Source organism: Peromyscus californicus, unplaced genomic scaffold (genome assembly GCF_007827085.1).
Source record: "Peromyscus californicus insignis strain IS unplaced genomic scaffold, ASM782708v3 Scaffold_4__1_contigs__length_199733344, whole genome shotgun sequence".
In the NCBI taxonomy this organism is placed as follows: Eukaryota; Metazoa; Chordata; class Mammalia; order Rodentia; family Cricetidae; genus Peromyscus; species Peromyscus californicus.
In genome coordinates, this window is record NW_026294562.1 from 48,758,071 (window position 1) to 48,830,159 (window position 72,089).

The following is a 72,089-nucleotide window of genomic DNA, read 5'->3' on the forward strand; positions in this document are numbered from 1 at the left end:
GAAAATAACCATCTAAAAAAATAATCATCTTATTTTGTGTATAATAATCTATAAAAATAAATGACAATAAAGGGTGCTCTCAATATCAGCATGTTGTAGACAAACTTGGAATACCTTGCTGCAATAACATATCCTAATCAAAATATGCAGTGTCACTTAGTACCACCTACACAAAATATGCCTATGGGTCCTAGAGAGATGCATCAGTGTGGCCCTCTACTCTTTTCTTGCTCCCACAACATGCCTTCAGATGGAATGGAGGGTGATGGCCCTCCTGAATTACACATGCATTACCAGTTGCCTAGGCCTAAATATATGGTAATGCAGAGACCTAGACCCGATCAGTTCAACATAACAAACATTTCCATGAATGCCTTCAGTTATCCACGGCTCCACTGAAGGTTACAACAATTCTGTACCATTTTCTAGAGCATGCCTATGCAGAGCCAGATGATGATGAGTCAATGATAATCAATGAGAAAATATGATCCCAGTCCATACATGAATATGCAAGCAAATTATGGCCTTACTATACACCAGCTGCCTTCTCAGTCATAAAATATGCTACATGGAAATGGGTAGTGTTATCAAGGACAGCAGAACCCCATGAAGATAATGAGTCATGTTAACTCAATGGAGCAGAGATAGATACTTCCTTACTGACAGATTACCACGACAGGGCCCAGCACAACAGGGAGACTATTATGGGGATTAGTAAAAATCAAGGTAGGAAAGGACTTCTGAAGACATGAACCAGCAAAACCACCCTGATAGAAATTTACACGATGGCCAATAGCAAGATGCTTATCAAGGCACCACTTGTACAGTAAGGGTACTAGCTCCAGTAGCAACATTCTACTGCAGAGATACCCATGTAACCAGCATGACCACTGTCCTTCCACAGTTACCCTAATTTTCTCCAGGATCAAGGTCAGCAGTACAGGGGCTATAGACAAGTACAACAAGGACCATCACAGGCACCTCAGCAGACACCATATAAGTAGGAATAATATGGAAATTACCAGCAGTGAAAATGTCCTTATATCCAAGTAGGCAGTATCTGTTAGCAGCCATATTGTTATAACCTCTGAACTGTGGACCCCTCCCCATGAAGATATCATTCTATTCTGTCTGGTATTGGGGAAAATTTTTGGATGAATGGCTGCTTTATCAACAAGCAGCATTTGTTCTTTAGTTTGAAAAGGCATTAGTACCTACCAAACACACATAATTTCACATTTCTACTCTAGATGGCAACATTGGACAGAAAATGAATTGACATAAGTACTTTTCAGCAATTTCAAAACTGTATCCCAAATGGACTGTCACAGGCTGAAAGATTGGAACAGCTTTGAGTGTTCATGAAGTTTGAGGTGATTCCATAATTTTTTACAAATTATTTTGTAAGAGGAAAAGAGAAATGTACACTTTTTTCAGCAGCCATATTTTGTATATTATGTTTATTTCATGTGATGAATATGCAAGCCATACACTATACACTGGGCAGAATCAGAAATCCTGTTAATAAGAGGTGTGGCAGATGCATGGTTATTGTGGAGGTCATTGAAAGTACAGGTAAGGGAGAAGACAAAAGCACAATACAAATCCCCTGTTAGGTTCCTAGGAAATTCACATCCATTTCCTCTATGAGATTATCAAGGGCAATGTGACACAGTTTTTGAGTACAAAGTTCCATTTTTGTGTATTAAAACCTTTTAGTAAATATGATTCATGATACTGTTTTCAAATGCAAGGTAAAAATTTTGTTACATCCCTGAAGTTTGGTGACAGGTTCCTGTAATTGAAGTGGAAATTCTTTCTTAAGACAGCAATAAATAAAAAGGAAAAAAAAATGTTAAATTTTGCTTGTTTGAACTACCAGGGAACTTAGTACCATCAATACATTTTATAACCACATTAATGAAGAGTCGATATTGATGCAGTCAATTTGGTTTTTTTTGGTTTTTTTTTTCTTTTTTTTTGAATTTATTTTAATTTATTTTGCAATACAATTCAGTTCTACATATCAGCCACGGATTCCCTTGTTCTCCCCCCTCCCGTCCCCCTCACCTTCCCCCCAACACCCCCCCATTCCCATCTCCTCCAGGGCAAAGCCTTCCCCACAGACTGAGGTCAACCTGGTAGACTCAGTCCAGGTAGGTCTAGTCCCCTCCTCCCAGGCCGAGCCAAACAATCCTGCATAGGCCCCAGGTTTCAAACAGCCAACTCATGCAATGAGCACAAGATCTGGTCCCACTGCCTGGATGCCTCCCAAACAGATCAAGCCAATCAACTGTCTCACCCATTCGGAGGGCCTGATCCAGTGGGGACCCCTCAGCCATTGGTTCATAGTTCATGTGTTTCCATTCATTTGGCTATTTGTCCCTGTGCTTTATCCAACCTTGGTCTCAACAATTCTCGCTCAAATAAACCCTCCTCATTCTCGCTAATTGGACTCCCAGAGATCCACCCGGGGCCTAGTCATGGATCTCTGCATCCAGATCCCTCAGTAGTTGGATGAGGTTTCTAGCACAACAATTAGGGTGTTTGGCCATCCCATCACCAGAGTAGGTCAGTTCGGGCTGTCTCTGGACCATTGCCGGCAGTCTGTTGTGTGGGTATCTTTGTGGATTTCTGTGGGCCTCTCTAGCACTTTGCTTCTTCCTATTCTCATGTGGTCTTCATTTACCATGGTCTCCTATTCCTTGTTCTCCCTCTCTGTTGTTGATCCAGCTGGGATCTCCCGCTCCCCCAAGCTCTCTTTCCCTCGACCCTCGCCTTTCATTACCCCCACTCATGTCCAGGCTGTTCATGTAGATCTCATTCCATTTCTCTGTCATTGGGCGATCCCTGTGTCTTTCTTGGGGTCCTGTTTTCCAGGTAGCCTCCCTGGTGATGTGAGTAGCAGACAAGTCATCCTTGTTTCATGTCTAGTATCCTGCTATGAGTGAGTACATACCATTTTTGTCTTTCTGAGTCTGGGTTACCTCACTCAGGATGATTTTTTCTAGATCCATCCATTTGTCGATGCAGTCAATTTGTATTTTTGCACTAGTAGCACAACTAGATCATGGAATAACAGTTCAGGAAACTTAACACACTTCTGCTTTAACTTTCATAATTGAGTGTAAGTAAAGGACACCTTCATGTCCTCGATCTTCATCTTCATTAATATAACATGAATATACGTATTTAAGGGTACTTTTGATCTATATTGAAAGCCAAGAAGTTTTATTTTGTGGACTCTTGTTTTTAAGCAAGGGAAGAGGCTTCAGCTAAATTCCAGGTCAGCAGACTCTGGGTCTGTGTCTCAATTGCATGGTGTCTTTAGCAATAGGAGCTTACATTCCACCTCATGGGGGCAAACAAGGGCAATAGCAATAGGCTGTAAGTTTTGGGAGTCTCTTGGACAAACTTGGTCAAAAAATCAAAAGCGGGCTTTTCATGTCTGCTAATGGGGTTTCCTTTAGGAGACAGTTGTCTCCCAGATGGAGCACTATCAGCCCAGATGAGAAAAGTTCATTAAAACTATATATATATATATAGTTATAGTTATAGTTATATAGTTATAGTTATATATAAAATTATAAGCATTACATATTTTTCTTTAAATGAATAGTTAATAGTATGATTAATTATGACTCTGTCAGACTATCCTTATTATTTTACTTTCTTTCTTCCTTCTGTATTTACTTCTCTACAGACTCATGAAGTAGCCTCATTTTTCATGTCCCTTACTTATCAGATCACCTGTTCCTGCAGTTCTCTTGTACCCTATTTCCCCCTTCTTCTGCATTTACCTACCTTTCCTACTCTAACTAGCCCCTCATTCTCCATTTTTCTGATCATATCATTAACACCCCTTATTCCCCTCTCTATTGTACCCCAAACTTCCTATCCTGGCAATGGTCCCATTTTACTTTCCTGGTTTCTGTACTTACTACAGACTAAGTACTAACGTCTGAAGATTTGGAGGATGGAGTTATTAGTGAAAGAGAATATGAGATGTTTGTCTTTCTGGGTCTTTACTATTCAATATGATTTTTCTTAGTTCCACAGATTTACTCATTTTTATTGATTGCTGAATACTGTTCCATAGTTTACATGTACCACATTTCCTCTATCCATTCTCTATTGAAAGACATTTAGGTTGTTTCTATATCTGAGCTATTATGATTATAACAATAGGGAACATGGTTGAGCAAGTATTTTTGAAGTAGTATATGGAATCCTTTGAGAATATGCCAGGATGTGATATAGCTGGGTCATAGAGTAGATTTAATTTTGGCTTTTTGAGGATTCTCCACACTGATTTCCATAGTAGCTGCATGAGTCTGAAATCCCACCAACAATAAATACAGGCTCTTTCTCTTTCATCTCTTTCAGCATTCATTGTGAGTTGTGTTACTCATCTTTGACATTCTGATTGGAGTAAGATGATATCTCAAAGTTGTTTTGATGTGCATTTGTGTGATTTCTAGGAATGGTGAACAATTCATTGAAATAATTATTAGCCAAATTTTTAGCCAGTTTTCTTCTTTGAAAACTCTATTTGCATCTGTGATGATTTGATTAAGAATGGCCCCCCTAGACCCATATATTTGAATGCTTACGGAATGACATTAGGAGGTGTGGCCTTATTGGAGTAGGTATGGCTTTGTTGGAGGAAGTGGATCACTGGGTGTGGGCTTTGAGGTTTCAGATGCTCAGATCAGGCCCAGTATCTCTCTCTTCCTGCTACCTGAAAATCCTGATGTATAATTCTCAGCTACCTCTCCAACACCATGTCTGCCTGTGTGTTGCCATGCTTCTAGCCATGATGACAACAGACTAAACCACTAATTGAACACCAACCTTTTTTCCTTTAATTTTTTTTCCTTATAAGAGTAACCATGGGTGAGACAGTTGATTGGCTTGATCTGTTTGGGAGGCATCCAGGCAGTGGGACCAGATCTTGTGCTCATTGCATGAGTTGGCTGTTTGAAACCTGGGGCCTATGCAGGATTGTTTGGCTCGGCCTGGGAGGAGGGGACTAGACCTACCTGGACTGAGTCTACCAGGTTGACCTCAGTCTGTGGGGAAGGCTTTGCCCTGGAGGAGATGGGAATGGGGGGGGGCGTTGGGGGGAAGGTGAGGGGGACGGGAGGGGGGAGAACAAGGGAATCCGTGACCGATATGTAGAACTGAATTGTATTGCAAAATAAATTAAAATAAATTAAAAAAAAAAAAAAAAAAAAAAAAGAGTAACCATGCCGTGGTATCACTTCACAGCCATAGAAACCCTAAGACAATGTCTTAGGCCTATTTTTCAAATGGATTGATTTTTTTAAAAAACTCATTTGTTTGTGAGTTCTTTGTATACTCTTGATATTAATCCTTTGTCATGTGTATAGTTAGCAAAAATTTCCTCCCATTCTGGGCTTTTCCAAACTCCAGTTTCAGCAGGTCAGAGAAACTGGAGAGGAGATGTGGAGTCTACAGTACTAAACACACAAAAAGGAGACTTATCTGAGCAGGCAAAACATAATTCTCTTCTTAGTTATCTTTTTTCTTTCCTCTGTCTCTTTATTTTCTTTTATCCCTTTTATATCTCCTAAGAGAAAAATTTATATGCAAGAAGGAAATCATCTTACAACCACAAATTACATGTTTTTCAGAAACAAATTAAAATCTTTACACAGGAAGAAATCACATTATGATCACAAGTCATATGTTTTTCTTAGAAACCCACAAATAGTTAAACATTTTTCTTTGTATTAATTTTTCTACCATAACATTTTCACCCAAAGCAATTTGTTTTAATTGTTTAACCATTTTTTAAGCAAGCCAAGTACATTTCAGCCAGCTCCTTTGTACTGGCAGGCAGCAGTTTGTGGTTTTGGTGTAGCAGATTCCTATCCTATTTCTATTCTACAAATATTTCGCTTAAACAAGTGGTCTAGCTAACCATCTATTTTGTTTTCTTTACACATAATAGGTCATTTATTTTCCTTTCACAACTTTGTTGTTTCAAGGTGCACACCAAAACCTGTCAGTAATTCTGTAAGCTACATGACCAAGGAACTCAGCCCTAACCTTGGGTGTAGGGACATAATTGCTGCCTTTGATCATCATCCTGCTTTTCCACAGGTAGAATGCATGGGTCTATAAGGCATGTAACTACTTTTTTTTTCATTTTCCATCCTGGGCAAGTCTCAAATCTAGCAAAAGAGAAGGTGACTTCCAGCCTAATTTTTATCTTTCTTGTATCTCTTATTAGAGCTGTTGACAAAATAACCTAAAACATTTTCCTAATCATCTTTACTAACTGTCCTACCCATCCACATCTTTAAATCATTAGTCCAACTAAGTGTCATTGCTCTGTATAAATCATCTTCATTATGATCTGCAAGTAAATTACTTGCAATAAATAAGCAAGTAAAAGTTAAGAGTGGGATTTTACCATGTAACAATCACACTATACTATATATAGTGGGATTCTTTCACATAGTATTTACACCATGCCAAGTACAGTAATCACATGATAACAACAAGCAAGAGAAAGCACAGTAGAAGCAAGGGGCATTCTGGAGACAAACACCCTGAGTAGAGAATAAATGTCACTTTCACTTGAATAAGTTATTAGACAAAGGATTTAATATTTTTCTTAATGTTACAACCCACTAACAAACTAGTATGGAGTCATTAAGTAGTTTAAAAATTCCTATAGGTTTGTAAATCATGGGACATTGTAGGTTTTATGGTGGATTCTTTGAACTTAGTAGAATAGCAGAGAATATGCAAAGGGAATCTATTGTGTAGAGTGTAGGTAGGGAGAAGACAATGATCAAACAAGCTACAGGTAGACATACACAGAATCTTTAAATGGTAAGTGTACAGCAAATGAGTTCATATCAATTAGAAGACATAAGAATGAGCTAAACCAGGCTGACATCAATGGACATGCCAAAGTGGAAGGCCTCAACCTTGCCCAAAAGACTACAGGCAACTAAGGAATACTGAGAGTAGGAAAAATAGTCTTTTTCTCCTAGGAAAGAACACACTAATTGAGTTTCTGAAACCAAATAGTAAGTCCTGAAAACATACATACAAGTAAAATTATACAGACTGAATAGGTTATATTTAGAAATATATATAACAGATAACAATGAAAAAAGAGGTCAAGGATTGAAAGAGAGGAAGAAGGGCTATAGGGGATGATTTGGAGTTAGGAAAGGGAAGAGAGAAAATAACACAATATAATTATATTACAATCTCAAAAGATCACCCCAAATCAAAACAGAAAATACTATGTGTTCATCATGCACTAAATTGAAGTCAACCTTGTACTCTTACAGGACATTCTTCTTGAGCTGTCATCTCTTCTACAAAGTAGACATCGTTCTTGGAGATGTTGACTGGAGGTGGCACAATGGTGTGCCAGCAGAGTGATGGCTGTAATAAAATATAAACATTTCAACAAGGATCATGAAAAGAATCATTGGATTTTCAGGGAGATCAGACACTGCAGTTCCAGATGACAAGGCAGGCAAGAAGCAAACCAGTATAAACTAGTATTCCCAGAACTTACTGTTAACACCCATCACCATTATACAGAGAAAAGTCAGACATGAAACGAGCAGGGTGAGACTGTCTTACCAAACCAAAGACTGAGCCTGAAATAGGTGGCTAGCATTGAAACTTTTATCTTTTCTACAATAAATGCTCTCCACACCCATGTACATTTATAAATACATATTTTGTTTTCCAGTGTAAATAACTCTTGTTTCCCACATGTATTGGGATAATTTTCTTTATTTCCTTAATTAAATTTATTTTAGACAATTTTACACATGTATATGATACATACTGATTACTTTAAATCTCCACCTCCTTAACATCCCTGTCAATTCCCACCCTCCCCACAAATATCTTTCATGTTCACGATTATCCATTGTATTTAATCGGGACTATCTGTGTGACCATGAGTTTGGAGCTATTGGTTGGAACCTGGTTGGCTCAACAATAGGTGTTACAACTAAAGACAGAGTTTTCATCTCACCCAGAGTCTATAAATACTCAATAGTTCATAAGCAAATGGTAACCCCCCACCATGGACCTCTCCTCATTCCTTTTACTTAGAGTTGATTGGACTGTTACTGTGTAAGATAACTACAGTGGAGTTAACTACAGTTGTTGTTGAGGTAAATATTACAATAGATATATCAGTACTGGAGAATGATGGCTGAAAATTTAAAGCTTAAAGGAAAAGACAATAAATAAGCAATACCAGATGAACACCATGATCAGAGGGAAATGAAGAAATAAAACAACAACAATAACAAAAAGTTATATAGGAGCCTATTAATGTAAAAGCCCCAATATATGCTAATATATAAAATGTGTTGTGCTTATATTGATAGCCATTCTGAATTGGAAGATATTGAGTCCCAATGTAGTTTTGATTTGCATTTCCCAGATGGCTGAAAAGAGCATAAGTAACTAAAAAAAATGTACTCTTTTAATAGATTTTTAAGGAATCATATGCAGTATCTGAGCAACAAAGCACAATGTTAGATAATAGATATTTGGAAATTATTTATTCTTCATAACTGGAGTTCTACCGTAGATTAGCAACTTCACAATTTTCCTTCTCCATGGCTTCTGATAACTGACATTTTCTTCATCAATGAACTTGATCATTTTTTGGAAAGTTCAGATAAGACATCATACAGTATTTGTCTTTTTGAAAACAGCCAATTTAATTTAGCATATTGTTCTCAAAATTTACTCATGTGATTATATAAAAAGTAATTTCCTCATTTCTTATGGCTAAGTACTATTTCTAACACCTTTTATTAATCCATCCAAGTAGTAATGATTACTTAGGTTGAATCTACAGATGAGCCATGGTAAATATAGCAAAAATGTATCTGAGAATGTTTATATCTTTTGAGATCTTGATTTCAGTATTTTTAGATATCTAGAAGATTGGCCAATCAGGTGATAACTCTATTTCTAAATTTGAGGGACCTCAAAACTGCGCTCTGTCATGGTCAGTTTTTATTTTCCTTCGCACTGTATAAAGGCTTCATTTTGCTGCTTCTATCCTTTATAAAATGATTTGCAATAGTAATCCTTACAGTGTCAGGTAGCATATCACTATGGTTCTGATTTGCACTTTTCCAGTGAGTAGTAATGTTGAACTTGTTTCAATGCATCTGTTTGTTTTAATTTTTCTTTAGATAAATACCATTGAAATAATTAGTACAATTTATTTGAGTAGTAAATTTTTGCTATTGAATTATAAAAACGTCTCTTACATTTGGGAAATTGGCCTCCTAATGGAAAGATGGTTTGCAGATATTTAATCTCATTACATATGTTGACTCTTTAGTCTGTTATTTCCTGTGTTTTATAGAAAATTTCTAGTTTTGGACAGTTCTCTCTTTTTGCATCTTTTGCTTGTGTGTATTTTAGTGTCATATAAAAAAATCTTTGTCAAGACAAAGTCATAAACTTTTCCTTTATTCTTTCTTCTAGATTTTTACAATTTCAGATCTTACAAGCAATAGTTAATTTATTTGAACTGATTTTTATGCACTGTGTAAGATAAATGTTCTTTAATTTTGAATATAAGAGATTTCTGTGAACTTGCTGTTTCAAAAATAATATTTTTGTATAGTTGCAGTTGTCAGATAACAAAAATTATGGATGTAACAGAAATTATCTCAGCAGAATGCACATTTTTTATGAATTGTTGTTCAGAATCTATGTTATAGTCATTCTGGTTGTCTATACTGAAATGCTTTTTTTGTTTGTTAAAACTAATATATATCCAAATTTGTGTTCTATGTGTATTTTTTCAATAGACTTCCTGGGAAAAGATAGTAGAACTCAATTCTAAGTACACATTCATAGCAAATGTTACTGGTTAATTACATATCCAAGGTTTAACACAAGTATCCATAACATTCTATTCACAGTTGGCTGTGTATGTGTGTGTATAGGCTAGTGGACAGTTTCAGGAGAACTTCAATGTGTTGTTTACCTTTGTATTTTGTATATTTGTTTGTTCACTTTTCTAGGGATTAACTCAGGTCCTCCTGCATTCAGTATAAGCATTACCAATTAGTCTGTACTTCCAGAATACTTTAAATGCTTTTAATGCTTTAAAACTCATGCTAGCAAGGTTGTGGAGTGAGAGAAATACCCACTCATTGTTGGTGGGTGTGCAAACTTGTACAGCCACTTTGGAAATCTGTGTGGTAATTCCTCAGAAATTTGGGAGTAGATATACTTCAATATACAGATATTCCACTCAAGGATATATCCAAAGAATGCTTCATCCTAACCCAGAGACACTTGCTCTACCATGTTCATTGCTGCTATAATCATAATATCCAGAAAAAGGAACCAGCCTAGAGATTCATCAACAGAAATATGAATAAAGAAAATGTGGGAAATTTACACAATGGAATATTATTCAGCCATTAAAAACATTAATGAAATTTGAAAATAAATGGATGAAGCTAGGAAAAATTTATATTCTGTGAGGTAAGCCAGACCAACAAAAGACAAATATGATATGTATTTACTTATATGCCAATGTTATCTATTTAGTCTGCAATAAACAAGCTACAGTTCATAGAACTATAGGGGTTAAGTATAAAGTAAAGGCCCACAGGTAAGTGATGGATCTCCCTCAGAAGGGAAACCAGAACAGATGGACAAAGTGGAGAGACTGCAGTGGGACAATCAAATGGTGAGGGGGTAGAAAATGGAAGGGTAAGGGTGGAAATACAGGAAGAAACACTAAACTAAGGACCATTTGAGAAGTCATATGAAAACCTAATATGTAGAAGCTTCCTAAAATATGTACATGTTAAATCAATCTAAATGAAATCTCTAAATATCAGGGTAGATATAACCCCAAATAGATGTCTCTCCTCTTCAAATAAAGCCTCCCGAACCATGAATGGGTTACGTGTAACCAAGATGTTGGACAAAGAGGTTCCATAATGACCCCTAAACTGTGCAGGCTCTTGCCAAGACGCTTGATTGCTTACCACCAACTGATGGTACTGCTCCACTGCTGACAATGACATCTGTACAACTCATTGAACATGGGGAGTTGAGCTGGTGTCTAACTAGAGTCTTTACCCTTACCAAGTAGTGTTCATGAAACTATAAGGCTCTCTGCAAACTACCATAGGAGAAAGGTAAACAGTAATTCAGCTACAAACACTTAGGTATACAATGATGATCCACATGCTCAAAACTTGTGGGAGTAACCACCCAATATCTGATACGATTTAAGGCTCACTCCATGAGATGGAACCCATCTCCACCTGAGACTAGATAGGCCAGGTGCATAGGAGAAAATAAAATAGTATTGTTGTGCTAAAGGTGCTTAGCAATAAAATGACTCCCAAGGGCATTCTGCTATTCTTATAGGACAATGGCTTGCTCAGCTATCATCAGAGAAGGTTCCTCTGGCAGTAAATGGGGACAAAATAGAGAGAGAGCCAAAAAATGTGCAGAGTGAGAAGCCTTGGAAGGCTGTCCTAAATTGTATGTCTCCATCAAATCCTTCCCTGCAGTGCTCAGGGATCCCTGTGGAAAAGGAGGAAGAAAGGGTATAAAATCCAGAGTGTGTGGAGGACACCAAGGAAAAAATCCTTCACCCAGCAGAACCACCATCCATAAGAACATACAGAGACTAGGGCAACATAAATAGGGCTTGCTTGAGTCTGTGCCAGATAGGGGTCCCAATGCTAAAAGGAGAAATAGACACAAGCACTTACCTCTAACCCAGAGGTTATTCAATTGATAACCACTCACAAATGAAAAATTAGTTTTACCAATGTAGTTTAACTGGTAAGACAAACCATTCTTAAGGGCAGACCCCATGCCCAGTGGCAGATGGCCAATGGAAAAAAAAAAAACTCAATGGCATCTTTGGAGGTTCCTTGTCTGATAATGTTTACTAAGAGCATCATTATTTATTTTATTTCATTTGCTCATTTGTTTATTTGTTTGCTATTTTCCTTACAGGTCCTCTGTGAAGATATTATGGATTCTGATTTTGTGGTTTTACGATAATCCTGTCTGTGCATATTTGTGTATCTGTGTCTTTATAGATGGTTCTTGTACCTTTTTTTTTGGTTCTTTTTCTTCTTTCTTTTTTTTAAAAATTTTGTTGTTGTTGTTTTTTCTATTATTATTTGTTTCTTTTTTATTTTATCATTATTCTTTAGATGCATTTTTTTTAACAACGGAGACACAGAAAGGGGTGGATTCAGATGGGCAGGGAAATGGAGAGGATCTCAGATGAAGTAGGGAAGGAGAAACTGTAAACATATTGTATGAAAAATATAATCTATTTTCAATAAAAGAAAAATGACTCATTTTCTAGGAAGTAAAAGTTCATTTTTTTTATTTTGGTCTATTTGATTAGGCATTGATTAGGCAAGTTACATAGAGTTAATGAAATTTTTGATATGGGAACCTGGCAGAAATTATAATAAACAGGTTTTGCTATTTTTGAAATTAGAAGAGTGGAAGTATTTAGTTTCATACTTAGATTCAGAAGTGAAAAGCATTTGAAGGTTTTTACTTAGCCTTCTTATTCTATGCATATTTTCTCCCCAACTACAGTAACACAAACAAAACAGCAATTTAAAAATAACAATATATGTTTTCAACCAAATTGGCTGGTATATGCACTACCTAATACCTTAGAACGTAGTTGAGAACTCCAAGTTACTTCCTCATTCAGAATTTCACACCAGAAAGTTTTTGTTACCTTATTATTGTTGTTGCTATCAACATTATATTTTTATTTAAAACAATTTAAATTTAAATACATTTTATCATATTCTTCCCCTGTCGCAAATCCTTCTAGACACTCTCCTTTTCTTTAACTACCCAACTTTACATTCTTTCTCGTTTTTGTTTTTGTTTTGTTTTTCAAGATGGTTTATATGTGTAATAGCCATGGCTGTCCTGGAACTCACTTTGTAGACCAGGCTGGCCTAAACTCATAGAGTTCTGCCTGCCCTAATTCCCAAGTGCTGAAATTAAAGTCATGTGCCACCATGTAGGAATAGGAAGAGGCAGGGTGCTGGCTCTCAGGAATCCACAGGGTTGACCCCACCTTGGTCTGCTGGCAGTGGTCCGGAGGGTGCCTGAACCAGTCTACTCTGGTGACCAGCCTAGCAAATAACCTAGCTGTCATCATAGAGCCTTTGTTCAGTAACAGATGGAGGCAGATACAAAGATCCATGGCCAGGCACCAGGCTGAGTTCCAGGAATCCAACTGATGAGAGAGAGGAGAGATACTGCAGGCGAGGGACGTCAGGATCATGATGGGAGGATGTGCAGAGATGACTGGCCACACTAGTGGAAACCCATGAACTGTGGACTGGTGGCTGTGGAGCCCCCATGGGACTGGACTAGGCCCCCTGTACACAGAAGACGGTTGTTTGGCTCGAACTATTTGGGGAGCACCCATGCAGGGGGATCAGGATCTGTTCTGGGAATCCAGTGCCTGTGGTGTGACACCTTGCACAGCCTTGGTGCAGTGGGAAGGGGCTTGGATCTGCCTACGCTCAGTGTGCTAGGCTCTGTTGACTCCCCATGGGAGACCTTAATTTTGGGGATGTGGGGATGCAGGGTGGCTTTGGAAAGAGGGGTGGGGGATGGGGGAGGGAGGGGAGTCTGTGTATAGCATGAGGAGTGAGTAGAAAATTTCTTAATAAAGAAAAAATAAAAAAAGTCATGTACCACCATGACCAGCTAGAGTTCTTTCTCAAGAAACAAGTAAACACCCAACATAACAGCAAAATCCCAAAATCAAAAAATAAATAAATAAAATAAAATACAAAAAGAAAAATATATAAACAAACATAAAATGAACAAAAACCACACCCAAAAATTATGGAGTCCAGTTATATATTAGCCAACTACTACTGAACATGAGGCCTGTCCTGGAGTGGCTGAAAAACCCGTTTTCACTTTATTGGTTAAAAGTGATTTTCAGTCTCACAGCATGTATGAGTGACAGTTCAGTTGTTAACCTTTAACATAGTGGCTAAGTCTTTATTCACTCATTCATTCATTTTTTAAATATAACAAAATAAAATATAATAAGATAAAATAAAACTATCACATTGAAGTTGAATAAGACAAGTCAACAGAGAGAAAGCAGCATAGGAGAAAGCATAAGACCAACCGTCTTATTAAATAAGAAACACAGAGCCGATTCAGAGAAGAAAGCCAAGAGGTCAGAACTAAGAGCCTTACCCTTCCTGCTTCAGCCAAGAGAGCTCTCCGAAAAAGGGACCTACTTCCCGTGTGTATGTCTTTATATAGTCTAGCTGTTCTGCCTTCTCATTGGTTGTAAACCCAAACACGTAACTGCCTCATCACTGCCTGTACGTACAGCCCTCCAGGTCCTCTATGGTATTGAGATTAAAGGCATGCGGCACCGCCGCCATGTACTTGCTATGGCTCTAATAGCTCTGACCCCCAGGCAACTTTATGTATTAACATACAATTAAAATCACATTTCAGTACAAGTAAAATACCACCACACATAAGGATCAGGAACCCACTCTTTCTCACATGCAGGAGTCCTATAAAAACACTAATCTGGCCGGGCGGGTGTGGCGCACGCCTTTAATCCCAGCACTGGGGAAGCAGAGGCAAGCGGATATCTATGAGTTCTAGGCCAACCTGGGCTACAGAGTGAGTCCCAGGAAAGACACAAAGCTACACAGAGAAACTATATCTAAAAAAAAAACACAAACAAACAAACAAAAAAAACACTAATCTGGAAGCTATATATAAATACAGAGTACCTGGTGTAGACCCAGGAAGGCTTTCTGCTTGCTGTTCAGACTCTGTAAGTTCATATGACCCTTGCTAAGTGAATTTAGAGGATCTTGTTCTCCTGGTGTCCTTTTTCCCCTCTGTCTCCTAAACTATTACCACATAATCTTTTGGGGGTTCCTTGAGATCTGAAGGAAGAGATTTGATGAAGATATACCATTTACTGCTGAGAGTTCAAAAGCTCACACTCTGTGAATAATGTCTGGCTGTGGGTCTCTATATTTGTTCCCATCTGCTGCAGGAAGATGCTTCTCTGATGATAGCTGGGCAAGGCACTGAATTACGAGTTTAACAGAATATCTTTAGGCATCATTTTATTACTTAATTACTTTATTTTAGATTTGTATTACTTGATTTTATCCTAGGTCCCTGGACAATCTAGTCTCAGGTTCCTGGCCACCCAAGAAGTGTTGGGTATGCATTCCATTTCATGGAGTGGGTCTTAGGTTAAATCAGTTACTGGTGACTCTCATAAGTTTTTGCCATCATTGCCCTAGCATATCTTGGCAATACACCATTATAGACAAATGGTTTGTGGGTGGCTTGGAGTTTATGTTTTTCTTCTGAGCATGAGACTGTGTTCCTGTACTAAAGATGCTGAAACTTATGGGTGAAGGCTCTATGTAGGCACTGACTCAAAATCTCCATTTTTTTTTTTTTTTTTTGATTTTTCGAGACAGGGTTTCTCTGTGTAGCTTTGCGCCTTTTCCTGAAACTCACTTGGTAGCCCAGGCTGGCCTTGAACTCACAGAGATCCGCCTGGCTCTGCCTCCCGAGTGCTGGGATTAAAGGCGTGCGCCACCACTGCCCGGCTAAAATCTCCATTTTTAATGAACTGTGTATATGTTGTCTTCAGCAACACCTTGTTGTGGGTTTGTGGAGGGCAAACTATAGTCTAACAGTAGCCTGAGTTGTTTGTAGATTCCTGTTGGGCTCCCTTGGCCAACATCTCAATTGGATATAACTAAATCCCAGCACTAGAAGCTTTATTTGGTAACAAGAGACATCCAGCTCAGACTCAGTCTCTACCATGATTTGAGTATTTCATTTAGTTCACCTTCATAAATGTATATATTTAAGGAAGTTTATACTGTTCTAGGTTTCTGTACTATCCCTTAAGTGCCCTTAATTTTACCTGTCTCCCCTGTATTCCCTCTCATAAGCCAATACCCTCCCTCTCTAATATACACTCCTATTCCAGCTGCCCCCATCTATCTATACCTAGCTATTCTATTTTCCTTTCATAATAAGATCTATCTGTTTCCTCTAGTCCTTTACTCTATGCTTGTCTTCCGTGGTTCTATGGATTTTAACTTGGTTATCACTACCTTCACAGATAATATCTACTTTTAGACTTAATATCTTCTTTAGTCTGATATAAATTGGCTTTCTGTTACTAATTTAATTCATGGTTTTAATTTAGCTATAGTCATAGAAAAGACTCATTCAAATGGAGGGTATCTCTAGTCATCACTGAATTGTTTCCTGATTGTCTAGTTATTTTTAATGTGTCAACAATTTGTTCTGTTCCCAGAGCTCAGTGAATCACAGCCTAATTTCACATATCATGGAAGCCTGTACTCTCTGACCACAGACATTTGTAAACATGTTTGGAATACCAAAAACAAAAAATTCCCCTCTCTTTCAGATGGTTAATAGATAATATATTGATGGGATTTACCTTGACCTTTATAGAAAATATAGAAATACTACCACAGTAGATGATCTTAAATCCATTCTAAATATTTTAACTCCCTAGTCACCAATTTTGATCACCCACACAAAAAATGCCAAAAATATGTACTACACAATGACCACACCACAGAGTAACACTAATTTTTTTTCGTTATTTGAAGTTGAGCACAGTAGGCATCCATTGTTAATGCATTTTCTGTATTTTCCAAATAGAAGAATAAGGAGATTCTGTTGCTAAGGTCACAATGTTATCGCATATATCTTAACTGAGTAGGTTAGCAAAGCCAGATAAAGAAATACGACTTATTGTGGCTCACTCATAAGATCTTTGTTTAGTCTAATGCTATCCCAATTGAGATAATTTGGCCATATCTTGCTCAGAAGATTATGGATATCCAGGAAATTCCCATTTGTAAATAGCAATGGACCTGTCCACAGGACCTTGTTGAAAATTCAAAAAAGTGAAGTGGACAAAAATATGAGTAGCCCACCAGTAAATAGGCAAAGAGAAGGTACAGTTCAAGTTATTATTTCTCCTAAAGGTATAATATGCATAATTTTATGTTTACCTCTTGATAGCAGACCAAATATTGTACTAAATAGCTCAAACAATATCTCATTAAATGCTACCTAAACTATATAAAGTAGATATGCATATTTACATTCTGGAAGCACAGAAATGGAGGCACAGAGAAATTTGTATGATTAGAATTTGTACTCTCTCAAGCTAGAAAATATTTTATTGATTCTTGCATTTGTATAGTTCAGAGAAACTTGTCTTCAGAGTCTAGAACTAATAAAAAGCCTTTTCCTTGTATTTTAATGTTATTGCTATTCTCTTTTCTAGGTCTTTATTTTGTTAATGATAATTCCATTCCAAGTATGGAGCAAGTCTTTAATTGGCAAATACAAATAATTTTATATATGGGATTTTTTAAAGAATAAAACTGTGCTTGATTCAGATGAGTATCTGAGGTGGACACCAATTCATATTCTCTCTAATTACTTTTCTGCTCATCAGACATTGGAGAGTGGCCAGTAGACATTTTCTTCTCTATTTCCTGGTAGAGGTCTACTGTGGCTATCACTCTATGTGCTGTGAATGTGTTGCTCTCATTGGTTAATAAATAAAGTGTGGATTGGCCAGTAGCCAGGCAGGAAGTATAGGCAAGAGAGAGGAGAATTCTGGGAAGTGGAAGGCTGAGTCAGGAGTTGATGCCAGCTGCCACCACCATGAGAAGCAAGGTGTAAAGTACTGGTAAGCCACAAGCCACGTGGCAACTTATAGATTAATAGAAATAGGTTAATTTAAGATACAAGAACTAGATAGCAAGAAGCCTGCCACAGTCATACAGTTTATAAGTAATGTAAGTCTCTGTGTGTTTACTTGTATCTGAGCAACTGCAGGAGCTGGGTTGACACAGGAAAACTTCAGCTAAAGAGGTCCTTCCATAGAATTGGGAATCTTTATCTTTATCATCTTGATCAGTTTAATTTATTTTTTTTTTAAGATTTCAGAACAATACAGATAGCTGTTGAATATCAAGTGGACTATGGACTGGGAAATGAGTTGTGGATGTAGGTAGTGAACAAGTGCACTTTTACACTTCAGTGTAATAAGAGAAGAGAGATCACCATGGAGTGTACTTAGAGATATTATTTCTCAAGCACATATAATAAGCAGCCTTTTATGCTTCTGGCCATCCACTAGAAATCCAATCTGATGATTAAACATGCAAGCATGTTTTTACTTTCTCATACACAATACTCCTTTATTTATTTTCTTATGTAGTAATCCACTCATGTATTTCTTATTCATTTACTTAATTATTTAATAATTTTAGTCTATTTCATTGGATAACAATTTGGTAATTGTGCTGAAAAAGTAAGCCTGGTAGTGGGTAACAGTACTGACATAGGAAATGGAGCAAGAATTCAAAAATAAACATTGCAGTGTCATAGAACATTTTACCTTACTAAAAACTCCAACTTGTCTATGGTTTTGATTGTGCTTTATTAAATCAATCTGGGTAACCGACAATATTATAACAATCCCATGAAGAATTTTTGATAAGATCTCTGCTAACTGTTGATTTTGAGTTCAGAGACTTTTAAAAATCAAATTTAAAGTTAGTAGACTGGGGAGAATTTGAGTTCATTTTCAATTCTATTATTTCTATTTCCAGAAGTAATGCAGGCATATTTTCTAGTCTTATAAATTCATCAGTGATATTTATTTAAAAATAAAAAGTCTGTTTGATAGGAGATGCTTCTGTGAACATAGATGTTGGCATTATTAAACATATGTCTAAACATACTCCTATTAAGGAGTAGCCATGGATCAAATTTTTGGTGAATTCCTATTTCACTAACTATATGTTATATTTCTACAATTTACAGACAAAGTAAACTTTGATTACATGCTACTTTTTTTTTTTTTTGTTTTTCGAGACAGGGTTTCTCTGTGTAGCTTTGCACCTTTCCTGGAACTCGCTTGGTAGCCCAGGCCAGCCTCAAACACACAGAGATCTGCCTGGCTCTGCCTCCTGAGTGCTGGGATTAAAGGTGTGCACCACCACCGCCCGGCAATGATACTTTTTAATCAGACTCAGTTTTAGAAATTTTAAGGCCAAGATCTAAGGAAATATGGTTTACAATGAAGCATACCATAGATAACTGTATGATGTCATAAATATAGAGAGTATGATTATCTTGAGTGAGGTTCTGTGTTTGGATAATCTTTTAAGGTGACACTTAAGAGCACTGATGACTGGAAATGGTTTCTTTGAGTTCATAGAAGAATCAGGGAGTTATTTTGAATTCAAGGCATTGAAAAACAAACCAAATATGACACCAGCAAATTACAGTGTGATAGCCTATAATTCTGTACCATTAGAATCTTGATCTCAAAACTTAATACAAGACATCCAAAGATTCTTCTAACTTAGTCATATCCCAAAAGCATGAGAAGATGTCTTATGGATGAAAGATATGCTCTGAGATATTAAAGACAAAAGTAATTACAATGAAAATATTCCAGAGGGGAGAGTTTTGAATGGAAGTTTTAGGGAAGATTGTGAAGAGTTTATAATTACCTGTCAAAGACCTGTGAAGACTTTGCTTTGCTAAAAGCCTTATTCAGTGCGGCCTCAACCTCTTTATTTCTCAGGCTGTAGACAAGAGGATTCAGCATGGGGATGACCATAGTGTAGAACACAGATTTCACCTTATCAGTGTCCATAGAATGACTGGAGCTGGGCTGTAAGTACATGAAGATGACTGTCCCAGAGAAAATGGAAACAATGGTGAGGTGGGATGCACAGGCAGAGAAAGCCTTCTTTAAGCCCTCAGCTGAGTGCATCCTCAAGATTGCCACTGAAATAAGTGGATAAGTGTTCAAGATATTTAAGATACAGAAAATAACATCAAATGATACTAATGTAAAGAGAACTATCTCATTTTTATACTTATCAGAGTATAAAATAGCCAGCAATGGGAGGAATGTCTCAAAAAAGTAATAAATTACATTTGAATGACAAAAGGAGAGGTGGAATGTGAAGGCAATATGGATGGAGGATTACAGGAGTGCAAAAATGTAGGAAACAGATACAATTAGGACACATGTAATACTTGTCATGGTGGTAGTTAATACAGGGGGTTACATACTGCTGCATGGCAGTCATGCGCCACTGAGACCAGGATGAAATTTTTAGTGACAGCAAAGGCTACAAAAAAAGAACATCTGGGAAGCACATGAATTGTTGGATATGGTCTTATTTCTTGTGAGAAACCCTTCCACTACCTTGTGAGTGACTGCTGAGGCATAAACATCGTCCACCAGGGAGAGGTTACTCAGGAAAAAGTACATGGGAGTGTGGAGTCAGGAGTCCAGCAGAATCAGCAGCATCATCCCAAAATTTCTTACCAATATGACCAAATAAATGAGAGTTAAAATTATAAATAAAGGGTTCTGTAGTTCTGGGACATCTGTTAATCCCACAAGAAAAAAAAACTCAGTGGCCTCTGAAATATTCTCCATCAATGTCACTTGGGAATCATGACAGATACCTAGGAGAAGATTAGGAAATGAGAAGTTATTCTAGGTGAACACTTCCATGAGATCTGAACCATGGATACAGTTTCTTATTCATGTGTCAGTGCCTTGTTTACTGAGAAAGAACATCACCTGAATTCAGCATAGGAGAATGGTGAATAAGACATAGATGAACATCAGAACTTCATTGCTGAATGAATACAACTGGAAAATTCTGAGAAATTTACAACTCTGGGACTCATTTCATCTTTCTTGGTTTATGATGTTCTTTACTATAGTAATCTGCTCAGTACTATATTATACTGCTTGAAGTAGCTGGTAAACACTTGCTTAAAACATCCACTGAATGCTTAATCAGCAGAAGCTTAAGTATAGGTACAGGCAGTCACACTTTAGTATATAACGCAGGCAAAACCTGTTCAGTTCATGTTCCATATGTAATAAATCCCTCTAAGCAGATTTTTTGTGATTTCTATCCCTTTTTTATATTGCTGTCATTGGGGTCAAACTCACGGACTACTCATATTAATCAAATGCTATGACACTGAGTTATAGCTCCAGCTTTCCTTTTTCTTACTACCTGTAACTTGACAATTATTTGGTCTGTTCCCTAGAGACCCACTCTTTTCTCTATGAAGTCTGTTCACTAGACTCTTCCCTTTCACACTGGTGAGTTGAAATGTAGAATCTCTTTACCATACTCTTACTAATGACACCTTGTTGCACCTCAAAAAATTAAGGGGAATTTTCAAAGAGCTATAGTAAAGATTCAGCTGTTTTTACTTCATGAAATCTTCAATTTCCACATAGGCTACTACTTTATGTATGGGGGTTGTGAGAATAGGGAAAGAAAAAATAGTTACATTTTTACATTCCTCAGTTTTTGTTCCATCAGCCAGGCTGTGTTAAGTGTATATCCTTATACTCACTATATGCTGGCTAGGATGACTTCTCACGATGTTCCTCTGGCTACATTAGGAATAGGTTCACTCAACCTTAGAGAACTTCACGTTTTAAAATCTTGGGTATAGAATCTTGAGAATTTTTAAATTTTCTGAAATAGGCTACCTTCACATTCAGTGTAAGAGATAATGTAACCCTTCTCTTAAACAATAGCAAGGTTAAAATCATTCCTACCATATTAGACTATATACATATGGTCATAAATAAGAATGTTTTTTCAAAACTACAGAAAATGCTAATATTTTTAAATCAGTCCATTGGATCCATTTCTGTCTAGATAATATCTCATCTCTTCATGGATACTGACTAATATTAAATTTATGGTTTTAGTTTAAACCATTCATGAAGAAAGCCTAACAGTTAACATATCAAATGGATATAGAAATTGCTATCTTCTAGAATCTTGACAACTTCTCATTTCTCTTTACTAGTCTCCATTCACATTTAATGTGAGAGATGATGTACCCCTTCTCTTAAACAAAAGCCAAGGTTAAAATTCAAAGATGGAACAATAAATTTCATATTTCTTATTCCATAAAACATTCAAAACACAAGATAATTTGGAATACCACCTGTCTCTTTTTAAAAACATTCACTCCAGGACCTGCTGGTCAAGAACATGGAACACGGAGGCTGTCAAGCTACCCACAGTGCAGAGGCAGCAGTAGACCAAAATGATAAGATGAGTAGAATAATTGTCTGTATGTAGTTATACCTGTTTCCCAGTCTTGTCATTCTTTTTATGTTTTGGTTTCATTTGTAAAATGAAAATGACCAGGTATTCCATCTTCTTTCATGTTTCTAATAAACTATGGTGGCACAATGTTGTGATACTTACTGTTGTATTAGGAACAGACATGCAGTGGTACAAAGGTGGGACATGGATCACTTCATGTCAAGAAAGTTCATCCAATGTCCATAACCAGGAAAGATTTTTCTTCCACACATGTAGAACTCTGCTGTGGTATGTCACAGGGACTTGCTCTCCTGCAAATATTAAGTCAGAGAGAGCAAGTTTATCACATATTTCGGGGGACACATTGATATAAAGGCAAATGTGTTTATTTTTTTTCTTGTAATCCCATATTGGTCCTTCATCCCAATCTTTTATAGTTTCTTTTATATTCCAAGAAGGCTTATGAGGACATGAGAGAATAAAACTCAGATGAGAGAACCTCTGATTATTAAATCTTCAGTTATTCTATGGGGTCATGCAGGAAAGAAAAAATAAAGAAAGGAAAAGGAAAAGAAAAAGAAATCTCACTAATACCTCAAGTTCAGAAATATAAGTCCTCACACAATATTTCCTTTGTCCAAAAGGATGTGAGATGATCTCAGGGCATTGTTTACTACTTAATAACAAAACTACTTACCTCACCACAGCATCCTTAATATGATTTCCCTCTTACTCTTTCTTTCAAAATATATTTTAAAATATTTATTTTATTTTCTGCATTTGAGTGTTTGTCTGCACATACATCTGGCATTGCTTTTGTGTTTGGTGCCCTTGCAGCCAGAGTAATATACTGAATTCCTTTGAACCAGAGTTATAAAGAGTTGTGAGCTGTCATGTAGGTGCTGGAACCCAAACCCTGGTTCTCTTCAAGGTAGTAGTTGCTCTTAATCCCTGGGCCATCTCTTGTTCTCCTCTCTTACGTCATTAATAATGATCTGCACATAGTGTTTGCAACAATTTGTAGGTTACAATGTGATATTCTGATACATGTGTGCATTTTATATTGCCAAATAAGGAAAATAAAGTTTCCCATGCCCTTCTAGCACTATCTTAAAACACCAAATACTAAAACTCTGCTGACAAAATTCATTATAACAAACAAATTCTGAAAAGTTGCAAGGTGAAATAATGAACACAGGCTCAACTGTCTTTCTCTTTATTAACAAATTACAATTCACACAAGAAATTAAGTAAATAACACAAGAACAATAAAATACATTGAATAAACTTAACTGAAGAAGTGAAGGACATACAAATTGTATAGTACAAAACATTGTTGAAATAAATAAAAAAACAGGGAAATTGGAACACATCCATGATATATATATATAATTTGGGTTCACTGATACAAAGAATCATAATACAACTAGAAGATGGAAACACAAGCTTCTTAGACTGCTATCTGAAAGATGAAGAATCTGGGTTTCTTTTTCCCTCTACTTCTTCTGTATCTTATTTCAGAAACGTAAAGTTGAATTATTAATTATTAGTCAGCTGAAATTTGCAGTAGCAATTTTTATATAAATTACAAATAAGAAATGGAAATTGCTGTTGAGAGAACAAGTTTTCTTCTGTGGCAAGTCCCCAAATAGATTATCCAATCTGCTGTGGGATAATGCTTTTGTACACTGGTTTAATAAAATGCTGATTGGCCATTAGCCAGGCAGGAAATATAGAAGGGATAAGCAGAATAGAAGAATTCTGGGAAGAAGAAGGCTGAGTCAGGAGATACCAGCCAGCCGTCCAGGGAGCAGCATGCAATGGTATACAGGTAAAGCCACAGAACACGTGACAACACATAAATTAACAGAAATAGGCTGAGTTTAAGTGTAAGAGCTAGTTAGTAGTAAGCCTGAGCTAATGGCCAGTACTTATAACTAATATAAGCTTCTGAGTGATTATTTTATAAAGGCTGCGGGACTGTGGGTGAGAGATTTGTATGGACCATGGGCCAGGCAGGACACAGGAAATCTTCCGGCTACACCAAACCCAAGTGGTCAGACCTAGATGTCTATATATTTATATTGATTTATGTTTATATTTATAAAATGCACTATATATTATACATAATATATATTTATGCATTCTGGGTCAGCCTTAAATATATGTATATATATTTGTATATATATGTATATATATTTATATATATATACATATATTTGTACATGTGTATATATGTGTACTACTAAATGGACTCAATAATTTATGTGCATATAGGTATATATATTATATACATATTTGCATTAAATTAAAGAAGAGGAAGTCATTAGATTGTGAGGGATTGGGGGCAAGGAAGAAGTTAAAGGGAAAGATGGAGGGATGGAAATGATAAAAAGGCAGTATTGATGCATGAAATTTTCAAAGAAATAATGACTGAATCTACCAGGCTGAGCTGAATCCCCAGGGGAGTCCTTACCCTAGAGGAGATGGGAATGGGGGGTGGGCTGTGGTGAGGGCAGAGGGGTCTGGAGGAGGGAGGACAGGGGTATCTGTGGCTTTTATGTAAAATTAAATTAAATTATAAAATAAAATTTTTTAAAAAAGAAATAATGAAAAGTGAAATGTACTCATATTTTCTAAAAAATGTGAACTAGCCATTTGAAAAAAAGGAAGAAATGGGGCATACACAGGTATTATCATTGCTCTCCCTTCATTCTCTTACACTCCAGGCCTCCTAGTCTGGGGGCTGTTTGCCTGGGAGTGCCCCCTTCCTTTAGTCCATTCCCATGCCTTTGAAACTCACTTGATCCCAGCACCATTTTCCTCCAGAGAAACTTTAGCCACACATTGCTTCTGTTCCTCTCCCTTCTTCTTCCATTTTAGTTGTTTAAGCAACATTCAATCTCCAAGCCTTGGACAAATCCTATATGTGTTCTGCAGGCTGATGAGTCTCCTTGGCCCAGAACACCTGCATTACATCCAAACCCCAGGCCTAGCACTGGCTACACATCTTGATGAGTCCCTGGAACCTCAGCTGCTCATACTATCACCAACTCTCAAGTCTTATCCAGGCCACAAAGCCCAAGGCAGCCTAGGATCTCATATCAGAGACATAGCCACCAAAAGAAGTCATTGACATGCTTAGAAGTCATTATAAAAACACAGACAATATGTAAGACCCAAACTGTATATCTTCCCTATAATGCAATGTCCTAAAGAATTGTCTTCCAGGGAAAATGACCTGGATAAACATCAACAACACAGAACACCAAAGAATAATCCTAACCTTATCGAAATATTCAAGGTGATTGGAGAAGACATGAACAGGCAGCTCAATGAAGTTAACTTGAATAGCAATAGCTACCTGAGAGATGCCCAAGAAAAAACACAAACATATGGATAAATATATTGTCAAAGACAACACAGGATTTGAGAACTGATATCAATATAGGGATAGCACTATTGAAGGGAACTGAAGGTAAAGTGTAGGTGGAATTGAAAAACTCAATAATCAAACTGGAAACCTCAGAGGAGACTTGAGCATAATTTCCTGCTCATGAATGTATTGCCAAACGATAGCTGCTGGAAGAGAGAAACAGTTTTCTCTAACAGTTAGGCACTTTGAATTGGCCATACTTCTCTGGAAGGCCACACATCAAGGATTACTTGCCAAATTTGGTCTTACATGGAGAAAACATTGTGCATAAAGACAGATGGGTAGAGAAGGGGGATAAGTTGAGAGAGAAGGCATAAATATGAAAATACATTGTATTGAATACTCAAGAAAATAGTAAAACTTGTAAAATATGTTTGAAACTATAACTCTGTTATCCTGTGATCTATTTCTATATCTAATCAAGATGTCATCAAAGCAGTTTTTTTGTTAATATCCTGAAATATACACAATTGTCTACTAAACCCATAGACACTCCCAAATGGCAGACTAAATAAAAAATTCAATGCAAGTCTACCTTTCTGAACCAATGAGTTTAGTCCTAGTTATGACCTACATGAGCATGGGTGAGGAGCTGCCTAAAGGAACATGTGTGCATCTAACCTAGAGGCATCATTAGAAACTCTACCCAGCATGGCTGACCACTCAGGGGAAAAATGAATTGCTAGAACCCAATAAACAACTTTCAAGAAGTGTGGTTTGAGAGTCTCCTCTAGATATCCTAGTTTACTGTCAGAGTTCTATGGACCAGCCTTTGGGAGTCTTGTAACATTCTGAGCTCTGGAGCCTGGTAAGTTTCACTGACATTCTGATTCTTTAAAATTTTAGAAGACATCTGAGCTTTGTGATTTTTATTTATTTCCTGAGACATATAAGCTCCTTCCTCTCTCAAGAAGCTACTGTCTCAATTCAGAAGAAACACATATACAACAGTAGCTCAGATGTGGTATAGAATTAGGTATTGAATATCAAAACTGAACTGCCTTATTTCTATAATAAAATATGCAAAATTTGCTGTCCATAGTTAGAATCTAAAAAGAAGGAATAGAAGAGGCCTCATCTATGAAATATATATTCAGAAAAATTAAAGTCAGTAAATAATTACATTTAAAGTATTTATAGACAAAGTAACTTGAAGTTACAAATCATTTTCAAACATTTTACAGTAACTTGACTAATCCCAGTGAAGATAATGCTTTTCCAGCAACTTTCTTGAATGCATTCTTGACTTCTTTGTTCCTGAGGCTGTAAACAATAGGGTTCAGCATGGGGATGACCATGGTGTAGAACACAGATGCCATTTTATCAGTGTCCATGGAATGACTGGAGCTGGGTTGTAAGTACATGAAGATAATTGTGCCATAGAAGATGGAAACGGTGGTGAGGTGGGAGGCACAGGTAGAGATGGCCTTCTTTCGGCCTTCAGCAGAATGCATCCTCAGGATTGCAACAAAAATAAGTAGGTAAGAGGTAGCAATAACCAACAGAGTAAAAGCAATATTAAATGTTGCCAACATGAAAAGCACAATTTCATTTTTGTAGATACCAGAGCAAGAAAGAGTGAGTAGTGGAGGAATATCACAGAAAAAGTGATTTACCACATTGGAATGACAGAAGGAGAGGTGGAAAGTAAAGGACACATGGATTGTAGATTGCAAGATTCCATTCATGTAAGAACCAGCAACAAGCAGGGCACACATTAAAGTTGTCATAGTGATAGAATAATGCAAAGGTTTGCACACTGCTGCATGACGGTCAAAGGCCATTGAGGCCAGGATGAAACATTCAATGGTAGCAAAGGCTGCAAAAAAGAACATCTGGGCAGCACATCCATTGTAGGATATGATCTTATCTCCTGTGAGAAACCCTTCTATTACCTTAGGAGTGACAGCCATACATGTGCTTCTGTTCCTCTCTCTTCTTCCATTTTAGTTGTTTAAGCAACATTCAATCTTCAAGCCTTGGACAAATCCTATATGTGTTCTGCAGGCTGATGAGTCTCCTTGGCCCAGATCAACTGCATTATATCCAAACCCCAGGCCTAGCACTGGCTACACATCTGTATGGCTACAAATCTTGATGAGTCCCTGGAACCTCAGCTGCTCATACTATCACCAACTCTCAAGTCTTATCCAGGCCACAAAGCCCAAGGCAGCCTAGGATCTCATATCAGAGACATAGCCACCAAAGAAGTCATTGACATGATTAGAAGTCATTATAAAAACACAGACAATATGTAAGACCCAAACTGTATATCTTCCCTATAATGCAATGTCCTAAAGAATTGTCTTCCAGGGAAAATGACCTGGATAAACATCAACAACACAGAACACCAAAGAATAATCCTAACCTTATCAAAGTATTCAAGGTGATTGGAGAAGACATGAACAGGCAGCTCAATGAAGTTAACATGAATAACAATAGCTACCTGAGAGATGCCCAAGAAAAAAACACAAATATGGCTGAATGAAGAGATCTACATGAACAGCCTGGACATGAGTGGGGGTAATGAAGGGTGAGGTGGAGGGAAAGAGAGTTTGGGGGAGCAGGAGATCCCAGCTGGATCAACAACAGAGAGGGAGAACAAGGAATAGGAGACCATGGTAAATGAAATTCACATGAGAATAGGAAGAAGCAAAGTGCTAGAGAGGCCTACAGAAATCCATAAATATACCCCCACAACAGACTGCTGGCAATGGTGGAGATACACCCCGAACTGACCTACTCTGGTGATGGGATGGCCAAACACCCGAATTGTCGTGCTAGAAATCCCATCCAATGACTGAGGGATGTGGATGCAGAGATTCATGGCTAGGCCCCGGGTGGATCTCTGGGAGTCCAATTAGCGAGAATTGTTGAGACCAAGGTTGGATAAAGCACAGGGACAAATGGCCAAACGAATGGAAACACATGAACTATGAACCAATGGCTGAGAGGACACCAACTGGATCAGGCCCTCTGAATGGGTGATACAGTTGATTGGCTTGGTCTGTTTGGGAGGCATCCAGGCAGTGGGAGCAGGTCCTGTGCAAATTGCATGAGTTGGCTGTTTGAAACCTGGGGTCTATGCAGGGTTGCTTGGCTCAGCCTGGGAGGAGGGGACGGGACCTGCCTGGACTGAGTCTACCAGGTTGATCTCAGTCCTTGGGGGAGGCTTTGCCCTGGAGGAGGTTGTAATGGGGGGTGGGCTGGGAGGAAGGTGCGGGAGCCCAGAGGGGAGAAAACAAGGGATTCCATGGCTGATATGTAGAACTGAATTGTATTGCAAAATAAAAATTTAAAAAAAAAATGTCAAGGAAAAAAAATGTCAAGGGATTTGAGAACTGATATCAATATAGGAATAGGACTATGGAAGGGAACTGAAGGTAAAGTGAATGTGGAATTGAAAAACTCAATAATCAAACTGGAATCCTCAGAGGAGAATTGGGCATATAATCCTGTCACTATGATAACTGCTGGATAAGAGAAACTGTTTTCTCTAACAGTTAGTCACTTTAAATTGGCGATGCTTCTCTGGAAGGCTGCACATCAAGGATTACTTGCCTAATTTGTCTTAAATGGAGAACACATTGTGCATATAGACAGATGGGTAGAGAAGGGGGATAAGTTGAGAGGGAAGGCATAAATATGAAAATACATTGTATTGAATACTCAAGAAACTAGTAAAACTTGTAAAATATGTTTGAAACTATAACTCTGCTATCCTTTGATCTATTTCTATATCTATTCATGATTTGTCATCATAGCAGTTCTTTTGTTAATATCCTGAAATATGCACAATTGTCTACAAAACCCTTAGACACTCCCAAATGGCAGACTAAATAAAAAATTCAATGCAAGTCTACCTTTCTGAACCAATGAGTTTAGTGCTAGTTATGACCTACATGAGCATGGGTGAGGAGCTGCCTAAAGGAACATGTGTGCATCTAACCTAGAGGCATCATTAGAAACTCTACCCAGCATGGCTGACCACTCAGGGGAAAAATGAATTACTAGAACCCAATAAACAACTTTCAAGAAGTGTGGTTTGAGAGTCTCCTCAAGATATCAATACTTTACTGTTAGAGTTCTGTGGACCAGCCTTTGGGAGTCTTGTAACTTTCTGAGCTCTGGACCTGGAAAGTTTTGTTGACATTCTGAATCTTTTAAATTTTAGAAGACATCTGAGCTTTGTGATTTTTATTTATTTCCTGAGACTTATAAGCTCCTTCCTCTCTCAAGAGGCCTATGTCTCAGAAGAAATACATATACAACAGTAGCTCAGATGTGGTATAGAATTAGGTATTGAATATCAAAACTGAACTGCCTTATTTCTATAATAAAATATGCAAAATTTGCTGTCCATAGTTAGAATCCAAAAAGAATGAATAGAAGAGGACTCATCTATGAAATATATATTCAGAAAGATTAAAGTCAGTAAATAATTACATTTAAAGTATTTATAGACAAAGTAACTTGAAGTTACAAATCATTTTCAAACATTTTACAGTAACTTGACTAATCCCAGTGAAGATAATGCTTTTCCAGCAACTTTCTTGAATGCATTCTTGACTTCTTTGTTCCTGAGGCTGTAAACAATAGGGTTCAGCATGGGGATGACCATAGTATAGAACACAGATGCCATTTTATCAGTGTCCATGGAATGACTGGAGCTGGGTTGTAAGTACATGAAGATAATTGTGCCATAGAAGATGGAAACAGTGGTGAAGTGGGAGGCACAGGTAGAGATGGCTTTCTTTCGGCCTTCAGCAGAATGCATCCTCAGGATTGCAACAAAAATAAGGAGGTAAGAGGTAATGATAACCAATAGAGTAAAAGCAACATTAAATGCTGCCAACATGAAAAGAACCATTTCATTTTTATAGATATCAGAGCAAGAAAGTGTAAGTAGTGGAGGAATATCACAGAAAAAGTGATTTACCACATTGGAATGACAGAAGGAGAGGTGGAAAGTAAAGGACACATGGATTGTAGATTGCAAGATTCCATTCATGTAAGAACCAGCAACAAGCAGGGCACACTTTGTAGTTGTCATAGAGGTAGAGTAATGTAAAGGTTTACACACTGCTGCATGACGGTCAAAGGCCATTGAGGCCAGGATGAAACTTTCAATGGTAACAAAGGCTGCAAAGAACATCTGGGCAGCACATCCATTGTAGGATATGATCTTATCTCCTGTGAGAAACCCTTCTATTACCTTGGGAGTGACAGCTGAAGCATAAACACAGTCCACAAAGGAGAGGTTACTGAGGAAAAAGTACATGGGAGTGTGGAGTCGGGAGTCCAGCAGAATCAATACCAGCATTCCGAGGTTCCCAACCAGTGTGTTCAAATAAATGAAAGTGAAGACGACAAATAAAGGGACCTGCAGCTCTGGGGCATCTGTTAATCCCACTAGAATAAATTCAGACACTTTTGAAATATTCTGCATCAGTGTCATTTTGGAATTATGGCAGGCTCCTAGTATGAAAAGCAGAAATAAAAAATTATGAAAAATTATGACCTCAACATAAGGTTTTAAGTATAATCAAATTCTCTTTCTCACATGTCAGCATCCTGTCTAGAAGTGAAGGAGCCTACACTGAATTATAGGTGGAAAGGTGCTAAATGGTATCATCTGGGAATGGAGCAAATGGAAATTGCTATTTCTTTGTTCCCAATAGGATTCTCTATTATAAGTCTATGTCTTATTTCAGTTTTCAGGTAAATGATAATACTTACTTATTTCAGTAAGCAAGAAAGGACTTGTTATTTGCATAATTTACAAACATACCTGTCTAAGAGGAATATCAAAGTCTTGCTTTGAAGCATTAACAATGTAGTAAACTGCAATTAGTTTATGTTAGCAACAAAGCATATTTAATTCATTTCTCATGTTTGATACTTGTACCAAGTTCAATGCCCTAGCTGTGTTTATGCACTGATTTTTAATACTGCTCCATGGATATTCAGTTTTATATCTAATTTGATAAGGTCTTTCTTTAGATTTTTTTTCCTTTGAACACTAGGGGCATTTGATCACTGCTTGATGTATGGGGCATTTTTCATTGGGGAGATAAGAAATCCTGCAGTCCATGGAAATCTAAGGACAGAATTCTTCAAGGACATAATTCAAAAAGAAAAACTTTAACTTGTTTCTTTACATGAAATAGGCCTTAGTTTTCACAGAGGATGGTGTTTTCTATTGCCATCACAGAAGTCTGTTATATTTGTGTTTGGGGGAGTATAGGGTAAATGCCAATGAAGAGCTACTTTTGCTCTCACTACATAATCTGTAACCTCAAACATGATATATTTCATGGTGTATCTTGTACCATTTGCATGGTGGATCAGATGACACTTGATTATGCAATTATGGTTACATGTAAGCCTGCCTCTTAATCTGAGAGTGACTTCCAACTTTGGATTCTCTGGCATATTCATCCTTTTGCATGATATCATTTTATATTCCAGGCATCAGATGCTATAATCTTATCCTATAAATGACCAAGGTGAAAATCATCCATCTTCTCAGGATATATTTGTACTTACATTACAAGGAATGTGTAAGTTCTTCCAAGTTATAAAACATATTAACATTTTTAAATATGTAAAACATAGCCATTACCTTCCATACCCTTGCTCATATTTTCTTGGTTTCTTCAGAAAGTTCAGTTCCTGATATTAATGTCTAGAGTTTGATACTCCAGGAAAAGGGACACAGTAAGTGATATTTATTAAATTGAGGTTGAAAGTCACACCACCTTCTGAAGTTAAAAATGAGCTATAATTGGTGGACTTCTACTCCTGTAGAACATTATAAATATTGGAAAATTACAGCATGTTCTCCCTCTGGAATGACACCATCACTCCAAGATCAAAAGGTCCTTAGAGTGGAAGACTGGCTGCTCTTGAGCCATATAATAGTCAAAAGAGCAGTGGGTCAAGAGTGAGAACATTATTGATAATAATATAAACTGTGTCCCAGGTGCTTCCTTTTTCTAGACATTAATTTCACCTTTTTGTTTGAATTTATGCAACAAAATGCCTTGATATTTTATCACCATTTTCAATTCAGTATACATATACTCGAATATTTTTAATACTTACTTCAGGCTATGAACAGAACGATAAGAGTAAAAAGGATGGATGTGAAATATGTCATATCCAGAGGACTGACCTAACATCCATATTCAGAAAAGCATCTTGCTGTTCTCCGTTTCCACAGGTGGATCTCTGTTGTGGAATGGACTCTGGTCTTATAGTATTTCCAATATCACGGAAGAAACAGCAAGGTGTACATGTATCTCAGGGGCAGCAGTACATGAAAACAGATGTCTCTTGAGACTTATGAACCCACATTGGTTTTTTATCATAATCTTGCTAATGACAACAGAGGATAGTGTTTGCATTTTGACTAATATCACTTATGAAGACACTGGGGAACTGAAGTGTAGAAGGAATAGAAGAGCCTCCAGATATCAATTACAACTTTTCTATAACCAGGTTGCCCAAAAGCAAGAAAGCAAACAAACAATAGCCTTGAAAGCCTCATTAAATTGTCTACTTAGGCAACTTTACCAACGTATAAAAGTGTTCTGATATCATATTTTCTCAAAATTAAAGAGATGACCCAAGGACATTCTTTCATTTTAAGCTTAGTAAAGAAGAGATTTATTTTTCCGAATGAATTTATACATCTTTTAGGTATATGTTTTTCTTCTTCTTCGTTTAAATATTTGAAGAATCCCATAGTATTATCCAGGGTCTATCCATGAGATTCTCTCTGACATCTCTGTTGAGATTATCATTGTAACTCTACCGATCTAGCCTGGGTTCCACATCTAACGACTCTGTTTATTCTGGCCAATGAGACCTGCACTGCAGCTAAACTCTAGATTTCTACCAGGACCAGAACCCACCCTATATGCAACCTCTCATAGGTAAATTCTGCATACCGAACTTCTCACTTCCTTACACAGAGATTAGCTAAGTGACTTTCACTGATGAACCTAGTCACACATTCTCCAAAAGAACATCAGATCAACCTGAGTTCTACCCACATGTGTCTAGCATATTGTGGCCTGCTTGCCTGCATCAAAAAAGACTTCAAGTCTTTCACCAGGACTCTAGATATCCCATAGCCCACAAGATCTTCCTTCACCATGCTCAACTTCCACCAAACAATCTCTAACCTCAAACTCCAGGCTTGGACAATAAGGAAAGTAATGAAGACAATCTCAATACCCTCTGTCCACATGAACTCCTTCTACCCAAGCTATTTCCAACTTCTAAGCTCAAACTGCTCATGAATCCTACATTCTGCTCTTTTATGTTCTTACCAGATCAGACTTAGAGCTAAATAAATAAATCCACAGATCTATATATCATTGCAAATATACCAACAATATGAAACATGGAGCCGGTATCTTTTCTAAAAAAATCTATCAGATATGTAGAAATACTTACCAATAGGAATGTCCTATAAGAACCCCAAGACACAGAACTTACAAGAAAAATTATAAACTTCCTCGAAGATTTCAAGAGGTTTAAGGAAGATGCACGAAAACAGGTAAATGAAGTTAAGAAGGAAGAACTTAAGGAGAACAATCACCTGAGTAATTAAAGCAAAAAACAGAAGGTTGATCTAAATAAAGAAGACAATTCAAGACTCTAAATAGAATTCAATCTGAAAATAGATGTGATGCTATTTTATTTGTGCTCTAATAAATAAAGCTCACATGAAAATCAGAGTTAAAAGCCAGCCACTATATTAAACAGAGAGGCCAGGCAGTGGTAGCACACAGCTTCAGTCCTAGCATTCAGGAGGCAGAGATTCATCCAGATCTCTGTGAGCTCAAGACCACACTGAGAACAGTGCCAGGTGTGGTGGCTCATGTCTTTAATCCCAATGCTAGTTAATTATAGAGGTCTGGGAGTTTGTAAACACAGACAGGAAGTAATAGAGCTGGGCAGAAAGAGCAAGTAATGTAGCTGGGCAGAGAGAGGAAATCAGACGGCAGAACACAGATCAGTATATAGGCATGAGTATACAGGAAGTAGCTCTCTCTTGGGTAGAGGATATTCTAGCAGTAAGAATGTGGCTGGCTTCTTTCTGTTTCTCTGATATTTCAGCTTTCACCCCAACCTCTGGCTCTGGATTTTTTATATATCAGACCATTTAGCAGTTTGTCTTACATCTGGTGCCCCAACATTTGTGCCACAGGTTCATGAAAGAGCCACCTGCCTGTGACCTTACAGGCCCTGTCTCAATTCTGAGCTGCATGTGACCAAAGTCTCTGCCCAACAAGGGTCAGAGTCCCTAATCAGCTGGATCCAGATGACTGGATCTTTTACTTCTCTCCTGATGGGTTGTGGGCTCTCTCTAGATCTCTATATTGGACTGCAACCACACTAGGTAGCTAGCTGACTTGAATCTCCCTTGGACCTCTACTCTTCTATGTAGTCAGCAGACTTGGTGAGTCAATTAAGATATCTTAAAGACTGAAATTAGTTAAAAGAGAAATTTTTTCCAACATCAAAAAGTGGGAAACATTTTTACAATGGAGGGAATTTTGTTTCTGTTTGATAATACATTAGGCAGTCTGAAAATGGAACAATTAAATAAGAGGATAATTAATGTTTATGGGATTTACATAACATCAATTATGAATTATATGGTTACAGAAAAATAGCCTAAGTTTTTCAAACAGCCAACCTTAATCTATCTGGTAACCTTACAAGAATTGCCAAATTCTCAAGGTTGTGTATGAGCTGATTTTACTCCTGTGCAAATGTTAGATTTGAGGAGATTCAAGGAGGCAATAGTCTCATATGATATGTATTCTCCTTTTGTAAAGGAGATGTTAAACTTGTGGTCACCTTGTAATAAAGTTATCCCTCAAAGCTGGAAAGATTTAGATACAGCTGTCCTAGAGGTTGGTCCACAGTTATAATTTAGATCCATTCCTCCAAAAGTTCTGATCTTGCCTTTAATAGCCTAATTATCCTTCTTCATCGTGCATTAGCATTTTCAAAAGCCAAAGGTTCAGTTATTGTCTGTCTAACTTCTGAATTTGGTATCTTTCTATTTACTGCTGAAGACAGCCTTTGGAAGAAAATCTAAGAAGGTTTATTTTGAACCCTGTATAACTTTTGTAAATGGTTCAATTTTCTTTCCTACTTCTTCAATTCTGTCCCAATCATTCAAGGCTGCCATGAGGCATAGAACTTGATTGTTGTCATCATATAAAGATTATCTTTGTATATCAACATAATCAGCTTCTCCAAGAAGTTGATCTTGTAAAATTTCCATACCTCTAGCCCTACATCATTGTTCTATATGTTTTAGCCTCCTCTTTCCTCCATGTACACCATTGTAATTGTTGTCCAACCTCTAGCACCAGTGGATCTAATTCTTTCCAGTCCTGAGGGATAATCCTATTACAAGTTGACCACAAGTTTAACATTTACTTTACAAATGGAGAATGCATGCCACATGATACCATAGCTTCTTTAAATCTTCTTAAATCTAACATTTCCACTGGAGTCCAATTAGCTCAGACATACCCTTGAACATTTGGCAGTTCTCTTAAGGTTAAGAGGTTGATTAAAGTTTGCTTTCTGGTAACCTGAGGCTATTTCTCTGTAACCGTATAATTCAATCCTGAGATAGGTTCACCTTTGAATTTTTATCTTGGCATTCCAATTGACGTGATAGGTCGAAGAAATAGGAAAAGCCACAAGTTAACCTCACCTCACCAAATCTGCAGCTTCTAAAAAGAGCTACTTCCTGTATACCCACACCTACATGCCTTTCTGCTCTGCTCTCTCCTTTGCTCTCTCAGCCCAGCTCCATCACTTCCTATCCCTGCCCAGCTCTGTAACTTCCTGTCTCTCTGTACAGACTCCAGACCTCTATGGTCAGTGAAAGAATTAAAGGTGTGTATCACCTTGCCTGGTACTGTTCCCAATGTGGCATTGAACTCACAAAGATCCAGACATAACCCTGGCTCCCAAATGATAGGATTAAAGGCGTGTACTACCACTGCCTGACATCTATATAGTGGCTGGCTTTTTCCTCTGATTTCCAGGCAAGATTTATTGGAGGACACAGTATATTGGGGTCACAATAAATCACCACATAGGTGTTCCATATCATAAATGTAGGGCTCAATTCCATTTGCCTGGGTTTAGAACAGTACAGTCTGTTGCAAACTATACTGCATAATATCCATTATAAGTCATCAGGCAGTGGAGAGTAGCCAGTGGACACTTTCTTCTCTATTTCCTGATAGAGGTCCTTCTGTAGGATGGCAATAATTATCTTTATCATCTTGGTCTATTCACTTCTTCTTTTTTTTTTAGGTTTCAGAACCGTACAGCCAGCTGCAGAATATCAAGTGGACTATGGACTGGGAAATGAGTTGTGGATGTAGGTAGTGAACAAGTGCACTGTTTACACTTCAGTGTAAAAAGAGAAGAGAGATCACCATGGAGTGTACTTAGAGATATTACTTCTCCAAGCAGATAAAATATGCAGCCTTTTACTCTTCTGGCCATCCACTAGAGATCCAGTCTGATGATTAAACATGCATGTTTTTACTTCCTCATACACATTACTCATTTATTTATTTTCTTATGTAGTGGTCCACTAATATAGATCTTATTTATTTAATTACTTAGTTATTTAATAATTTTAATTTATTTCATTGGATGACCATTTGGTGATTTTGATGAAAAACTAAGTCTGGTAGTGGGTAACAGTACTGACATAGGAGAAGGAACAAAAATTCAAAAATAAACATTGCAGTGTCATAGAACATTTTACCTTATTAAAAACTACAGCTTGTCTATGGTTTGATTTGCTTTATTAAATTAATCTGGATAACCAACAATATTATAACAATCCCATGAAGAATTTTTGATAAGATCTCTGCTTACTGTTGATTTTGAGTTCAAAGACTTTTAAAAATCAAATTTAAAGTTAGTAGGATGGGGAGAATTTGAATTCGTTTTCAACTTTATTATATCATTTTGAAAATAATGCAGGCATATGTTCTAGTCTTATGAATTCATTAGTAATATTTATTTAAAAATAAAGAGTATATTTTACAGGAGATGCATCTGTGAACATTGATTTTGGCATTATTAAACATATGTCCAAGATTTAGTAACAAGTAGCCATGGATCAAAATTTTGGTGAGTTTCTATTTCCCTAACTATATGTTACATTTCTACAATTGAAGGAAAGTAAAATTTGATTGCATGCTGCTCTTTATCAGACCCAGTTTTAGAAATTTTAAGGCCAAGAATCAAGAAAATATGGATTATGATGAAGCATACCATAGATAATTGTATGCTGCCATAAATATAGAGATTATGATTATCTTGAATGAGGTTTTTGGATAATCTTTTAAGGTGACACTTAAGAGCACTGATGTCTGAGAATGGTTTCTTTAAGTTCATAAAAGAATCAGGGAGTTATGTTGAATTCTACGCATTGAAAAAAACAACTCTGGCACCAGCAAATGTCAGTGTGATAGCCTGTAATATTTACCATTAAAAACTTGATCTCAAATTTAATTCAAGACATCCAAAGATTCTTCTAACTTAGTCATATCCCAAAAGCATGAGGAAATGTCTTATGGATGAAATATATGCTCTGAGATATTAAAGACAAAAGTAATTACAATGAAAATATCCCAAAAGGAAGAGTTTTGAATGGAAGCTTTAGGGAGTTTGCAAAGAGTTTATAATTATCTGTCCAGGACCTGTGAAGACTTTGCTTTGCCAAAAACCTTATTCAATGAAGCCCTAACCTCTTTATTTCTCAGGCTGTAGACAAGAGGATTCAGCATGAGGATGACCATAGTGTAGAACACAGATTTCACCTTATCAGTGTCCATAGAATGACTGGAGCTGGGCTGTAAGTACATGAAGATGACTGTCCCAAAGAAAATGGAAACAGTGGTGAGGTGGGATGCACTGGGAGAGAAGGCCTTCTTTAGGCCCTCAGTTGAGTGCTTACTCAAGATTGCCACTGAAATAAGTAGGTAAGTGTTGGAGATAACTAAGATACTGAAAACAATATCAAATGATACTAATGTAAAGAAAACTATCTCATTTATATACTTATCAGAGTAAGAAATAGCCAGCCATGGGGGAATGTCACAGAAAAGGTAATTAATTACATTTGAATGACAAAAGGAGTGGTGGAAAGTGAAGGCAATGTTGATAGAGGATTGCAAAAGTGCAAAAATGTAGGAAACAGATACAATTAGGGCACATGTGATACTTGTCATGGTGGTGTGTAGTACAGGGGATTACATACTGCTGCCTGACGGTCATGGGCCACTGAGACCAGGATGAAATACTCAGTGACAGCAAAGGCTACAAAAAAAATGTCTGGGCAGCACATGGATTATAGGTTATGGTCCTTTTTCTTGTAAGAAACCCTTCTATTAATTTGGGAGTGACTGCTGAGGCATAAGCACAGTCTACCAGGGAGAGGTTACTGAGGAAAAAGTACATGGGAGTGTGGAGTTAGGGGTACAGCAGAACCAGCATGATCATCCCCAAACTCCCAACCATTGTAACCAAATAAACGAGAGTGAAAATGATAAATAAAGGGATCTGCAGTTCTGGGACATCTGTTAATCCCACAAGAAAAAAAAAACTCAGTGGCCTCTGAAATATTCTCCATCAATGTCACTTGGGAATCATGACAGGTACCTAGGAGAAGATTAGAAAATGAGATGTTATGCTAGGTGAATACTTCTTTGAGATCTGAACCACGGACACAGTCTATTATGCATATATCAGTGCCTTGTTTACTGAGAAAGAACATCACCTGAATTCAGTATAGGACAATGATGAGTAAGACATAGATGAACATCAGAACTTCATTGCTGAATACAACTGGAAAATTCTGAGAAAGTTACAACTCTGGGACTCATTTCAGCTTTCTTGGTTTATGATGTTCTTTATTATAGTAATCTGCATAATACTATTTTATTCTACTTGAAATAACTGGTAAACACTTGCTTAAAATGTCCACTGAATGCTTAAGTAGCAGAAACTTAAGTGTAGGTTCAGGCAGTCACACTTTAGTATATGATGCAGGCAAAACCTGTTCAGTTCATTTTCCATATGTAATAAATCCCTCTAAGCAGATTTTTTTGATTTGTATCCCTTTTTTTTTGGTTTTTCGAGACAGGGTTTCTCTGTGTAGCTTTGTGCCTCTCCTGGAACTCACTTGGTAGCCCAGGCTGGCCTCGAACTCACAGAGATCCGCTTGGCTCTGCCTCCCGAGTGCTGGGATTACAGGCGTGTGCCACCACCGCCCGGCGATTTGTATCCCTGTTTGATATTGCTGTCATTGGAGTCAAACTCACAGACTACTCATATTAATCAAAAGCTGTACCACTGAGCTATAGCACCAGATTTCCTTTTTCTTACTACCTGTAACTTGACGATGATTTGGTCTGTTCCCTAGAGACCCACTTTTTCTCTATGAAGTCTGTTCACTAGACTCTTCCCTTTCACACTGGTGAGCTGAAATGTAGAATCTCTTTACCATACTCTTACTAATGATACTTTGTTGTACCTCAAAAATTAAAAGGGGAATTTTCAAAGAGCTGTAGTGAAGATTTAGCTGTTTTTACTTTATGAAATCTTCAATTTCCACATAGGCTACTATTTTATGTTTGGGAGTTTTTAGAATAGGGGAAGAAAAAATAGTTACATTTTTACTTTTCTCATTTTTGTTCCATCAGTCAGGCTGTGTTAAGTGTATATCCTTATACTCACCTTTATGCTGGCTAGGATGACCTCTCACAATGTTGCTCTGGCTACATTAGAAATAGGATTGTTCAACCTTACAGAATTTCAGGTTTAAGAATCTTGAGTATAGAATCTTGAGAATTTTTAAATTTTCTGAAATACGTTACCTTCACATTCAATATAAAAGACGATGTAACCCTTCTCTTAAACAATAGCAAGGTTAAAGTCATTCCTACCTTATTAGACTATATATATATATATATATATATATATATATATATATATATATATATATAGTCATAAAGAAGAATATTTTTTCAAAAGTATAGAAAATGCTAATATTTATAAATCAGTTCATTGGATTCATTTCTGTCTAGATAATATCTCATCTCTTCATGGATACTAACATTAAATTTATGGTTTTAGTTTAAACCATTCATGAAGAAAGCCTAACAGTTAACATATCAAATGGATATAGAAATTGCTATGTTCTAGACTCTTGACAAGTTCTCAATTCTCTGTACTAGTCTCCATTCACATTCAATGTGAGAGATGATGTACCCCTTCTCTTAAACAAAAGCCAAGGTTAAAATTCAAAGATGGAACAATAATTTTCATATTTCTAATCCATAAAACATTAAAAACACAAAAAACTTTGGAATACCACCAGTTTCTTTTTAACAACATTTACTCCAGGACCTGATGGTCATGAACATGGAACATGGAGGCTGTCAACATACCCAAAGTGCAGAGGTAGCAGTAGACCAAAATGATAAGATGGGTAGAATAATTGTCTGTATGTAGTTACACCTATTTTCCAGTCTTGTCATTCTTTTTACATTTTGGTTTCATTTGTAAAATGAAAATGACCAGGCACTCCATCTTCTTTCATGTTTCTGATAAACTATGGTGGCACAATGTTGTGATACTTACTGTTGTATTAGGAACAGACAAGCAGTGGTACAAAGGTGGGACATGGATCACTTCATGTCAAGACAGTTCATCCAATGTACATAACCAGGAAAGATTGTCTTCCACACATGTAGAACTCTGCTGTGGTATGTCACAGGGACTTGTTCTCCTGCAAATATTAAGTCAGAGAGAGCAATCTTATCACACATTTCAGGGGACACATTGACATAGTGGCAAATGTGTTTTTTTTTTTTCTTGTAATCCCATATTGGTCCTTCATCACAAACTTTTGTAGTTTCTTATATATTCCAAGAATGTTTATGAGGACATCAGAGAATAAAACTCAGATGAGAGAACCTCTCATTACTAAATCTTCCATTACTCTACTGGGTCATGCAGGAAAGAAAAAATAAAGAAAGGAAAAGAAAAAGAAAAAGAAAAAGAAATCTCAGTAATGCCTCAAGTTCAGCAATATAAGTCCTCACACAATGTTTCCTTTGTCCAAAAGAATGTGAGATGATCTCAGGGCATTGTTTACTACTATAAATAATAAAACTATTTACCTCACCACAGCACCCTTAATATAATTTCCCCCTTACTCTTTCTTTCAAAATATATTTTAAAATATTTATTTTATTTTCTGCATTTCAGTGTTTGCCTGCACATACAACTGGCATTACTTTTGTGTTTGGTGCCCTTGCAGCCAGAATAATATTCTGAACCAGAGTTATAAAGAGTTGTGAGCTGTCATGTAGGTGCTAGATCCCAAACCCTGGTTCTCTTCAAGGTAACAGGTGCTCTTAATCCCTGGGCCATCTCTTGTTCTCCTCTCTTACGTCATTAAAAATTATCTGCACATAGTGTTTGCACCAATTTGTAGGTCACAATGTGATATTCTGATACATGTGTGCATTTTATATTGCCAAATAAGGGAAAAATAAAGGTTCCCATGCCCTTCTAGCACTATCTTAAAACACTAAATACTAGAACTCTACTGACAAAATTCATTATAACTAACAAATTCTGAAAAGTTGCAAGAAAAAATAATGAACACAGGCTCAACTGTCTTTCTCTTTATTAATAAATTATAATTCACACAGGAAATTAAGTAAATAACATAAGAACAATAAAATACATTGAATAAACTTAACTGAAGAATGAAGGACATACAAATTGTATAGTACAAGACATGGCTGAATAAAAAAAAAAGGAAAATTGGACCACATCCATGATATATATAATTTGGGTTCAATGATACCAAGAATCATGATACAACTAGAAGATGGAAACACAAGCTTCTCAGACTGCTATCTGAAAGATGAAGAATCAGATTTTTTCCCCTCTACTTCTGTATCTTATTTCAGAAAGGTAAAGTTGAATTATTACTTATTAGTCAGCTAAAATTTGCAGTAGCAATTGTTATATAAATTACAAATAAGAAATGGAAATTGCTACTGAGAGAAGAAGTTTTCTTCTGTGACAAGTCCCCAAATAGATTTCCAATCTGCAATGGGATAATGATTGTTTATACTGGTTTAATAAAACCCTGAATGGCCAGTAGCCAGCCAGGAAATATAGGTGGAATAAGCAGACAAGGAGAATTCTGGAAAGAGGAAAGCTGAGTCAGGAGAAACTAGCCCGCCATCCAGGAAGCAGCATGTAATGGCACACAGGTAAAGCCATGGAACATGTGGCAAAATATAGATTAACAGAAATGGGCTGAGTTTAAGTGTAAGAGCTGGTCAGTAGTAAGCCTGAGCTAATGGCCAGCAGTTGGAATTAATATAAACTTCTGAGTGATTATTTTTAAAAGGCTGTGAGACTACAGGTGAGAGATTTGTTCTGAGCACAGGTGAGACAGGACACAGGAAATTTACCTGCTGCACCAGTGCCAAGTGGTCAGGCCTAGATGTCTATATATTTATATTTACATATAAGTATTATGTTTATATTTATAAATATACATTATATATTATGCATAATATATTTATGCAATCTAGTTCAGCCTCAAATGTATATATGCATACACACATATTTTTACACATACATATATATGTATATTTGTACATGTATACATATAGGCACTACTAAATGGACTCAATAGTTTATATATATATATGTACATGTACGATATACATATTTGCATTAAATTAAAGAAGAAGAAGTCATGAATTTGTGAGGGACTGGGGGCAAGAAAGAAGTTAAAGGGAAAGATGGAGGGATGGAAATGATAAAAAGGCAGTACTGATCCATGAAATTCTCAAAGAAATAATGAAAAATGAAATATACTCATATTTTTCAAAGAAGCGGACCAGCCATTTGAAAAAAAGGAAGAAATTGGGCATACCTAGGTAGGCTACATTGCTCTCCTTTCATTCTCTTACACTCCAGGCCTCCTAGTCTGGGGGCTGTTTGCCAGGGAGTGTCCCCTTCCTTCACTCTTTTTCCATGCCTTTGAAACTCACTTGATCCTGGCTCCACTTTATTTCAGAGAAACGATAGCCACACATGTGTTTCTGTTTCTCTCCCTTCTTCTTCCATTTTAGTTGTTTAAGCAACATTCAATCTCCACGCCTTAGACAAATCCTATATGTGTTCCACAGGCTAATGAATCTCCTTGGTCCAGATCAGCTGCATTATATCCGAACCCCAGGCCTAGCAAGGGCCACACATCTGTATGGCTACAAATCTTGATGAGTCCCTGGAACCTCAGCTACTCATACAATCACCAACTCTCAAGTCTTATCAAGGCCACAAAGCCCAAGGCAGCCTAGAATCTTGTATCAGAGACATAGCCAACAAGAGAAGTTGACATGCTTAGAAGTCATTATAAAAACAGAGACAATATGTAAGGTCAAAACTGTATATCTTCCCTAAAATGCAATGTCCTAAAGAATTGTCTTCCAGGGAAAATGACCTGAATAAACATCAACAACACAGAACATGAAAGAATAATCCTAACCTTATCAAAGTATTAAAGGTGATTGGAGAAGATGTGAACGTGAGCTTTGTGGTGTTTATTTATTTCCTGAGACATATAAGCTCCTTCCTCTCTCAAGAAGCCAATGTCTCAATTCAGAACAAATAATTATACAACAGTAGTTCAGATGTGCTGTAGTATTAGGTATTGAATATCAAAATTGAAATGCCTAATTTCTATAATAAAATATGCAAAATTTGCTGTCCATAGTTAGAATCCAAAAGGAAAGGATAGAAGACTCACCTATGAAATATATACTCAGAAAAATTAAAGTCACTAAATAACTACATTTAAACTATTTATAGACAAAGTAACTTGAAGTTACATATCATTTTCAAACATTTTACAGTAAATTGACTAATCCCAGGGAAGATAATGCTTTTCCAGCAACTTTCTTGAATGTATTCTTGACTTCTTTGTTCCTGAGGCTGTAAACAAGAGGGTTCAGCATGGGGATGACCATGGTGTAGAACACAGATGCAATTTTGTCAGTGTCCATGGAATGACTGGAGCTGGGTTGTAAGTACATGAAGATAATTGTGCCATAGAAGATGGAAACGGTGGTGAGGTGGGAGGCACAGGTAGAGATGGCCTTCTTTCGGCCTTCAGTAGAATGCATCCTCAGGATTGCAACAAAAAGAAGTAGGTAAGAGGTAAGGATAACCAATAAGGTAAAAGCAACATTAAATGCTGCCAACATGAAAAGCACCATTTCATTTTTATAGATATCAGAGCAAGAAAGAGAGAGTGATTCACCACATTGGAATGACAGAAGGAGAGGTGGAAAGTAAAGGACACATGGATGGAAGATTGCAAGATTCCATTCATGTAAGAACCAGCAACAAGCAGGGCACACATTGTAGTTGTCATAGTGGTAGAGTAATGTAAGGGTTTGCACACTGCTGCATGATGGTCAAAGGCCATTGAGGCCAGGATGAAACTTTCAATGATAGCAAACATTGCAAAGAAGAACATCTGGGCAGCACATCCATTGTAGGATATGATCTTATCTCCTGTGAGAAACCCTTCTATTACCTTAGGAGTGACAGCTGAAGCATAAACACAGTCCACAAAGGAGAGGTTACTGAGGAAAAAGTACATGGGAGTATGGAGTCGGGAGTCCAGCAGAATCAACACAATCATCCCAAGGTTCCCAAACATCGTGATCAAATAAATGAAAGTGAAGATGACAAATAAAGGGACCTGCAGCTCTGGGGCATCTGTTAATCCCACTAGAATGAATTCAGACACTTCTGAAATATTCTGCATCAGTGTTATTTGGGAATTATGACAGGCTCCTAGTATGAAAAGCAGAAATGAAAAATTAGTATATTTGGACCTCAACATAAGATTTTAAGTGTAATCAAGTTCTCTTACTCACATGTCAGCATCCTATCCAATGTGAAGGAGCCTAAACTGAATTATATGTGGAAAGGTGTTATGTGGAATCATCTGGAAATGGAACAAATGGAAATTGTCATTTCTTTGCTCTCAATAGTACTCTCTATTATATGTCTATGTCTTATTTCAGTTTTTAGGTAAATGATAATACTTATTTATTTCAGTAAGCAAGAAAGGACTTGTTATTTGCATAATTTACAAACATACCTGTCTAAAGGAATATCAAAGTCTTGCTTTGAAGCATTAACAATGTAGTAAACTGCAATTAGTTTATGTTAGCAACAAAGCATATTTAATTCATATCTCATGTTTGATACTTGTACCAAGTTCAATGTCCTAGCTGTGTTTGTGCACTGATTTGGGGTACTGCTACATGGATACTCAGTTTTATATCTTACTTGTAAAGGTCTTTCTTTAGATTTGTTTTGTTTTTTGTTTTTGTTTTTTTTCGTTTTTTTTTTGTGGTGAATTACATTTATTGGTCGATGCATGTTGAAGCATTCCTGCATGTTCAGATTAAAACTGACTTGACAAGGATGAGTTACATTTTTGATGTGTTATTAAAATATGTTAAAAGGTGTTTTACTGTATTATTTGCCTATGTTCATCAGGAAAATAAATCCACAATTTTTTTTTACTGTGTATCTTTCTGGTTTTGCATCTAGAGGTTTCCCAGGGACATTAATCAAACATGGCATAACATGTTACAATAAGATCAGGCATATACCATCACATCAGGTCTAGATGAGGCAATCCAGATGGAGAAAAATGGACCCACATGTGGGCAAAAGAATGAGTGACAATCCCTGAAACCATTGTTAGGAATCCCACAAGAACACCAAGCTACTCTACCATAACATATATGTGGTGATCTAGGTTAGACTCGTACAGGTTCCCTGATCTCTGTGAGCCTCTGTGTGTTTAGGTCAATTGATTCTGTGGGCCATGTTTTCCTGCTGTCCCTGATTCCTTGATTTCTCCTATCCTTCCTCCCCTTCTTCTACAGGACTCCTCCAGTTCCTCCAAATTTTCTGCTTTGGAATTCTGCATATGCTCCCATCACTTGCTGAATGAAGTCTCTCTTGTCTCTTGATGATGATTCTGCTAGGCTCTGGTCCCAGAAAATTCTGGATGCAGATCCAACTGTACATTGAAGGCTTTCTTTAAATTTTTTTCCTTTGAACTCTAGAGTTGATCACTGCTTGATATATGGGGCATTTTTCTCTGTGAAGTTTAGAAATACTGCAGTGCATGGAAATCTAAGGACAGAATTCTTCAAGGACATAATTCAAAAAGAAAAACTTTAACTTGTTTCTTTACATGAAATAGGCCTTAGTTTTCATAGAGGATGGTGTTTTCTATTACCATCACAGAAGTCTGTTATATTTGTGTTTGGGGGAGTATAGGGTAAATGCCAATGAAGAGCTACTTTTGCTCTCACTACATAATCTGTAACCTCAAACATGATATATTTCATGGTGTATCTTGTACCATATGCATGGTGGATCAAATGACCCATGGTTGTGCAACTATGATTACATATAAGCCTGCCTCTTAACCTGAGAGTGACTTCCAACTTTGGATTCTCTGGCATATTCATCCTTTTGCATGATATCATTTTATATTCCAGGCATCAGATGCTATAATCTTATCCTATAAATGACCAAGGTGAAAATCATCCATCTTCTCAGGATATATTTGTACTTACATTACAAGGAATGTGTAAGTTCTTCCAAGTTATAAAACATATTAACATTTTTAAATATGTAAAACATAGCCATTACCTTCCATACCCTTGCTCATATTTTCTTGGTTTCTTCAGAATGTTCAGTTCCTGATATTAATGTCTAGAGTTTGATACTCCAGGAAAAGGGACACAGTAAGTGATATTTATTAAATTGAGGTTGAAAGTCACACCACCTTCTGAAGTTAAAAATGAGCTATAATTGGTGGACTTCTACTCCTGTAGAACATTATAAATATTGGAAAATTACAGCATGTTCTCCCTCTGGAATGACACCATCACTCCAAGATCAAAAGGTCCTTAGAGTGGAAGACTGGCTGCTCTTGAGCCATATAATAGTCAAAAGAGCAGTGGGTCAAGAGTGAGAACATTATTGATAATAATATAAACTGTGTCCCAGGTGCTTCCTTTTTCTAGACATTAATTTCACCTTTTTGTTTGAATTTATGCAACAAAATGCCTTGATAATTTATCACCATTTACAATTCAGTATACATATACTCGAATATTTTTAATACTTACTTCAGGCTATGAACAGAACAATAAGAGTAAAAAGGATGGATGTGAAATATGTCATATCCAGAGGACTGACCTAACATCCATATTCAGAAAAGCATCTTGCTGTTCTCCGTTTCCACAGGTGGATCTCTGTTGTGGAATGGACTCTGGTCTTATAGTATTTCCAATATCACGGAAGAAACAGCAAGGTGTACATGTATCTCAGGGGCAGCAGTACATGAGAACAGATGTGTCTTGAGACTTATGAACCCACATTGGTTTTTTATCATGATCTTGCTAATGACAACAGAGGATAGTATTTGCATTTTGACTAATATCACTTATGAAGACACTGGGGAATTGAAGTGTAGAAGGAATAGAAGAGCCTCCAGATATCAATTACAACTTTTCTATAACCAGGTAGCCCAAAAGCAAGCAAGCAAACAAACAAAAGCCTTGAAAACCTCATTAAATTTCCTACTTAGGCAACTTGACCAACTTATAAAAGTGTTCTGATATCATATTTTCTCAAAAGTAAAGAGATGGCCCAAGGACATTCTTTCATTTTAAGCTTAGTAAAGAAGAGATTTATTTTTCTTAATGAATTTATACATCATTTAGGTATATGTTTTTCTTCTTCGTTTAATAATTTGAATAGTATTATCCAGGGTCTATCCATGAGATTCTCTCTGACATCTCTGTTGAGATTATCATTTTAACTCTACAGACATAGCCTGGGTTCCACATCTAATGCCTCTGTCTTCTGGCCAATAAGACCTGCATGGCAGCTAAACTCTAGACTTCTACCAGGACCAGAAACCACCCTATATGCAACCTCTCATAGGTAAATTCTGCATATGAAACTTCTCACTTCCTTACACAGAGACTACCAAGTGAATTTCCCTGACCTACCTAGTCACACATTCTCCAAAAGAACATCAGAGCACATATTGTCTAGGATAGTGTGGCCTGCTTGCCTGCATCAAAAAAAAAATCTCAAGTCTTTCACCAGGACTCTAGATATCCCATAGCCCATAAGAACTTCCTTCACCATGCTCAACTTCCATCAAACCATATCTACCCTCATAATCCAGGCTTGGACAATAAGGAAAATATGAGATGAAGACAATCTCAGTCCCCTCTGTCCACATGAACTCCTTCTACCCAAGCTATTTCCAACTTCTAGGCTCAAACTGCTCATGAATCTTACATTCTTCTCTTTTACGTTCTTACCATACCAGACTTAGAGCTAAATAAACAAATCCACATGTCCATATAAAATTGCAAATATACCAACAATATTAAACATCAAGCAAGTATCTTTTCTCCAAAATCTATCAGATCTGTAGAAATACTTACCAATGGAAATTTCCTATAAGAACCTCAAGACATAGGACTTACAAGAAAAATCATAAACTTACTCAAAGAATTTGAGAGGTTTAAAGAAGATGCAGAGAAACAGGCAAATGAAGTTAAGAAGAAAGAGATTAAGGAGAACAATCACCTGAGCAATTAAAGCAAAAAACACAAGGTTGATCTAAATAAAGAAGACAATCCAAGACTCTAGAATAGAATTCAATCTGAAAATAGATGTGATGATATTTGTTTGTCCTCTAATTAATAAAGCTTGTATGGAGATCAGAGGAAAGAGTCAGCCACTATATTAAACATAGAGGCCAGGTAGTGGTAGCACATACCTTCAATCGTAGCATTCAGGAGGCAGAGATTCATCTGGATCTCTGTGAGCTCAAGGCCACACTGAGAACAGTGCCAGGTGTGGTGGCTCATGTCTTTAATCCCAATGCTAGCTAAGTATAGAGGCCTGGGAGTTCTGTACACACAAATAGGAAGTGATATAGCTGGGAAGAGAGAGGAAATCAGATAGCAGGAGACAGAAAGGTATATAGGCATGAGTATACAGGAAGTAGCTCTCCCTTGGGTGGAGGACATTCTAGCAGTAAGAATGTGGCTGGCTTCTTTCTGCTTCTCTGATCTTTCAGCTTTCACCCAAACCTCTGGCTCTGGATATTTTATATATCAGACCATTTAGTAGTTTGTCTTACATCTGCTGCCACAACATTTGTGGCATGGATTCACGAAAAAGACACTTGCCTATGGCCTTACAGGCCCTGTCTTAAGCCTGAGCTGCATGTGGCCAAAATCTCCACCCAACATGGGCCAGAGCCCCTAATCAGCTGTATCCAGATGACTGGATGTTTTACTTCTCTCCTGATGGGTTGTGGGCTCTCTCTGGATCTCTATATTGGACTGCAACCACACTGGGTAGCTGCCTTGAAACTCCCTTGGACTTCTACTATTCTACACAGCCAGAATACTTGGTGAGTCAATTAAGATATCTTAAAGTGAGAAATTAGTTAAAAGAGAAATTTTTTCCAACATCAAAAAATGGGAAACATTTTTACAATGGAGGGAATTTTGTTTCTGCTTGATAATACATTAGACAGTCTGAAAATGGAACAATTAAATGAGATGATAATTAATGTTTATGGGATTTACATAACATCAATTATGAATAATATTTGTTTGGTCGTTTTTGTTTTATCATTAAAAAGTTGGTTAATTTGAGTGTCAAAATAAAAGTTTAAGAAAAAACTTGTTAAAACAGATCATAGAGATATTCAGACCGAGACAGAAGAATTTAAAGGTGAATCTATCTCAGCACTGAATTATATGGTTACAGAGAAACAGCCTAAGGTTCTCAAACAGCCAACCTTAATCTATCTGGTAACCTTACAAGAACTGCCAAATTTTCAAGACTGTGTATGAGCTGATTGGAATCCTGTGAAAATGTTAGATTTGAGGAGATTCAAGGAGCCTATAGTCTCATATGGCATGCATTCTTCATTAGTAAAGCAGATGTTAAACTTGTGGTCAACTTGTAATAGAATTATCTTTCAAAACTTGAAAAATTTAGTTACAGCTGTCTTAGAGGCTGGTCCACAGTTACAATCGAGAACCTGGTGGAAAGAGGAGGCTAAACTTTTAGAACAATAATGTAGGGCTGGAGGTATGGAAATTTCCCAAGATCAATTTCTTGGAGAAGGTGATTATGTTGATATACAAATACAGTCTTTATATGATGACAACAACCAAGTTCTATGCGTCATGGCAGCCTTAAATGATTGGTACAGAATTGAAGAAGTAGGAAAGAAAATTGAGTCATTTACAAAAGTTATACAGGGCTCAAAAGAACCATTCATGGATTTCTTACAAAAGTTGTCTTCAGCAGTAAATAGAATGATACCAAATTCAGAAGCTAGACAGACAATTATGGAATCTCTGGCTTTTGAAAATGCTAATGCACAATGCAGAAGGATAATTAGGATGGTAAAGGCAAGATCAGCAGCACCCTTGGAAGAATGAATCTGAGATATAATTAATATTGAATCTCATGACCATGATGATACTTGGATAGGAGAGGTGATGCCAAGAGGTTTGAAAAAAATAATAATGCCAGATGCTTTAATTTCAGTAAACACAGTCACCTTAAAAGAGACTGTAAACAGGGCATTCCTAGAAACAATGTTTCTTCAAGGAACAATGGCAACAGAATGTTCCTTCCTTCTGGATTATGCAGAAGGTGTGTGGTAAACCCAAACACTGGACTAACCAACATAGATCAACAAGGGACAGACAAGGTAATCCTATGCCTTTGCCATCGAGAATTTCCCTGAGGGGCCTTTCACAGACCCTCATAGTAAATTCAGTTTAGTCCTTACCTGTTCTATAAGTTTTAGCCTCCTCTTTCCACCAGGTTCTCCACTGTAATTGTTGTCCAGCCTCTAGCACCACTGTAACTAATTGTTTCCAGTCCTGAGGGAAAATCCTATTACAAGTTGACCACGAGTTTAACATCTGCTTTACAAATGGAGAATGCATGCCATATGATACTATAGCTTCTTTAAATTTCCTTAAATCTAACATTTCCACTGGAGTCCAGTTAGCTCGTACACACAATTTGGCAGTTCTCCTAAGGTTACCAGGTAGATTAAAGTTTGCTTTCTGATAACCTAAGGCTATTTCTCTGTATCTGAAATTCAATAATTCAATCCTGAGATAGGTTTAGCTTTAAATTCTTTTGTCTGGGTCTGAATTTATTTATAATTCATTTTAACAGGTTTTTCTAAAATTTTTATCTTGGCATTCAAATTGACCAATCTTTTTAATGTTAAAATAAAAATGATCAAAAAAATAATATTTGTAATTGATGTTATGTACATCCCACCAACATTAATTAGCCTTTCATTTAATTGTTACACTTTCAGACCACCAAATATGTTATCAAACAGAGACCAAATTTCTTCCACTGTAAAAATGTTTCTCATTTTTTTAATGTAGGAAAAAAATCTCTTTTAACTAATTCCTCACTTTAAGATATCTTAAATGACTTACTAAGTCTGTCAACTGCATAGAACAGTATAAGTCTGAGGGAATTTCAAAGCAGCTACAAAACACTGGGTAGTGTGGTAGCAGTCTGAGATGGGGATCCAGAGAGAGCCCACCACCCACCAGGAGAGAAAAAGCCAAAGAGATCTGGCCTCATGCAGCTCTGGCCTGAGCCATGCAGCTCCAGCCTGAGCTGGCAGCCTGTAAGGCCACAAGTGGCTTTTTAATGAATTCTTTCCACAATTGTTGGAGCACCAATTGTAGATGAATTGCTAAACAGTCTTATTAAATAAAAAACACTGAGCCAGATATAGGGGCGAAAACCTGAGAGAGCCAGGAAATCAGAAAAGCCACAAGCTAATCCCACATCACCAACAAGGCAGCTTCCAAAAAGAGCTACACTTATATACCTTTCTGTTCTGCTCCCTCATTTGCTCTCTCAGCCCAGCTACATCACTTCTTCTTCCTCTCCAGCTCCGTCACTTCCTATCTCTGTGTACAGACCTCCAGACCTCTATGGTTAGGGCAGGGATTAAAGGTGTGTATCACCCTGCCTGGCTCTGTTCCCAATGTGGCATTGAACTCACAGAGATCCAGACAATCCCTGCCTCCCAAATGATAGGATTAAAGGCACGTGCTACCATTGCCTGACTACTATGTAGTGGCTGGCTTTTTCCTCTGATCTCCAGGCAAGATTTATTGGAGGACACAGTATGTTGGGGACACAATAAATCACCACATAAGTGTTCCATATCACAAATGTAGGGCTCAATTCCATTTGCCTGGATTTATAACAGCACAGTCTGTTCTAAACTAAACTGTGTAATATCCATTATAACCTTTTCTAATAGCTACAAACATTCTTGTTTAAGATAAACATTGAAAACTTATCCAGCAGAGAACACTGTGAAGAACAGGTCATCAAGACTTGCTATTATATAACAAATTTGAAAATGTATTTCCCTTCTCCAATATATCCTCCACCATGTTAAATATATCCAATGATCTGTGATCCTTCTCTAGGGACAGTTGGATCTAATTAAATTTCCCCTAATTAATGAGGACTTCATTGGATAATTCCTTTAAATATTGGCACCTTTTGGAGACTGTATATTCTACGAATACAGTCTTAGTTAAGTATTGATATATTCAAAAATGTCAAAGTAAATTTATAAGGTCAATGGGAATGCATAGTGAGTATATGGAATTGGTGCCACCTGGTGAAAGGAAAGAATTGACTTGTGTATTGTTCTCTAATTCTCAATATACATTATGACATGTTTGTGCACTACAAATACACACTCAAATAAATATATTAAAAATAAAAACAAATTGCTGTGGGATGTTCTGCATGGCAAATGTGTTGCTCTGATTGGTTAGTAAATAAAACACTGATTGGCCAGTAGTTAGGCAGGAGGAAGTATAGGCGGGACAAGGAGGAGAAGAATTCTGGGAAGTGGAAGGCTGAGTTAGAGACACTGCCAGCCGCCAGGATGACAAACAGCATGTGAAGATGCCGGTAAGGCATGAGCCATGTGGCAAGGTATAGATTTATAGAAATGAATTAATTTAAGATAAAAGAATAGTTAGCAAGATGCCTGGTATGGCCATACAGTTTGTAAGCAATATAAGTCTCTGTGTTTACTTGGTTGGGTCTGAGTGGCTGTGGGACTGGCAGGTGAGGGAGATTTGTCCTGACTGTGGGCCAGGCAGGAAAACTCTAGCTACAACAAATAATTCCACTCAAATAAATATATTAAAAGTAAAAACAAACAAATGAGAACTAAGTGGTAGAGAGCTTGCCAACTTGCACAATACCCTGTCTTCAATCTGAAGAGAAAAAATTAAAAACAAATAAAGGAGGAATTTTCCAAAAGACAGAAGTAAGATTTGTTGCTTTCTCTCCATATATTTTTTCCTTTCCTACAGCATAATGTTTATTTTTTCCAAACAAAATCATTTTATTTACTTGTTTGTGTTTAAAGAATGAAAACAATAAAAACCTCATTGAAGTCTCTGCACACATCACAGAATTTTTGTTTGCATTCGCTATTATTATATCTTTCATTATTTAAAACAATTTTCAAGTTCAAAAGTATTTGATGATATTTTCCCCTTCCCTAATGTATAGCTTTGTCACAAAAGTCTTGGTATGACTTCAACATAAACATTTACTTTCAACTTATTTTGTAAAGAAAATATTCATTTTTATCTACACAGATCTAGTTTGGTTTAATTTTTCATATTTATTTTATTTTTTAATACATAATGAATATATTTTTTTTTGTTTTAGTGTATCTTTTTTTTTTAATTTATTTTAATTTATTTTGCAATACAATTCAGTTCTACATATCGGTCACGGATTCCCTTGTTCTCCCCCCTCCCGTCCCCCTCACCTTCCCCCCAACGCCCCCCCCCCCATTCCCATCTCCTCCAGGGCAAAGCCTTCCCCACAGACTGAGGTCAACCTGGTAGACTCAGTCCAGGTAGGTCTAGTCCCCTCCTCCCAGGCCGAGCCAAACAATCCTGCATAGGTCCCAGGTTTCAAACAGCCAACTCATGCAATGAGCACAAGATCTGGTCCCACTGCCTGGATGCCTCCCAAACAGATCAAGCCAATCAACTGTCTCACCCATTCAGAGGGCCTGATCCAATACTAGACATGAAACAAGGATGAATTGTCTGCTACTCACATCACCAGGGAGGCTACCCGGAAAACAGGACCCCAAGAAAGACACAGGGATCGCCCAATGACAGAGAAATGGAATGAGATCTACATGAACAGCCTGGACATGAGTGGGGGTAATGAAAGGCGAGGGTCGAGGGAAAGAGAGCTTGGGGGAGCGGGAGATCCCAGGCCGATCAACAACAGAGAGGGAGAACAAGGAATAGGAGACCATGGTAAATGAAGACCACATGAGAATAGGAAGAAGCAAAGTGCTAGAGAGGCCCACAGAAATCCACAAAGATACCCCCACAACAGACTGCCGGCAATGGTCGAGAGACAGCCCGAACTGACCTACTCTGGTGATGGGATGGCCAAACACCCTAATTGTTGTGCTAGAAACCTCATCCAACTACTGAGGGATCTGGATGCAGAGATCCATGACTAGGCCCTGGGTGGATCTCTGGGAGTCCAATTAACGAGAATGAGGAGGGTTTATATGAGCGAGAATTGTTGAGACCAAGGTTGGATAAAGCACAGGGACAAATAGCCAAATGAATGGAAACACATAATGAATATATTTAATTTAGACATAATTTAACTTAATACATAATACCAGTACATAATGAATATAAGTGTAGTGTACAATAAAATGACATGATATAGACATACATGATTAAATGATCATTATGTAAGTTTAATTTGCATAGTCTTCAACTTATGCAGTCATAATACAATAAAATATTTCATAACTAAAATTCATGAATGAGTTATTTCACTGAAAAATTAAAAGAACTGATTGTTTTTCTGAACTCAAGTCCTGTGGTGGAGCTTTCACTAGCCTTAGGACACAGTTCCTTAACACACTGGAATCTGCCTGAATAGTTAGTTCTTTTCCAGAGATCTGTACCCAAGATAAATTGGATTTGTGTTTAATGGAGAAATATGTTTCAAGGAGAGAAAATATGATGCACAGTTAGAGCTTTTAAGAAAAGAATGGAAGGTGCTCTATGAACCCGAGGTTAAGAATCTTGATAGGACAAGTGAGAGTTTCTTAAGAAGAGTCATATTAAAGTATTTGTGTGTGTGTACATGTATTATTACAAATCTTATCTCTAAAGATTAATTTTATGCAAACACACACACACACACACACACACTTCCTCTTTTTTTCCAATGCTACCCTAAAATGTGATTTGTTACAAGAACAAACATTAAAGAATTATATCCTAGTAAACAAAGTTGCAAGGTGGATTTATGAGGAGTATCAATCAGAGGAGTGAGGGTCTATGGACATTAGATTATACATCATATTAACTCTAGGTAAGCGCATTATAGTTACTCTCTTTGACAGCCTTGATTGAAGTGTCTCTGTGAATGTATCATTTAGATCTAAGTGAGCACAATTTATTTACTGTCTCTGACAACTGTCTTTGAAAACACCTTCTGTATCTGACAGCCACCAGTCTTTATCAGTGGCATATTAAGTCCCTGCTTTTTGTCAGTCACAAAAGCAGATATCATGGGAGCAGAGCCTCTTACATCATTCAAGCTTTTTTCCCCATTAATGTAATTCTTTATCTTTCTGTCCTTCCTGAGCATACTTTATTTTATCAATGGAGGTGTATTAGTTACTTTTCTGATGCCGGGATAAAACACCATGACCAAAATCAACTCACAGCAGAGTTTGTTTACATTTATTGTTCCAAATGGTTAGAGTTCATGATGGTGGGGAAAACATGGAAACAAGTAGCAGGATCAGGAAGCTGGCTGATGACAGTTCCTCCCCATACAGGAAGCAGAAAAAGGGAACTGGATGAAGGGTGAGGCTGTAAACTTTCAAAACCTACCCCCAGTCCTCCAACAACAATGTACCTCCTACAGGTTCTATAACTTCACAAATGTCATTATCATCTGAGGACCAGGTATTCAAATACATGAGCCTCTGGGATAATTTTCTCATCCAAATCCAAATCAAAGTTAGAATAAGACTCTTGATTTGTGTGATCCAGTGGCCTAATTTCGAATCCTAAGTTGCTACCTGTGGTGGTATGACCTTCCTCAAGGTATTTATATCTAAAATTTTCAGTAAAACATGTAAACATGATAATGATGTATTTCACTCTTGGGTGAAACATAAGGATAAAAAGAGAAGACTTATGCTCAGAGCTGAGAATGGCATGAGGAACATGATAAGAGTTATCATGTTAAATAACATGATATTAAATAACATTAAATAACAAATTTAAGTGTTACTATTTTTTCATCCTCGAAACTGATATCACCTATGGACAAAAATAGGACATTTAAATATTATATTGACTGCCAATGATTTTAAAACCTTGAAATTAGTAGAATTATATGCTAGTTATATAAAATGGATTGAAGAAGAGGCAGGAATGTCAGCTCCAAAAATTCTAGCCAGTTGTATCTACTGCTGGAGTTGGTGGGAAGGACCTGATAGGCTCTGTGACAGCACTGTGGTTCTTGCCTTCTCACAGGCCTCTCCATGTTGTTGAAGTCACCAACAATAGGATGATCATTCTCAATCCCTAATATATTTTCTTGCAGGAATAGAAATTCATTTCTGGGGAATAATTTCCCACCCCATAGGATAAGCTTAGTTTTTTTCACCTGAATAATATTTTTCCACTTATAGGTGTTTTGAATTGTTTGTAATATTTGCAGGCACATCAAACCTTTAGACTTTGTGATACAATGTTTCTATTTACAGAGTTCAATGTGAAGACTACACATTTGAATTAAAAAAAAACAAAATCACAAAATAATTTCATATAGTTTTTTGTCAGAATATGACTTTGTGTATGGCCACATTTAGATCTCTCCCAGGATATATGAAGGTCCCATTCTGTAGGCTGATCATGCATACATGCTAACCAGAAGCTCACTAGCACAACATTGGATTTCTAACAAAACTTTTCTCCTTGGTAATAAAGTGAAGAAACATCTTGTCAAAATTCATTGACCAGAAAAGTCTCTTTTGGCATCAGTTTTGTTTTTAAATCCTATTGCATATGTTAGTACTTTAGTAGCTGATTTTACAAGCTCCTAAAAGTTCTTCAAGACTCATTAAAGCCTTTTTTACTGCATGAAGACTACATACACCATGAGACTCAGGAAAAGCACTGTTTCAAGATCACTGCTCATATACTCATGAAGGTATGAGTATACATAAATAAAAATAAATGAATAAATTATTATATTTGAAGTAACATTTTATTTCTGGTAAGAGAAATAAAAACTTTGCTTGAGCCTAATCATAAGAGGAAACCAAACAGGCAGCCCTGAAAACACATATACAAGTATTATTATAGAGACTGAGCACATTGTATTCAGGAGTATGTTAAATATATACATATACATATACATATACATATATGTACAAAATAAGAAGTAAAAAATGCCATTAATTTGAAAGAGAGTAAGGAGGGATATATGAAAGTATTTGAAGGGGAAACTATATAATATTAATCTCAAAATAAAAGGAATAATTTAATAATTAAAAATAAGTTTTAAATGTAAAATGAGGGGACATATAGAAAAGAGAAGTACTAAACAGAATTTATACTCAGAGAAATTGTAGTATTAAATAATTATAATAAAATCTTTCTTAGATGATAGAACATTTATAAAACTTCTTTTTGCTTATAATTTACAATTAATTTGCTAAGGATATTGAAGACTTTACTTTTCCACCAGCCTTCTTGGATATACTCTTAGTATCTTATTCTTCACACTGCAGCTCAGATAGTTCAACATGAACCTGACCACAGTGGAGAATATGGTTACCATTTTATGAATGCCCATGAAGTGACTAAAGTTGGTTGTAAGTACATGAACATATTCTTATACATAAAATGGAAAGTGATGAGTTACGATGCCCAGGTGAAGAAGGACTTCCAGCTCTCAGCTGGTGGAGAAGGACTTCTATCCCTCAGATAACGAATAGAGAAGAAGTAATATTTATTACTGCCAACATGAACATTACCCATCTCATTTGTATGAACAGTAAAGATTCAGTAGTTATATCATACCACAGAGAAAGTGGTTAACACTAGAATGGCATAAAGAGAAATGGAAACTAATGACAACATGAATGGAATATTACAAGAATCCACTGACATAGGAACCATCAACAAGCAAGACACATATGATACTTGTCATGGTGGTGGAGTACTGTAGAGTCTTACACATTGCTGTATGATGGTTTTAGGCAATTGAGGCAAAGATGCAACTTTTAATTTGTTGCAAAATCTGCAAAGAAGAGCATCTGGGAAGCTTATGTATAGTAGGATAAGATCAATTATCCCCTAAAAAACTCCTCTATTACCTTGAGAGTGACAGGTGAAGTATAAGAACAGTTCACCAGGAAGAGATTACTGAGAAAAAAAGTAGGTGACACTATGAGGTCAGTAGTCCAATAGAACCAGCACAACCATCCCAATATTCACAATCAGAATGATCAAATAAACAAATTAAAGATTATAAATGATTGGTCTTACAGTTCTGGGGTATCTCTTTTTTTTATTAAGACAATTTTTCATTCATTTTTCACACCAATCAAATATCCTCCTCTTCCCTCCTCCCGTCCCCCCAGGGTTCCCCTCCCAATCCATTCCCTACCCCCCCAACAAAAAGGCAAGGCCTCCCATTATCCTGAAATTTATCATGAAATTTGCAGGCAAATGGATGGAACTAGAAAATATCATCCTGAGTGAGGTAACCCAGACTCAGAAGGACAAACATGGTATATACCCACTCATAAGTGGATACTGTAAAGCAAAGGATAACAAGACAACAACCCACAACTCCAGAGATGCTAGCTAACAAGAAAAACCCAAAGAGGGACACATGGATCACCGTGGGAAGAGGAAATAGATGAGATCTGCATGAGTAAACTGGGGATGAGGGGTGGGCAATGGAGGGTATGGGATGGCTGATGAGAACATAAGGCATGGGGTATCTCTTAATCTCACATGAATAAATTCATTCTCCCTTGAAATATTCTCCAGCAAACTCAGTTAGGAATGATCATGACTTGCTCCTAGGATTAGATGATATAATAAAATTTGAAACATGATCAAGGTCATGATATATAATCATTTCTTTGTGAAAAACCTGTATAAAATTCTTGTTAGGGCAGCTTGTATGAGATTATTAATGTGGGAGTAGTATAAATGCACCATGGAACTTTATATTTAGGGCTCATTTCAAATTGTCTGGTATATGATATTATTTATTACAGTAATTCAACTCAATATGTTTTTTATTTACATTTCTGAACTCATACAAACACAATGCACATTTTGATGCTTTAAGTATGTAGCAAAAGTTTATTCAGGAGAAAGTAAATGTATGCTTTGAAAAATCGTGGTGACAAGAACCCTAAACAGATATAAGCAGATATATATAGGAGGAAATCTGCTCACACATGATCTGATTAGTTTATTTAGTTGCTTAATAATTTAAATTTATTTCATTGAATAAGCATTTAATTCATGTAAGAAAAAAATGCCTGATATCCATCACGAAGATTGATATAGGAGAAGAAGCTCATTTTTCCAGGCTACAAATCCCTTTGGTTTTCAGTTAAAGTGATTATATTTAATGTACCACTTCTTGGCTGTGGTTTTAATTTGCCTTACAGAACATCCTGAAGTGATCAACAATATCATGCAATCCATCAGAAGCCCTAAGGGATTTCCTCTCAATTTTGACATTCAATTCAGTATGTTTACCTCAAAATAATGAGAAATTAGTATGATCTCTAGATATTTTCATACTTTTAATGCTTTACTTTCTACTTTACAAATTGATTCGACTTTTAAATAAAGGTTAAAGAATTTTATTTTATGGAAGATATTGCTGTTCAACACACATGTTAGACAAGGTTAAGAACTTTGTAGAATTCTGGCAAGAGGAACTATAAATGTAGTTTGATGTAGTTTGGGTGAAATTATTTCTGAATTCTGCTGAAATCAAGGGTTAGAATAGATGTAGATAGTATGTGGTTCTTTATTATTGAAACTCATTATTAGCCCTATTTGAACCCCAAGATGCAAAAAGCCATGTGTCATGATTTTTATGTCAAAACAAAATTTAAGAAATAAAGCTCTTTTGGATGATCTTGGGCTGATGCAATCTCTCAGGATGTCTCAAAATGTTTGTTTAAAGTACTGTTAAGAACTATAGCTTTACACTGTGCATAAGAAATTGAGATGGAGATATACTCATTGGGTAAAGGCTCATGGTGCCAATTCTGATAAATTGGGTTACATCCCTGACCCATATGGAAAAAAGAGAACCAACTTCTGAAAATTATCCTCTGATGTCTATAGTGGATTTGTGGTTTTCACACACACACACACACACACACACACACACATACACACACACACACACACACACACACACACATACACACACACACACACACACACACACTTATGAACATCAATTAAATGAAGCGTAATTTCAAAAATATCAGATATTTTAAACTTTAATAATTAAAAATATAACTGGTATGTGAGATTAGAGTCAAAGAAGGTGATACCAATTGTGTTGAACACTGTAATTCTGGCAGTTAATAACATTATAATCTTGATTTTAAAATTTAATTGCTTATTATTTATGCAACACATCAACAATTTACTCTAAACTACTCATGCCTGAAAAATAAAAATAGACATACCATGGGTAAAGAGTATCAAAAGAAATATAGATGAAACAATTTAAGAAAAATTACTGCCAGACAATAGATATCTAATAGAAGTTTCCATAATTTAAAATCAATTTGTAATTAATTGACTTAGCCAAATTATGACTTTGAATTTCCCACAACCTTCTTGAATGCACTCTTGACCTCTTTGTTCCTCAGGCTGTAGACAAGAGGGTTCAGCATGGGGATAACCATGGTGTAAAACACAGAGGCAATTTTGTCAGTGTCCATGGAGTGACTGGAGCTGGGCTGTAAGTACATGAAGATGATTGTTCCAAAAAAGATGGACACAGTGGTGAGGTGTGATGCACATGTGGAGAAAGCCTTCTTCCGGCCCTCAGCTGAGTGCATCCTCAGAATAGCGATGAAAATAAGCAGGTAAGAGTTCAAGATAATGAACAGAGTGAAAACAACATCAAATGAAGCCAATACAAAAATTATAATGTCATTTATATGGATATCAGAACAAGAAAGAGCCAGCAGTGGAGGTATGTCACAGAAAAAGTGATTGATCACATTAGAATGACAGAAGGAGAGGTGGAAGGTGAAGGCAACATGGATGGAGGATTGAAGAAGTCCACACATATAGGAGACAGTTACCATTAGAACACACATGGGACCTGTCATGGTGGTAGAGTAATGCAGTGGTTTGCATACTGCTGCATGACGGTCAAAGGCCATTGAGGCCAGGATGAAACTTTCAGTAATAGCAAAGGCTGCAAAGAAGAACATTTGGGCAGCACATGCATTGTAGGATATGATCTTATGTCCTGTGAGAAACCCTTCCATTACCTTGGGAGTGACTGCTGAGGCATAAACACAGTCCACCAGGGACAGGTTACTGAGGAAAAAATACATGGGAGTATGGAGTCTGGAATCCAGCAGAATCAACACAATCATCCCAAGGTTCCCAACTAATGTGATCAAATAAATGAGAGTGAAAATGATAAATAAAGGGATCTGCAGCTCTGGGGCATCTGTTAACCCCACGAGAATAAATTCAGTTGCTTCTGAAATGTTCTCCATTAAAGTCATTTGGATCTTGCCATGACATGTACCTACAACAAGATGAGTAAAAATTATGGTAGTTGAACTTGACCCTGATATCTGAAGTGTGAGCCATTTCTTGTGCCCAGCTTCATCTTTCTGTCTAGTGTGGAGCTGTATGAAAGATGACCTGAGTGTTGGGCAGAGACAGGCAGTGTGTTCAGATCTAATGCTGCAGATGGGAACTGAAATTTCTTTGTTCACAGAAACTGCCACAGGTGGTTCATAATGTTTTTGTGAGGTTTACTTTCTTTTACTGGTATATATTCTATACTACTCTTAATTATAGTGTTCATTATTACTACAGTAATGTCTGCTAGCATTCTTGTCTAGGATGTACAATGAAAGTTAAATCAGCAGAAAGCACAATGTGGAGGCATGTTGTCATGCCCTTCTTTTCTATGTCAAACTGGCAGTGCATTTTCCATCTATAATAAATATCTCACCACTTGGAAGGTATCCAAGACCAAGGACTCTGTTATACGGATAAGAAGCTATTTCTCTAAATCATGAAAGCATTCTTATTTGGATATTTGTTTTTAAATATTGGAACGTTCAAGGAATTGAGTTTTCAGTGGGTCATATTCTTGATGAAATCTTACTATGTTTCATCAAGTGAAAGAGCAAAGGAGCAGGTCTTTTAAATAGTAGAACTAAAAATTTTAGTACTTTATCTTATCATCCTGATATTCATTTCTCATATAAACTGGATGCTTTTTATTTCCTACAATCAACATATCTTTGCTTTATTTGTATTTGGGGAGAAAACAAGGAAAGATGAAAGAGTGGGAGAAAATTGAGAAGATGGAAGAGTTGTTCTCATCTTTGCCTGTATACCTGCTGTCCTGACCAAATCATATTATATTATAAAAGTAGTTGTACTCAACAACACGGTGGCTCAGGTGACAAACAGTCTTGCTACTGTTCTTAGAGTATAAAAGAATGTCTCCACCTAAAGAAACCTCTGATGCTGGAATGTTGATTGTACCCATTCCTCCAAAACACTTCATATTGAATGTGGGAAGTGATTCAGACTTGTCATTAAGATAGCCAAACTAAAATTCATTTGTTTCTATATTTATGTTCTCCCTATGTTTTATTGAGTATAACCTCCACCCTAATCATTTCTAAAACATACCTGATGGTCCAGAGAGAAGAAATTTTAGTTCTGTAGATCATCATGGTAGAGTTGGAATAACAGGGAACCAAACAGGAGAAAACTCATAGAAAAGTACAGCCTTAGTAAGGATGCATAACCATTCTGGGCATTAGACACCCACACCCTCTTTTTTGTTTGCTTTAAGTTTTTATTTGTAAGATAAAAATGGTTAGAAATTCTAGGCTTTCTTCTAACTTGCTATACGTATTTTAAAGTAGCTAATCAATTAAATTGTGTCCTAGGAAGTAGGGCTACCAAATACTAGTTATGGAAAAACCCTCATGTCCATATCATTGGTTCAAACAATTCTCTTTTCCCACCTGTAGTGACTCTTCTTTCTGATTTGTGGAGCTCTGCTGTGGATCAGAGTCTGGGCATGTGTTCTTGCTAATATCAAGTTAGTGGTGGAAACTTTACACACATCTCAAGGGAGGCAGTACACGTCACTGAATACCTCTAGAGACTTATGATTTTATATTGGCCTTTTAACCTGAACTTAATGGAGACTGAGAAAGGTACACTGTCTGCATTTGGATAAAAAGTGCTTTTAGGTGCATTATTGGATAGAAGTTGAAAAATAGACCCCATCTTTCAGAGACACCCAAGTTAGGCAACAAAAATTAATTTTTGTTTTTAACTAAAATCTCTGGGTACACACTTCAGCTGTCTGTTACTGGGATTTCCATATAAAGGTTTTGTTGTGAGCCATAACATATCTTGAACTTAAAAACCTAAGAAATGAGCCTGAGATTGGCTCAACATAAAAGAATTTGGATAGTATATCAGGCCCTGAGATCTATTACTAGTACTGAAAAAGAAAAACCAAATCACATTATGACAATTAAGTGCTGTCTTTGTCATTAAAGAATAAATTCTTCCTCTTCAAACATGTTTTAAAGACAGGAGTGATGTTTAAGAAAATCCTATATTATTTTATGAATTATATGAAGAATAGGAATAATATGAGGGCTTAAATATTCAAAGACATATTATATAATAATAATCAAAAAAACAGAATATAAGGTATATATAGAGGTTATTTATATCAAACCTATGGTCAATGCTTTACTAAATGTTTAAAACAATGAAACTATTTCCAATAAGAGAAGGCATGAAACAATATTGTCTGCACTCTCAACTCTTGTGCTGTCTAAATTGCATATAATCATTTATATTAAAGATTCCCAACAACTGTTGGAAAGCTCATAGAACTTCTAAATACCTTAATCATGTAATGGTATAAATAACTTATACAAAGTTAGTAACTTTTATATGTAATGAACAAGCTGAGAAAGACACCAAGAAAAACATTCATTTAAAATTTAAAAAAATCAGGAAATTAATGTAGCCAAGGAAGTGAAGGAAATCTATGATGAAAATTTACATCACTTAAGATATAAATTATTTGAGAATTTCCCAAACAAAGAAATTCACAAATCCTGAGTTTGAAGATCTATACAAAATTCAAAGAAAAGACATTTTAAAACTTCCTTGTTGAGTATTGTCATCATGAAAGCAGGCAAATAAGAAAAAGGGAAGACTTATTAGATGCTAGAGAGACAGAAACATACAGGTGAAAATCACAATACCCAGATTATGACAGAGTCTACAGACAGCGCAGCAGTACCTTCAGAAGGCTGTTGTGATATAAATACTAATCCTGATCCTAGACCCATATTAACAGCCATTTTAATCACACTGAAACAAAGGTGTAAGCCTTGGTAATCATTCCCTCATAATCTCAGCACTCACTGTCCTTGTGCATACTGTTCCTTATTATTAAGAGTCTAAAGTCTTTGCAAAAAAGCTCACTTTGAGTGCAAAAGGATGGTCATCCAATGAGTTGGCCAGAACTGAATTTCTCAGCAATAAATTGATAAGGAGTTTCCATAAATAAATGTCAGTCAAGTCATGGTATAGTTTGCAGAGGTTTCTCAAGCTGAGATGTAGCATTCAGGAGTCACACATTATTCAGATGACATTACTCAGCCAACTGTTTGACTATTCCATCTAGTTTCCTGTAGACCTTGCCAGATTAAGCAACAGTTTTAGTACAGATACAAATTACTGTATAATGTAGGACTATATTGGATTCCTTCCTGTTTGACTGTTCCATTCCTATAGGTATTAATATTTTCAATACTTTAAAAATAAACTATCTCAGCTCAAACAAAGATTAAGGACTTATCATAAAAATACTTTGCCCCATAAACTGAAGTCTTTCCTAAAGAGGTTTTATAAGGTTATTTTTAAATTTGACCTTGATTTTTATTCAGTTGTTTGGAATTAAATTTTTTTCATAGATTTAATATGTATACTAATGCTATATCAAATTTTCTTTCATTGTTTCTGTCATTTTTTCTTAAGTAATATTTTGAATTTTTAAAATTTTCAAGCATTATGCCATGATATTTTATTTTTATCAATTTTAATATTTAACTTTTTTACATATAATTTTTATAATAAAGTTTTAAAATTTGTATCTTTTCTCATTTTCAAAGTGTGTTTATTTTTCATTGTTTGGGATTCATACTCTTTATTGTGTGTCATGGTGTTTATTTCATAAAGAACATTCACCTCTATTTCAGGAGAATTCAGCACATATCGACATATTGTGTTTGATATTTTTTAGACAAACGATATCTAGCAACTCATTTTGTATTTTTTAATGAAAAAAGCTCCATATATTTATAGGATATTATATTGATGTGACAGAATTTTTTCCCGAGATATTTCTGTCTTGATATTTTTCCTAGTGAATGACTCAGTTGCTTTATATTGCTACTGGCCCAGGGACTCATGAAATGAAACTACACAAGCACTCAAATACTTCAGTTAGCCTTTATTTGTGGACTAGAATCACATAAACCTATACTTGTTCTTCCTAAACATGTTTTTCCCCTTGTTTTCCCAAGGATTTCAGAGCTCAAATGTCTGTTCTACTCACAAAATTTAGTGCATCACGAGATTAGCTCTCATCATTGTGGATTTTTGTATTCTCTGCACTACAGATACTTGTGAATGTATTTTTAGCCCAAATATGAGGTTTTTTAAAATGCATGTATGGAATCTTATATGCTTAGAATAGTGGATCAAGACTTTTCTGAAAACTTTGTGCTTCTATTTACTAATTTTCATGAGAAGAACAACAAGCTTTCATCCTCACACATCTTGAATACCCCACACAGACAAAAATGAGATGATTCTATATGTAATAAGGCTTCAATGTTAAAAATACATTAAGTGTTTTGGTTAACAAAGCTAGACAGAGAAATGTCCTTGAGCCACAGAAAGATATCCTTAGGTGAACAACATGGACCCATCTGAAAATCCCTACTGGAAAGTTCAGCACCATAAAGATGCAGATAAAATACAATGATATCTTGCAGTTGACAGGCAAAGATAAGCCATGGACCAGTTCTCTGGTTTGTTTGTTTATTTGTTTGTTTGTTCTTACTAAACATAAAACAAACATTGCCTGGAGCCATACCTGGTGGTGAACAGGTCCCAGCAGAGGATGTAAAGAATTGGCAGGGGATGGAGGTAAGCCAGGTCATGGTAGTGGTGAGAATCTTACATTCTGACTGAATAGTAGCCAGAGTGTTCTTTACTTATACAGAATTTAATAAGCAGGGATACATTCATGATGTTCCAAATCTTAAATCATATCATTTTTGGTTTTGGACATGTGTTTCCCTTCCTCTTGCTCATATTATAGTCATCATTCATAAATTATGACAGAACAGAGTTATAATTTCCAATTATTTTCCCTCAGGTGTTCAAGGAAATCACAAACAAGTAATAATTACAAATAAACTATTCCTTAAAGATACAGGTCCAACGTTTCAGATGATTGAAAAATATATCCAGATTCATTGACTAAGTTTTGTGAAGACTTTAGTTTTCCAACAACATCCTTGAACGCACTTTTGACATCTTTGTTCCTCAGACTGTAGACCACAGGGTTCAGCATAGGGATGAACATGGCGTGAAACACAGATCTCTCAATGGAATAATGTGTTCTACAGAAAGGAAATAATAGCATTTATTACAAATAATCTTATGTGTTACTCAACATAAAAGTATGACATTCTTTGAATTTTAATTATTTTTTTGCTGGGTAAGTAGAGTAAGGAGAAATTATTTCCCTTAGAGAATTCCTTGTTTATACAGTTTTCAAATAGCTCCCCAAACTGGCCTCTGAAATGTCATCATGGTCTCACATAGTATTACCTTAAGGAGATAAGATTCTGTCCAGAGCTCCTTTGTTTTCCACTCATCCAAGTAAACTCCAAAATATTTAGGATACACAATGGCCTTTCTGCAGAGTTTTTGTGGTGAGTTTGAAACCCCCAACAGGAAAAACATATCTGCTTCTGTGAAATTGTGGTAGAGATAATTTTAACATTTCTATCCTCAGATGAATAAACAGACCTCACTGGTAAATAATTTCCAAATGCACAGGTATTATTGTATGTATAAGACCTGAACCAAGGTTTCCTAGTTCCCTGATAATGATTGTGCTTCATGTCCTGATGCCTCACTAGACTTGGAACCTTTACAAGTACAGGAGAGAGTGTCTCTCCACTTGTATTTATCTAACCTTCTATGAATGAATTGCTGGGTGATTAAAGATTGTCATTTATTGTTTTCTGAGAGCAAGGTAAGATTCTATATCTGATATGCATATTTAATTGAAAAATATGATTGATGTAGAAGCAATAGAGCAGTGACCTTGTCTCAGTTTTGCCCATCTGAGTGCTTTTTCTAAAACATTGACATTGGAGGCTAGGGATGTAGTGATAAAACACTTGCGCCATATATATGAGACCATGAGTTTGATTCGCAACAACCTCAAAATGTGCATAGGTCTACAACTGAGGGCCAAAGACGTTTTAAAAAGACTATAGTTTGTGATGAGTTATTGAAGGAATGAGTCAAAAATTAAAAAAAAAGATGCCAGTACCAAGCTGTTTTTATTACTGTAGCTCTATAGTACAACTTGAAGTCAGGGATCGTGATGCCTCCAGAGATTGTTTTATTGTACAGGATTCTTTTGACTAGCCTGTTTTTTTGTTGTTTTTTTTTTCTCTTTCCATATGAAGTTGAGTATAGTTCTTTCCAGATCTGTGAAGAATTGTGTTGTGATTTTGATGGGGATTGTACTGAATCTGTAGATTGCTTTTGGTAGGATTGCCATTTTTGCTATGTTACTCCTACCTATCCATGAGCATGGGAGATCTTTCCATTTTCTGACATCTCCAATTTCTTTTTTCAGGGACTTAAAATTCTTGTCATACAGGTCCTTCACTTGCTTAGTTAGAGTTACCCCAAGGTATTTTATATTGTTTGTGGCTATTGTTAAAGGTGATGTATCTCTGATTTCTTTCTCAGGCCATTTTTTTCATTTGTATATGGGAGGACTACTATTATTTTAGTTAATCTTGTATCCTGCTACATTGATGAAGGTGTTTATAAGCTTTATATGTTCCTTGGTCGAATTTTTGGGGTCACTTATGTATAATATCATGTCATCTGCAAATAGTGAAATCTTGACTTCTTCCTTTCCAATTTGTATCCCTTTGATCTCCTTGTGTTGTCTTATTGCTATGGCTAGAACTTCCAACAAAAAACCCAGGATAGCCAAAAGAATCCTGTACAATAAAACAACCTCAGGAGGCATCACAATTCCTGACTTCAAGCTCTACTATAGAGCTACAATAAGAAAAAACAGTTTGGTACTGGCATAAAAACCGACATGTGGACCAATGGAAATGAATTCAAGACCCTGACATTAATCTGCACACCTATGAACATATGATTTTCGGCAAAGAAGCCAAAATTGTACAATGGAAAAAAGAAAACATCTTCAACAAATGGTGCTGGCATAACTGGATGTCAACATGTAGAAGGCTGCAAATAGATCCATATCTGTCACCATACATAAAACTTAAGCCCGAGTGGATCAAAAACCTCAACATAAAGTCAGTTACACTGAACATGATAGAAAAGAAAGTAGTAAGTAGTCTTGAATGAATTGGCATAGGAGATCACTTCCTAAATATAACACCAGTAGCACAGACACTGAGAGAAACAATTAATAAATGGGACTTCTTGAACCTAAGAAGCTTTTGTAGAGCAAAGGATACGGTCAACAAGACAAAACGACAGCCCACATAATGGGAAAAATCTTCACCAACCCAACATCTGACAGAGAGCTGATATACAGAATATATAAAGAACTCAAGAAATTAGACATCAAAATACCCAACAGTCCAATAAAGAAATGGGCTATAGAGCTAAACAGAGAATTCTCAAGAGAATAATCTCAAATGGCTGAAAGACATTTAAGAAAATGCTCAACATCTTTAATTATCAAGAAAATGTAAATCAAATGGACTCTGAGATACCATCTTACATCCGTCAGAAGGGCTAAGATCAAAACCACTGAAGACAGCTTATGTTGGAGAGGATGTGGAGCAAGGGGAACACTCTTGCACTGTTGGTGGGAATGCAAACTTGTACAGCCACTTTGGAAAACAATATGGTGCTTTCTTAGAAAATTGAGAATCAACCTCCCTCAGGACCCAGCTCGACCACTCTTGGGCATATACCCAAGGAATGCCCAATTATACCAAGGAAACATGATCAACTATGTTCATAGCAGCATTATTCCTAATAGCCAGAACCTGGAAACAACCTAGATGACCCTCAACTGAAGAATGGATTAAGAAAAAATGTGGTACATATACACAATGGAATATTACTCAGCAAAGAAAAACAATGACATCATGAAATTTTACTTTATAATTTCTTTAATAACTTTAATGCATTCATTTTTTAAATCTGGTAAAAGGAAAGACATTATGACAAATAATTTGGAACAGTTGTGAGAAAATGTTCAGATATTAACATTTGTACAACAACAAGAAAAATGATAAAACTTAAGTCTCTTGGTGAGGAAGTGAAGTGAGTGCGTGTTTCAAGTACTTGTATGTGAAATGCTAGCATGTATCCTTCCTATTGGGAAGACAAAGTTGCTGCCAGGAAGCTGAGAGGCAAACTGTAGCTAGAGTTTTCCTGCCTTGCCCACAGTCAGAACAAATCTCTGATACTGGCCAGTCCCACAGCCACTCAGACTCAACCAAGTAAACACAGAGACTTATATTGCTTACAAACTGTATGGCCATGGCAGGCTTCTTGATAACTGTTCTTATAGCTTAAATTAATCCATTTCTATAAATCTATACCTTGCCACGTGGCTCGTGGCTTACCGGCATCTTCATATGTTGCTTGTCATGGCAGCAGCTGGCAGTATCTCTGACTCAGACTTCCACTTCCCAGCTTTATTCTCCTCCTTGTCCCGCCTATACTTCCTGCCTGGCCACTGACCAATCAGTGATTTATTTATTAACCAATCAGCAACACACTTGACATACAGACCATCCCACAGCAGCAAACAGACAAGAGAAGGAAATTTTCTATTAGAATATAGCCACTGTAACGTGAATTCTTAAATATGTATATTTATTCTGTTTAATTTGTGTTGAATCTATATTTTAATTTAAAAAATTAAGAATTAGTCTTGTAGCTGGGTTAGTGGTTCCCTTTCTTTTTCTGACAGAGTACAGAATACCTTCAAGATGAAGAAAAATGTATTTCAAAACTAGGTTTAACTGCTTACATGAGGATTAGACTTATCTTTTTAAAAAGTGTGTAGTGTAATTAAAAGCAAGTAGTCATTTTTCATGGGGATTTTATTTGGGAAGCAACTATCCTTTTGAGCTCTTTTCCATACCAACTGATGTCATTTCTAAGAACAAAGGAGAGCTGAATATAATTCTGCTTATAAACTTCGTACAAACACAAATCCACCAAGACCTGAGCCTGCTGAATGGCCTCTGCCATTTTCACAAGGAAACTGATTAGTAGTCACCATGCTGGGCCCCAGTGGTGAGAAATGAACTTTCTTTCCATGAAGAATAGCTCTAAACTCAGTTTGGCAGCTACTAGGAGTGTGTATGTGGTCTCTGGACAGAACAACTAAGTGATTTCTCA

The 72,089-nt window shown here is 36.6% G+C and overlaps 4 protein-coding genes and 2 pseudogenes across 4 annotated transcripts; all 6 read right to left on the bottom strand.

Annotated features, from left to right (window-relative positions):
- Nucleotides 1-19,660: 19,660 nt before the first annotated feature.
- LOC128123753 (olfactory receptor 5B12-like) lies at nucleotides 19,661-20,611 on the bottom strand (annotated as a pseudogene).
- Nucleotides 20,612-26,876: 6,265 nt separating this feature from the next.
- LOC128123754 (olfactory receptor 5B12-like) lies at nucleotides 26,877-27,611 on the bottom strand. Its single transcript, XM_052760067.1, has one exon. The coding sequence runs from the start codon at nucleotides 27,609-27,611 to the stop codon at nucleotides 26,877-26,879; it is 735 nt and encodes a 244-aa protein (XP_052616027.1).
- A 2,588-nt stretch (nucleotides 27,612-30,199) lies between these two features.
- Nucleotides 30,200-31,156, bottom strand: LOC128123755 (olfactory receptor 5B12-like). Its single transcript, XM_052760068.1, has one exon. The coding sequence runs from the start codon at nucleotides 31,154-31,156 to the stop codon at nucleotides 30,200-30,202; it is 957 nt and encodes a 318-aa protein (XP_052616028.1).
- Nucleotides 31,157-38,453: 7,297 nt separating this feature from the next.
- On the bottom strand, nucleotides 38,454-39,240 carry LOC128123756 (olfactory receptor 5B12-like; annotated as a pseudogene).
- Nucleotides 39,241-44,714: 5,474 nt separating this feature from the next.
- On the bottom strand, nucleotides 44,715-45,643 carry LOC128123757 (olfactory receptor 5B12-like). Its single transcript, XM_052760070.1, is given in 2 exon segments — nucleotides 44,715-45,118; nucleotides 45,121-45,643. Coding segments are annotated over 2 exon segments (924 nt in total). The 5' UTR covers nucleotides 45,641-45,643.
- Nucleotides 45,644-61,924: 16,281 nt separating this feature from the next.
- LOC128093962 (olfactory receptor 5B12-like) lies at nucleotides 61,925-62,860 on the bottom strand. The gene has a single exon (XM_052711917.1). It carries the CDS (start codon nucleotides 62,858-62,860, stop codon nucleotides 61,925-61,927), a length of 936 nt encoding a protein of 311 aa, XP_052567877.1.
- Between the last annotated feature and the right edge of the window lie 9,229 nt (nucleotides 62,861-72,089).

What these genes read in the sequence shown, in the direction of transcription:
- LOC128123754 (XM_052760067.1), bottom strand. Translation starts at nt 27,611, where the DNA reads ATGGCTGTCACTCCTAAGGTAATAGAAGGGTTTCTCACAGGAGATAAG.
- LOC128123755 (XM_052760068.1), bottom strand. Translation starts at nt 31,156, where the DNA reads ATGACACTGATGCAGAATATTTCAAAAGTGTCTGAATTTATTCTAGTG.
- LOC128093962 (XM_052711917.1), bottom strand. Translation starts at nt 62,860, where the DNA reads ATGACTTTAATGGAGAACATTTCAGAAGCAACTGAATTTATTCTCGTG.